This window comes from Chroicocephalus ridibundus, chromosome 15 (genome assembly GCF_963924245.1).
Source record: "Chroicocephalus ridibundus chromosome 15, bChrRid1.1, whole genome shotgun sequence".
NCBI lineage: Eukaryota > Metazoa > Chordata > Aves > Charadriiformes > Laridae > Chroicocephalus > Chroicocephalus ridibundus.
Window position 1 is genome coordinate 5,328,993 of NC_086298.1, and position 72,089 is coordinate 5,401,081.

The window sequence follows — 72,089 nt, forward strand, 5'->3', positions numbered from 1 at the left end:
GAATTCAAAGCAAGAACGAGTCCCTTAACGAAGTGAAAATAAGCAGACAGAAACTGATGTGAGCTCAGAGACCTCTTCCCTCTGCCTCCAAGTTCCCACCTCTCTTAGAGGTATTCCTGGCTGAGCTGAGGTGAAATTTCCCTAATTTTAGAGAGTGTGTGAAGTTTTTCATCAAAAATCCAATTTTCAACGAAGGACCTGGATTCTGCTCCTGATGCTGTCACAGACTGTGCTGTAACTTCAAATGAAACCATTAATCTCCCTGTTTCTGTTCCCCCAATAAAATGACATAGTCGAGCTTCCTTTCTCCTCTTTCTTTGTCTTTATGATTTATTTGTTTTACCTCTCTGCCATGTTTTCGCTGTGTATTTGAGCTGGAGGCTGTAAATACTTTTCATAACAACAATACGTTCAGCCTCAGATTTGAGGATCGTATTAACAGATCCTGAACGAGCACAGTGACAATTCCGGTTAGGAGCCGAGTGACTTAGATCATCTGAAATCACTTAACTCATCTTCTCATTTAAGTAATTTGCTTTCATTGTATTAATAAAGTGGCTTTAAAATGCATCTACAGGGAAATACATGCAGGAGCTAGATTCAAATCCCAGGGTCACTTTGAAACTTCGTATGACATTTTTGTACAGCACCTAGCCCAAAAGGGTTGATTCCTTGATTAGAGCTGCCTAAAGTCTTTCTATTACTTTTGCATTTTAATCCTCATCTCTCCAGACTTCTGATTTTTCTCCTATTCACTGCCCTTAAATCCAATCTAATTCCAGCATACATCAAACCCTGGGGTAGGTTTTTCTGAAACTCGGCTGAATACATTTTCTTATGTTGTAATTTTTTTCCCTTTTTTTGCCATTCCTATTTGCTTAAAAATAAATAGTATCTTTTCTGTAATTCCAGACAGAACACAGAGCACTTGCCCTGTTACACTGCAGCTGAATTCTAAGTATACAATTATACAGGGAGGATCTTTAGATAAACCAGCTTGAGGACTTTTGAACATTAAACTCAAATCAGATAACGGCTTTCATCCTGTGCACTGCATTACACAGTGTGCTGCAACTAAGTGGAAGGCTCAGGGAAAAAAATATACCTTCCGTGGGTATAAAGACGTCAAGGTAATAAAATAAGCAGATGCAAAATCCTCCAAATACAAGAGGAATGGAAAAGATGAAACAGATAGACCGCGCTGCTTGTTACCAACAGCTTGTTGGAATCTCAGCGACTTGGTCTGGCAGAGTCTCTGCCTGTCTTTTCATGTGCTGCTGAGGGCTAAAAAAAACCCCAAATATTGTGGGTGAATGTTGAGTCCCAGATCACACTGCTAATAGAGTATTCTGTGTAAAACAAGCGAGGCAATTATTCCACTCAGCTGTGCTCGGGTAGGGCCTTAATTGGACGAGTGTGTTCAGTTTGAGTTCAGTGCTTTATTACACACATATATATTTAAAAAAAAAAAAAAAAAAGAAGGACCAAAACGGGGTGGGGGAGCAGAGAAGCAGCTCATAGTAAAAAGGTTTAGGAGACTAATGCTGATGAGGAGAGCTTAAGGACACTGGACACTTGAAGTAAAACCCCAAGTAGAAGTAATTATTATACGTGCCCTCAGCTATGAAACGCAGAGGTGAGGCAGAGCATTTCTTCTCATGGGGATGACATTTAGCCTAGGGAAGAGCACGCAGCATACATCTTGGGCATCAGATAAAAATCTCTTTAAGTCTTATTCTGACAATGTGAGACATACATAGCCTTTTTGCTGGCCATCTTTTATTGGCAGGGCGGAGAAAACCTCATCACTTCATGTCAAGACGGGACATTTTTACACAGGTTTGCTATAGTCACCTTCAGACTTTTAAGGGCCTGCTTTGAGACCCGTTGATCGTGTGCTAACACCTGTGTGAGGCAAAAGTCAGTAACAGTCTCTTCAAAACTGCCTCAAAATGCACTCTTCATTGCTGCCTGCTTTCTTCCCCAAGAGCACCACGCAGGGTGCGAACTTTCAGCTGTTTCTCTGGAGATAGCATAAATCCATTGCGTCAAAGAAATGCATCCTCTAAGTCAGTTCAGAAAAGGTTTATGGCAATAATTTCATAAGGGTGTGAACAAACCAAAGCTGTCTGTTGCCTTGGACTGCACAATTCCAGGTGAGATACATCCCCCTCTGTCCTAACAAACTCTTGAAGAAACGTTTTGATTTCACAGCATCCTCTGGATAGCAGGTTTTCCTGAAGGCAGATAAGGCGCTCAGTATTTCAGCAGCACAGGGAAGGCAGTTCAAAGTAATCTTAACAACTTGCCCAAAACTCTTCCCAAAGCTCACTCTTTTTTCTTAAGTTCCCATTATTCTTAACTTTTGCCTCTATCTCTGCAATTCCTAACAATATCTTTTTCATCAATGGCACCGATCTCTCGAGCTACCCTATGAAGATTTATTCTTGTGAGGTTTTAACCCACACCAAGAACTGGAAAAATCCTGAAAAAACTCACAAGTAACATTTTTTCCTGAGAAAAAACCCATATGCTTCTGCAAAAATTTGTTTTAAACATGTAAATGTATGAGCTATAGGGGTCCCAGGAGCAGGTGTCTTCTGCCCATGGTAAACATCCACGGTGCAGATCTCTCCATCTCAGCCAGACACCAAGCCACTTTCTGCCCGTCAGTGAGAGCAGAACATGTGAAGGTGGCTGCAAGTCGTCTCATCATAAGATTGTCTCATTGCACCTCTGAAGGACCAGATGAAGTGTAATTGTGAAGGACTCTTCCTCCCAGGTGCTACAAAAGGGAGCCAGGACAGCCAGCTTTGGTGCAGATGGCCACACTGAGAGTTAGCAGTAAAGCCAGGGGAGGTTGGTTCCTACGCCAGCTTGCTGTTTCACCCAAGAGAAGTTATTTCCCCTTTCTTATCTCCTTCCCACCCTCTTTTACCTTTTGGATGCAGTTTGCCACTATAAAGATGAGCTTGGCCTTCTGGATGCTGATTGTAATCCATAACCCCTGCAATGTGGGAGCTGCAAACACCAGCCCAGTCACACGTATTTCTCCATCACTGGTATTTCAGGGTTAAAAACCTAAGAAGCAGAATATACTAGGGGCTGCCTTCACATTGTGAGTGGGAATTAAGAGCAGCATAGCCAGTTTATTGCAACAATAATAACATTTCATGTAAGGTCTCCCATTTCACACTATCTTTACAACATGAGATGATCTCTCCAGGGAAGATGAAAAGAATTATAATTACATCTGTGAAAAACCCAAAAACCTAGAGGGGTGGAAAATCATTTGCCATAAGGTGTGTGGAAAATCTTTGGGAACACAATAGAGGTTCCTTAGGGAAGTGATGGTGGACTGGGGGACAGACAGGTTATTTGGTTTGGTTTCATTTAATTTTGTTGCATTTTCACCCTGTAAGATGGACACGGAGGTTTAAAATGTTGTAATATAAACACATATGCACTGGAGAATGTTATTTTATAGCTACTAATAATACCACCTGCACCCAGGCAAGCAGAATTATGGCCTAAGGATAATCAGGCCTTATGCTTCAGAGTATACGCTGATTGCTTCTGGTGGTCAGGAAGGAGCACGTTACTTCCTATCCCTCAGTGCACAACTGGTTGTGTAGATTATGTGCTATTGCAATAAGACATTTACTTTATTCCACAGCGTCAGCTAAGAACTACTCTTGTCAAGACACTGGGCTGCATAGGCCAATGCTGCAAGATTTTCCTTCAAATATAAAGAGAAAACTAGCTAGGGATGTCTCACGGTTATTTTACGTGTAAGGACTTCATGTACTGGATGGAAATCCATTCCCTCCAGTCAATATCCATCATGGATGCCTGCCTGATAAAGCACTAGAAGGAAAGCAGCCAGACAAGCCCTCTGCACCTACAGGCCTTCTCCACATCATCACCCAAAGATCCAGAAGCAGCATTACCCAAGTCCATCAGCCCCATTTGCACTGGGACAGGCTGCAGGGCTGCAACCGCCCATCCACCCAACAGCCCGGACAAGGAGCTGGAGAGGATCAAACGGTGGTTGCACTAAAGTCTTGGTACTGCACTGGAGTAGGGAACAAAGGGAGTTGAATAGTCTCCTCTTTGTGTCATCACTCACCTTGTAGATATTGTGAAGCAAAAAGTCCCTTTCTAATGTGTAAGTTTCTCGTTTGCCACTTCAAGGATCAAGAATAAATAAAAATCCCTGTTGCCATTTTGCTGAGGGAAAATTGAGGTGCAGGAAAAGGAGTTCATTCCCCTAAAGAATGGCAAAACTGAACCCAAAATCCAGTTTTTCTCTTTCCCAGTCCAGGACGCTGCTTTCCATCGCACTTCTAAATGGTTAATTCAGTTTCTGCAGTCTCCTCAAAGTCAAGCTTTCCCACTGTTCTTTGTGGATGGCCCTCCCAATCAATTATGTCAGAACAATCACCAGTATGGTATAATAATGTATAATTTTTCATCTAAATTAAAATGTACTTAGGAGACCTTCATTTCCCTCACATTTCATTGCATTCATCAGAAATACAGCAGGAAAAAAATACCTCTGAGCAAACACTGTGAGTTGTTTACAAATGCTTCAAGTGCAGGAAGACGCGGGTGGTTGTTCTGCCAGGCCCTCCTCTTCCCATCACACAGGAGATTTTCCAGGCAAACTCCAGAGAAAGAGATAGCAGGGTAGAAGGGCCAACTCTGATCTTTAGGAAAACAATTTGTGTAAAGAGATGGCGTTCCATTTAAAAATCTTGTGGTGCGCTGTAAAACAGTAATTGCTATCTATCTAGAGACATTCTCATTTCGCGTCTCTCTTAGTGAATGAAACTGCAAATTAATTACTATCTTGTGTATGCATCAAAGACCAGTGCTGTGCACAGAAAACAGCCAGGGTGAAAATGAGGCCGTATTTATTTCAGTCAAGCTGTTTAAATATAGGTGAAAATCCTAATCGTCTCACAAGTAGTTTAGACAAAGCAGGACAATTCCACAGCGTCGCCAATAAATCTTCAACTGACTCAGATATTTTCTTATCAAACTCTTTACGAGGCCGTTCGTATATAGAAAGATAGAGACACAAGTGTGCGTATATTCATAGAAAAGAAGGTGGTTTCTGAATTAATGAAAAACACAACTTTTCTACAGCCAGAACTAGAAGCAAAAATCTTTTCCAGAGTAGCTCATTGCTTTTAAATATATTCTCACAGCATAACTGTAGGTTAGCTATTAATCCAACCAGCCAACCAAAAATGTGTAATTTTGCTGCAGTCTGTGTCATGCCTGAGTGCGCGTACCACAAACGTGCACCAACCCCAGAGCTCCTTCGCTTTGCTGGCTTCCTGAACCCTCATATCTTGTAGTTTGCTCCTTCTTTCCAAAAAGCCTCCCTGCTTTTGCCTGTCCCTGCCTCTGTCTCTGATTTTTCACATCTTACATAAAAATGTGGGCTACCTGGGACGTGGGTTATCAGAAAACCTGTTTTCAAGCGTGATATTTTTAGAGACACACAAGTTATCTGAAGTGCAAATGATAGTCTTAAAAATACTGTGTTGTAACCCTACAAAGAGGGCTGCCGTATATCATGGTTTTCGTGAAGATGACAACTTTTCTGTTCGAAAAAGAATCTGGCCAGATGATTTTCGAGGACTTCATCCATTTTTCCAAACAATGACAAGCCCAAGAGAATAGACACCTGCAGTCAGGCTTCTGGTCACCCAGGAACCCCACACATAACCATCAGGATGTTATTGCTGTCATTTTTTTTCCAACCAACTTCTCACTATATATGGCTTAACAGTATCCGTGTGGGCTTACAGCAAAACAATATCACTGGAAATGCTTTGTCCAAAAGATACAGGGGGAAAAATTGCATTGCAGTTAGAAGAATCAATTAGGTTGTGAATGGGCGTGTGGAAATTTCAATTCTCTCTCACACAACTACATAATCGAGGGAATGCTTTGGTTCTAAAACCAGTGAAGTGGCTGCATATTTCAATCCTCAATTGTGTCGGAAAACACCAAATAAGATATTAACATTTTTTTTCACCCATACAGAAAAAGGCTTTTTCTTTCCCCTTTGAAAATGAATAAGAAAAATGGAAGTAAATTTGAGAATCTCCAACTCCCCCTGCTGAGTTGGTAGGACTAATTGTACAGCCACACTACTCAGCAGTGTAAATAGGCAATTGGCCATGTGGGCCTTAAAAATTCTAATTTCTATTACAATAGCTTCCAGCATCCTCACTGGACATAGATTTCTTTTCAGATGCATCCAAAATGGACGGCGTTTTTCAAAAAAATAAAGAAGAAAAAAAAAAAATCACAAAAAAAAAAGAAGCACTAGGAGGGAAGAAAGAAAAACCCAGAGAGCAAATGCAACTCGCTTAAGGTCACATTGTAAGGGCAGAAGTAGAAACCATTTCTTCTGAGTCACGCTCTCGTCGCTGGGCGATGCTGCCATGCAGCAATATCTGGCTAGGGCAGAAGAGCTGGGAAAAAAACATCAGACTTGCTTTGCCCATTTACATCCTGATCTCCGTTTTTTTCAGGGCTTTATTGGAATTATGCTAACGTATTTAAAAAAAAAGAAAGGAAAACGAAGCAAAAAGCGCACAGTGTATTTGAGAGGAGACATGAACCATTATGTCTTTGTCTGTTTCACCTGAAATATTTATTTGTACATATTGACAATGAGCATTTACAGCTGTCTGCTGAGGAAACATTACCCTGAGCTGCTTAAACCACTGCGCTAATCGACAGTGAGGTAGATTGGCAGAGATTTCGCTGGAAGCCCCTTGGAAGCCTTCTCCAGCAGTGCTTTGTAGATCTCTCTCCCTCAGAGAATATAAATGTTCCTCTCAACCCCCTGCTCCAGCAGAAACAAATAGGGAAAAAGAGACCATTTGTGGGTTGATGACTGTCATTTTGCCCACCCATTCGAAGGTAGTGTGTAGTCATGGGTGATAAAGGAGACCCAGTTCTTTGGAGTAGATAAACTTTTTCTGCTAGGTAGGTTTGCATTGGAGGGATCTGTTCAGAGCAAAGGGGTGATGGGGGTTTTCTGTTGAGACTGATCAGGCGCAGGGATCCTTTCTGTCTGCTGATGACTCTGCTTGGGCTAAAGCCTTCTTCTACAAAAACTATCTCAGATGAGAACCCCAAACTGGTTGTACATCACAGGTCCACCAGCTCTACTCCTTTACCCCTTGATGAGCATCACTCCCTGGAGACACAGACATGGGCCAAAGCTATCCTCCTTTTTAAGGACACCGTCCTGTTTTCAGTCCCAGCTCCATTGCACTACACGAGCAGGGTCTTCAGGCCGCATGGGGAACCAGCTTCCAAAAAGTGATAGGTTTTATTTCCGCCTTTGAATAACAGCTGTGAGTATGAGTCGTTTCAGTCGCATGTGGCAACAGCTCGGAGTGGTGTTAACAGCTTCGGGTGCACAGGAGAACATTTCCGAGTGGAAGGAGAAGTATGGCAAATCCCTTTATACTATCGGCATAGACCAGGCAATGGCCTTTGCTTATGCAGATCATAATCATAATCATTATCTTTTATGATGAAGTACTTCAGTATTATGGGGCACAGGTACTTTTTTGAAGTGGTTACTAACCCATTAAATAAGGAATTTAGAGCTGGGAAACATTTAATAAATGACTGGTTGGGGGAGCACTTAAACCATAAAATCTGCTTGTAATAACAACATGGCTTCAAGTTCAAAAAGACAGAATCATCCCTGACTTTCAAGCAATGCTGAGGATGATTGGAGACACAAAGCTATCATCCTTTCAATATCTCTCCAACCAGCGTCCTCCCAAGGAAATATCCTTTTGGACCATGATCCAGCTTAGCACTTCAGAACTTGGGTAGCTTTAAGACATGCATTGACTTTGAGCAAGTGTCTTGTTAAAGATATCATGCAAAGCAAACGCGTTCAGTTCAGGGGGCCGGGATGAGGTCTGAGCAAGTCCACATGAAGATGTAAGTCTGCAATCAGCATGTTTCATGGTATCAAGGTACCCAACATGAATACCTTGGTTTTCTCCTTCTCTCTCCATCCCCATGGTGGGACGAGGCTCTGAAACTCTGAGCACAGAGCGTTAGAGGTGAGATCCACTGTGCTGAGCTGAGGGGAGGAATTTGTCCTATTACATTAGTTGCCTGTGTAGGCGACATGTCCCCTTTCATTGCTAGTAAGTGATCACGTCTCCTCAGATAGAAGGGCTGATGAAATCAGAGCAGCTTCTGTTGTTTCTGGCTCCAAGGTTAATTTTATCAAAAGCAAAGCTCCTTTGACTGCTATCAGCAGAAAGTAAAGTAAAGCTCTTTTTATTACAGGGATATCAATAGAAGCATTTGTCTGACCTCCCTGTCACCTCTCCCCTCCCCACCCCTACTGGCTCCAAATTAGGGATGGGAGAATAGAGCTGATAAAATAGGGCTAAGATAAAAATCTTAATATTGCAGAACCCATAACACAGAAAGTAGGAAGAACCACAACAGCCCGATTTTGACCTTCAAAGATGGCTCAGAATCAAAACCATAGGACTGTATCTGTTTTACCTATCCCAATCTCTGGAGCAGCTTTAAATGAGGAAATCTGGTGTCCCAAACAACCAGGAGTTTTAGGTTTTTGAGGGCAAATCTGGCCCTTCAGTGGCATATTTCCCCCAGTGATAGGATACTGGAGACAAAACAAATAGTGATTCCTGATGGCTTTTAGCAGCTCTATCAACAAGTCTGGAAGAAAATTAGGACCTGAGATGTGCAAACTAGAAAATTGCCAGGTTAGACATCCACGTTCTGATCTCTACCACTGCCTCAGAGCTTTTTCATTCATTTCCCATCATGGTCTAGAGGAATAAGTAAAGGCAAAAGGAGACAAGGAAAAGTTCACTACTTTTCCTGGTTCCTCATGGATTCCCAGAAAGCCTGATCTTTAAAACAGGTTTAATGACACCAAGAGGAACAATATCATTATGTGTAGCTATGTATACAAGATTACTGCCCAGAAAGGGGTGAAAGGATGTCAAATGACTAAGGCACTGAAGTGGCACTAAGAAAATGTGGGTTCAATGGCATCGATTTCCTCTGTGATCTTAGAGAAATCATATTGGGTCTGATATTCACTAATGCTGAAGCATTTTAACATCGTGGGAGAAGCGAAAAGTGAGTGTAAATGTAATATATACCCACTTCATGGCCCGTTTATGCTGCCAGAGTAGTGGAAAGCAAATTTAGTGCAAATGAGAATCACACATTTTATCTTTCTGTGCCTCAGTTCTGCATCTGTAATACAGAAGTTAATAAAACTGTCTGACTCCCTCTCGCTCTCACTCTTTTTTTTCCCTGCTTGTCAGCCCTGTTTATCTGGCCTATGAGCTCTTCAGTGCAAGACCTGTCTCTCACAATATCTTTGCACAGCCACTTGCACAAGACCAGCCGGGTCTGAGCTGGTTCCTCTGGATGCAGTTGCAGCAAATCTGCTAATAACAAAGTCCCCTCAACCAGCACCGGGATTCCTTTTAAAGCCGGGAGAGCACCTACATGACAGAAACTTAGTCAGGAGTCCTCATTCATTCTTTCTTTTTCCCTTTTCCAGGGGTTTTTTGACTGTTCTAGGATCTAAGAGAGACATCTGAAGCTGAAGAAAGGAAGCGACTTGCTCACAGGTTGACACCCTGCCAGTGATCATAACAAACCCTGAAATTGGTATTTTCACCCTCATTTGGATGATCAGGTGTAAATATAAATTTTAATTATTTACATAATTAAGTCAGTAATTTGCTGCCCATCAGAAATGTTTGACGATATTTTGGTGCCATCTGTTTCCTAATTGAACTTAATCTCTAAAAGATGTTACAAAAATATCCACAAAATAATAATGATAAACACAAAACAATTCCCCCCTCTTTCCCCCATAATTACTACTATTTTCAGTCATTTCATAGGGAAAAAAAGGCTGGGGTTCAGATGTGCCAGGGTCTCATAGATAGATGAGCAATGAAACAATAAAAAAATAAGTGCTTAGAAGGAATGTTGAAGATGCATAGGTGCATAGGGAAGGTGCATAGGGAAGTCCTGACTGCAGCGATGTAGGTGGAAATAATAAAAAAAAATCAAACCAGAATACATTACAGGACCTCTGCAAGTGATGCCCGTGGCTTGTGATGGTCCTCTGACTTTCAACCACATCAAAGATGTCATAAGGCTTTGAATTCACGTGTATAAGAACAGAGGTGCAAGAATGCAACAAGCGGTACAGGCCTGAAAAGACAACATAAAATAATAAGAAAATGGTTAGACATAAGAACTACATCTGTATGCAGGTTTTCCTTCTTCTGTGCAGCAAAACAAGTAACTTTTCAAAGGCAAATCAACAGTGTTAGAGGGTTAGAGGGTCACTCTCCAGCAGCACTTGGGCTTTCAGGTACTTCAGGCAAAAATGATACAACTTTTTTGGTCCATGGGAATTAACTGGAATATTCAAGTTGCAAACAGTATCAGGAAACTTGTCCCCACCTCTCCTTTGAGTGCAGAGATGAACTGTGTAGACCTGCTCTTATTCTCTTTTGCTAAATCAGTTTCTCGGTTTGTTTTGAACACAGACTTTCCAGGATCCCTTTCTGACTTTGACCACGTTGACAATTCCTGTAAGTGGGTTGCAAACCAATCAGAACATGTTCATTTTTAAAAATGAATCAGTTTATCAAGCTTCAGAAAAGATGCAGTTCAGGTCTGCTGCAAGTCTGGCTTAAAGATTTAGGTTAGCAGTTACTTTATCCCTTGCCTTGTAGGAACAAAACCTTCTTGCTGATTGAGTTGTCAAAATCAAGGATCATCTGATGGCTCCCAACAGACCTATATAAAATTGGTGTACTCAAATCAATTGGCTTTGCTGGAACTGAAAGAACTAGCTGTCAACCACATATGGTGCACATTTGTTCATGTGGACGGACTCCAGACATCGCACCAGTGCTGTTAAAGCCAGAGCTCTTTCTCACAGGTGGCACAAGATTTCCATGGGAAAGACTTGCTGCCTTTTCTTTGACCACTTTAATGATGGGGAAGAGGAGAGATGGAGCTTATGGATGAAATCTGAAGGAAAGCATAAAAATCCTCTGTGTGTATGTGTGCATGTAAGGACAGTCATACGGAACTTCTGTTGGTATATTCCAAATGTGCTTTCATTTTGATGGAACATAGAAAAGATCAATATTTTTCTCTTGTGTCCCAAAAAAATCATCATGCTCAAAGAATCACTAAAATTGAGTAGCTAACGAGTTTGATAGGAAAGGCATGTCACCACCTCTGTAGTCACATTAACTTTCCAATTTCTGTTCTTTTAATCGCTCCTTTCAATTGTGCATGAAGAAATCTGTTCAATTTAGTCTCAGCCTAAAGGGCTTTTTGTTTTTTTGTTTGTTATTTAATTTTCAGGAATGCCAGCAGATCTCTCTCTGAATTATTTGAGTTTGAAAACAAATGTGCTTTCCTCATATGTTCTGATCAGACATCTCACGCTTTGATTTCTCAAAAGTAGATCAGGATGGACTTGCCGAACTGTTTTATTTTGTAGAGGTAGTTGTGACATAAAAATTAAGTCAAGCTTGAAGAAAATTGGATAAGTGGTTGTAAAATTAATAACACCTAAACCAGGAAAATGTGAGTTTACAAATTATGGCATTTTCTTGCAGTTTCAATATTTTAATGTATGTTCATGAGCAATTCCCGTAATGTAGACTGGCAAAATAATTATTTAAGTTTATAATTTTAAAATTATTAAAACAATATTTCATCAAGTATATTTAATTCCCATTAAAATCTATCAAGCAAGCCAAGTTTGATTTTTTCGAACCTTGAATCCTTCCAAACTGTAGATTCTGCCAAAACGCTGTAAGTTTTTTTTAATATCATTTAAGAGGCTTAAGATACTGTAAGCCCTCAGAGCAGTTTAAGAGGCTTACTGTAAACTCCCTAAAACTGCAGAGCAATTTAAGCAGTTAGAGCACCCCTAAGGTCCACACCCTCCCCTGGAGTAAAGTGGCACAAGCCCCCCGGTTTCCAAAGAGCTTCAGCGCTTTTCCTCTGCCAGGAATCTGTCCTGAAAACTTTAGAAGCCTTAAGCCTCTTTGGGCCCTGTGTGCACAAGGCAAACAGGCACTCCAGCAAGCCCTTGTCAAAATAGTTTGAGCCGCCGTTGCTAGTTCAACATCTCGAGTCCAAGCACAACAGACATTGCAGGGGGTTTAAACGAGATCAGTTGCTTAATGTCCAAAGTATTGAAACTAGCACACTCCACGGGGTTCTTCCTCAAGAAGAAAGAGGTACTAAAGGTTGTAGAGTTATTTGAGGGGAAAAGGGTCCTCAAACACGCGACTTGCTATGGTTACATGCAACAAACTGTATTTAGAAGATATAAATTACTTCCCACAGCCTGACTCTTCTGCTAAGGGGACAATAGAAAAATAGCTCAGCTTGGAAGCAGTTTCTCAGAGAAATTCTGCCATCCTCACATTCCCTCGATGCCACTCTTCTCCACGTTGGCATGTTGGCACGTTGTGAGTTCTCAAGTCTCAGCACTCTGCTTGGGCACTCGGTTACTGCGGGACTTGCAGGACCAGAGGGGTTTTTCTTATCTTACCGTGACCATTTGCAGATCCTAACACGCAGCAATCAGAAGAGATTGTCAGCTCATCCTGCACCTAGTTAATGGTATTAGTAGATATCTATAAAGCAATAATGGAATTTAGTGTGCCCATTACACACGCATCCTCCTTGAGCTTTGATCTCGTGCCTCCATGTAGGCCAAACTGTAACATTCGACTCAGTCTTGTTGAAGTCTCAGTCTGAGACTCAGTAATGGATTTAGGCTTTGTCACTGAGATTCACCTCAGTTCCAAAATGGGAATTTAGACCCTAGAAAGCACTGGTTCAGCTATCCAAGTCATCCCGGGTTGTGAAATGCACTAATGAAGAGAGCTAGGGCCTAGTATCTAAAAGGACCTCAACCCATGCAGAGCTGACAGGCTTTCCCATCCTAGATTCAGGCTGCCTTTAATCAAGGAAGAGGATTGTGAGGGGACAATTAGCTAGGAGTAAATCATCCCCTGTATCATCAGAGCCCAGTATAGAAAACCTTTCTTGTTCTTCTGGAGAAAGCCATTAATGGGAGCCAGCAAAGAGCTTCACTCCGCGCATGCCCAGAGGCTGGATGCCAATTCAATTTCAGCCAAGGCCTACAGCCATTGGAATGACAAATCTTTCCTTAACACTCTTATTAAATCCTAATCTCAATCTTATTCATCATTATTAAGCCTTGAAATTGGGCTGAATCTTTAAATGAGGTGAAATGAAAAGACGAGAGGTGTTGGGAGTATGTGAAGTGGGGGGAAGAGAAAGATTTAAAGAGACAACTTGAATTCCCTTCATCACTTGAAGAGTAATCTATCCAGATTCAGGAACTGATAGAAGCAAAAGATTTTCAGATGTAGCTAAAAAAGAAAAAAAAGAGAGATAGAGAGGGAGAGAGAAAGAAAAATAAATTGCCCATTAGAACCCAGACTTGTAATATTAGTCTTTCAAAGACTTCTTGGTAAAGTAGCGTGCACACAAGGAGGAGGTTTTGCAGAGCAGAGGCTAAGGACATATAAAGAAAAGATAAATCGAGGGATTAAATGTACCAAGGTGGTTTAAGGGATATTGAAACATGACTTCACTGAGGTGTCTGTTTGGCCCAGGCTACTATGAGGATAAGGAATGGTCTGTATCAGCTGGGTCCATGGCAGCGAACTCACACCACAGGAGAGCACGAAACGCTTTTAAAGGTCTCAAACGGACACCAATGAGATCATTCCCGATTTACTCATACTTGTTACAGGAGAATCAGCACCTACACTGAGTACCTTTCCAACCAGGATCTTTTATAACAAAAATATTCTGAGTTTGGAAACACTGGAACAAAACAGGAGTTTAGTTTTAGCTGCTTGACCATGGAACCAGACCTTGGGGCTGACTTTCTCCACGGGGGGTCAGGTTACGGTCTCAGCTTCTCCAGCTCTCTGTGACTCTCAGTATCAATCCAGTGCCAATCCCATCTTCAGACAGTTCTGCTGATGTAAGGGAGATCACAATCTGCCTCACAAGGAACGGATATTTTTTGCGTTTAAAAATAAATATTCAGATTTAGAGCATTTCATGACGCAGGGTGACCCACACCATCTGCTCCTCCTGACAGTACTTGGGAAGCCCGCAGGTCTGCTTTTCGAATCACATTACACATGTATAATACTTTTTTTCTCATTGTTGCTTTTCCTATTTTTTTTTTCAGATGGGACTAAGTCAGAGCAATAATTTCTGCTCCCTTCTCACAGTCCTTGCTTACCCAAAATAATTCATCCAGCTCATTGAAGATTTGTGCATATCTACAATCTGTATCCCAAAATGCTAAAACAATCTATTTAACCTTTACGCCAGCTAATGCATACATTAGAACAAGGACCTATATATGAACATAAAAATGTGAGAAATTGAAACTCACTGACATAAAATCAAAGAGCTTGGCCATAAAAGGTGTCACTTTTATGTGATTATCTTGCCAATATCTCCATGTTGCTAAACTAAATCAAACTGCAATTTTTCCCACATGTATTGCATTTAATGGAGTCCGTTAATGGCAGCGATTCCTTATAGATCTCCGTGTAATGGAAGAACGGTTCCTTGTGCCATAACACTGTGGAAGCTGAACCCCCCCACACGCACACTGCCATAGATCTTACGAGCTTGACCTTATATGACTCACTGTGTCAGGCAACACCGAGCACCACTTTTGCTAAGACAATCCTTCAGAAAGATGGAAAGGCGCTTCAGGGAACTCGCTGCTGCCAGAACCTGGCTCAAACCGTGCCCGCAGACTGCACTCTCCAGCTTCCTCCTCTCGCCGAGCTGGACGCCGTGTGCTGCTGAGCTCAGGGGTTGCGCTTCTGCAGCCTCGCAGTTACTGGAGAGTTTGGCTCCTAAATTTTTGCAACAGGGTCTGTAGCAGAGACACTTCTCTCTTTTGCCCAGCAGAATGGCTTCACTTCTCTGCAGAACTGAAGATGATCCTGTTAATGAAACAAAACAGAACGCCACAGCGAGCTCCTTTAAGCCACGGATTTCAAAAAAGTGGAGGGAAATGTCTACTTCCCCAAGTTTATAGCTAGGGAAGTTGAAACCAAGTGATTTCCCCATGTGCGCCCAGCAAACCAATGGCAGAGTCCCCGGGCAGAACCCAAGTAGCCTGTGTCCTTGCACCATGCTCTTGCTGATAGATCAGGCTATTTCTGTGTATCTTCAGCTCCTTTTTTCTCCTGCCATATACCTACGCTTGGCGAAAGCAGAAAACACAAAGTAGAGAACGTACAGATCACTCTACAGCCCATAATCTGGAAAACCCATGACCAGTTAAGGCTGCTCCAGTATCCCACCAGTGTCCTGCGCCCCAGGGAGCCCCTCACACCCACAGCACATACTGTCGCGCTGCATAAACAGGCTCGGTGGGAGCAGAGCTTACAGAGGGACCTCGCTTTTGTCCTGTACCAAAATGAACACAGATTGTTGAGGGTCACTTTCCGCTGGCATTAGTCCTTACTTCTCCCTGAAGAAAATCCTCCCTCCTGAAGCCTGTTGAAATCAATGCAGGGGCAGCCCAGACTAATATGACATCCACAAGCTATTTTTTTAAGTTATGTTATTAGGAAGATTTTACTCACTGTTGTTTTAAAACCCCTAGAAACATGAAAATTCCATTTTCCCTGCATCTATTCATCCTCATTAACCACGTGCTGATTTCTTTATTCTTTTCTGCTGTGGGTAGAAAATCCAAGCCAATGCAACTCCCTTTCATTTCACTTTGGTATCAGCCAGAATTGGAAATTTCTGTGTTGTGTATGTGCCAGTGTCAAGGTCTGTAAGGGTGTATCAGTCAACAGTGGGATCATTGCTAATGTTTTAGCAGCATTCCTGGGCAAATTGAGTTTTCTGTTTTCTATGTTTTTAAGGCATTGGATTTTTTTGTTGTTGTTGAAACAAATAACATCTGTTGTCCAGAGTAATATTCCTCAAAAACAATTGTATAAGGGGGAGTAGGTGGGAAGGAGATAAGAAACAAAGCAATCGAAACTATGCATTTTAAAATTATTTTCAGAAGCAAGACAGGTTTGGGGGGTCGGGGGGAATAAGGACTTGAAGTGTGTAAGTAGCAGTTTTAAACTCCGGAATTGCTAAACAACTATTCCATGGAAAACTCAAAATTTTGTTCATTCGTTCTCTGCATCACAAATTGCAATCAGGATCTAGCTTGCAATCAAAAAATCACAAGTCTCCATAAACGGAAATTCTTCTCCCAGAAGGTGACAGGAGTTCATTTCTCAGAAGGCAACGTTCAAGTAATTATTTTGGTTTAAAATACTTTAACAACAACCAAAAGAACCAACCAGTTTCATCCCCAATTGTAACATATTCCATCATGTGACCCAGAGACACCAACTCAGCAGGATGGCACAGCAATAGATGCTTTCTCTTCACACAGCTTACACGAGCAGCAAAAAAAGCCTGGTTGGGCCTGAAAACCTCATTGCTTTTCCATGTTAATTTTCGATCTTTAATGAATTGCTTAGCCATTTGAAATATAAACATCATTCTCTACGCCATCTATCTCTACCTCCTATTGCTAGAGAAAAAAATGTCAGTGTGTTATTTCTACAGGCTGCTTTGGTACATGGGAAAGAGCCTCTTGCCTAGGAGCTGCCTTTTATGTTTGTCCAGCAATATGATGCTCTGCTACATTATTTGTCATCCTCGCGAGATCTTCTATCCCACTCCAGCCCTACAGTCCTCCCTGTGGTCACTGGCACTTGGGAGTGCAGAAAATCTTGCCATTTTTGTAATGTTGGTATGAATTTGATACTAATTTCCTGCAGTATCCCTCGGATCATCTAGTCACCTCATGGGAAAACTGAGCGCAAAAACTGCGCCTGTCCTACTTTTCCAGAATGAGCCCACTGCCATCCTCCCACTGCACCCCACATATCCCTGCAGAACAGAGAAGCAGCAGCTATAGCCCAAAGGTGGAACAAAGGAAATGCAAATTTTTTCCGCTTTTGGACTATTAAAGCTGAGAATATCTGATTTTTCCCCATCCCTTGAGGCCTTTTTGGTGGAAGGATTGGGAGGAGATTTGAGGATACGGGGTGATAGAACTCCTCCCACGGAAGATTTAACCAAGGGATGAGGTCCCAGGGCAGTGAGAATGAAGGGCAGGGGCTCACAGGCACAGGCAACCTCGGTGTTTTGTGCGAGAGATGGCCCTTCAGCGCAGGGAATGTAGTTTATCTCCATCCTGAAAGGCACCATGTAATTTTATGGTGTCATAAAAAGGATTATTATACTAATAGGAGTTAATAATTCTAAAAGCTTCATGACCTCTGTGGTCATCTTGGCTGGGCTTCAGCCGGGGTGATTTTTTATTTATTTTTTTTTTGTGTGAGTTGAGTTGGCAATGACCGTTAAACACAAGAGGCCAAATTCTCAGCTGGTGTAACTCAGCCTGGCTCCATCCAAGCCAGCGGACCTCTGCCTGCGTGTACAGAGAGGTGAACCTAGCCAATGGACTCCGGTGATATTTTGCAGACTTGAAGAGAAGAAATGTAAAACTCTCGACATAATTTACTCTGCCCTGGGATCTCAGACTGCATTGTCCTACTTTTTGTCCTCTGCAGTGTCTTTTGAGCCACCCTTGGGTGTACATGGGCTTCTGAACTGAGCTATCTAGCATAATCATCTTAAGGAAACAAATAACTACACACACTGGCTGGTTTGTTGGTACTGAAAAACGGATGTAGTTTAGCTAATGTTCAGTGCCAGAGTCCTCCTGTGTTCTCCTGTGAGCAAATCAGAGGACAGAGTTAGCAACAGGAAAGTAAAGACCACCTGTGCTCCACAAGATGGTGATTTTTAACTGCCACTTACTGCATGGTGATCAGGCATGTCCCTGATGAGTTTCTGTGTGTCAGTGTACAGGCAGAGCAAGAACCAGCTCAGATCTCTTCCTACCATCCAATGCACCGCTCTGCTGCTTTTAAACCGCTGCATTCATTCTACCGCAGCTGCCCGGGTTAGCATGGCCCTGGGAGACAGACTGCAGCAGACCCAGAAAGGTGCCTCCATCCCTGCTTCCAGGACTGACCTCATCTCTCTGGCTCTCCGTTTCTGGGATGAAAACAATATATGGGGCATTAGGTTTTCTGTTCTAAAAGAGAGGTTTACACTGCAGTGCTGAGAGGTAGCCTCAAACAGGGAGAGATGTGGCATTATAAGCAAGAACCGTGCTTGGCCCACCATTGTTCTCCCTGCAGGAGATGTTGGGTTGTCCGTTTCGCCATCTTCTCTATCCACATTCTGATGTTTATATAGATATCTTCAAATATATACATACATACACGCAGACGTACGCATACTTATATGTATGTATACATAAGCAACACTGAAGAACTGTTTGTTCAAAGCACAGACCTGCAGAGAAGATTAAATCTGTTCCAACGCGCAGACAGCGGCTTGACCTCGGTGATGCTGCTCCCTAAATACGCTAATAGAAGATCAGAATCCGGCCCCAGGCTTCTCTGAGAAAACCCTCAGAAAGAATATTGATATCAGCGCCTTGTGCTGACACCACCTAATCAGCATTACCTCTTAGCATGAAGAATCAGGGCTCAAAATAGTCCACTCCAGTGTCTTTTGATTGCAAAGTGTTTCAAGAGAGACGAACTGTGTGCAAAAGACTAATAAAACTAAGACCCATCGCCGCGTTTGCATTTTCCACTGGGTTTGTCTGCGTTTTGCATCTGCTAAGCCCTGTTGTGGGGATTTCCAAGGCGCGGCGCTCCTCACCTCCGCCGGGATCGATGGGCGCTGAGCGCCGCGTCCCGCCAGCAGAGCTGAGTCCTCGCCCAGGGGCAGAGGCTGCTGGGGCTGGGGAGGGGGTTTAGCAAGCGAGGGCACAGCTCCAGGTTCCCTGCATTGAGGCTAAAGGAAGAGCACGGAGGACAAAGCAAATATTAGCCCGGATTTCCGGGATTTCAGCAGCTACAAGTCAAAATGGAAAACAAACGAGGAAAAATTAAATGGAGTGGGAGCTCCTGCTGCTGAGTTGAGCAGCACCGAAGCAGCATCTCTCTCTTCTTTCTCTCACTCACTCTATCTGCGGCCCGTAAAAACAACTCAGTGTGTACGTATTTTTGGCACAAATCACAGTGTCCTGTGATTCTTGATTATAATTATAATAATGGGTTTCAGAAAGCCTGCAAGTGTTTCTGGGAATTATAATAAGGGTTTAGGACAGACATGTTGTTTATATGGTTAGTGTTTGTTGCATATTAAACCAAGTTTAGCAGAATAGCTGGTGGTGTAAGAAATTTCAAAATACACAATTAAATGCAAACAAGCAGAAAAACGCCTCTCTTCTCCTTGAGGGACAGACATGCTTATATTGTCGTCTTCACCCTACGAGCAGGGATTAAAGCAGACGCAGATGGCTAGTTCCCTTGTGCTGGTAATTCCATTGCCTTTGCCCTGTCTGAATTTCCACTCCTACAATCTTCTTTTAATTTACCATGAGAAAAATATGTATTCGATCCTTTTTTCCTTCATGTTCTACTCATCTCTCTTTATGATTATCCTTGCTTAAAGCATCCAGCCATGCAAAAGCTCCACCGAGTCATGCAGCTCCCATTACAACAAAAGTAGAATTATTCCCAACGATAGCATCTTTTTCCCATAATTTTTTTTTCCAAGAGTCTTAATTTCTATTCAGTCACATGACCAGATTTCCACTTTCTCCCTTGTGAAATTATTCTGTAGTTTAATAGCTGTCTCTAAATTGTGGACAAAAGCCCCCGAGGTCCACCTTGTCTCAGAGCTGGCTCTAAGTGCCTCCTGATGTTTGTGACCTTGGAAAGACTCGCCAGTTGCAGGCATGGAGTCTGTAGATGCTGGATGGAAAGAGGGGCCCTCAGAGATGATGCGAAGAAATAAGTGATTTTGTAAAAACCTGGACAAATTTTCATTTCTTTGTTCGTGGTTATGATGGAGAGATGGAAACCCACAGAAGGGACTGCGGGCGTCTGCAGGATTTTGCGCCTGGCTGAGCAGGAGGAACGGAGATGGCACTGAGGCCTGAAGTGAGGTTTCTGCGGCCGAACCTGCCAGGCTGCGATAGGACTAAGGGTGGAACCTGGCGCTGGGGCTCACGCAGGGACCCTGCAGTCAATGGGCTTACCCTGGGCTGACTCACCTCCCGTCCCCTCGGAGATGGTTTCTGCCTGCCTCGGAGCTGCAGCTTTTCTCCGTTTTGAAGGGGGAGAGAGGATAAAATAAAGATAATAATAAATAAACCCCATGCATCTTCCTCCTGGCTGTGTTTTCCAAGGCTGCATCTCAATATCTCCCCATCCTACAGCCAGGTGCTGCCAGATCCCTCTCAGAGAGAGCCAGTCGCAAACACCACTGCCTTCCCAGCCGCTGCAGACTGCGTGTTGATCCTGTTCCTCTCCTTTGTTAACACAATTGCCTTCACCTTTACATAAATCAGATTTAGAGAACACATTGCGTCTCAGAAGCCTTGGGACACCTCGAGGCCTCTCAGTTCAATGGAGCTCATTATGGAAATCAGCTAAATGCTGAGCAGAGAGATAAGTGCTAACTGTTTACCAAACCCCTCCACCAGAGATATACAGCAAGAGCTAATGGGAGTTCATTTGCAGCCTTACTCAGTCATTCAACCCTCCTTTATCTGCTCCTTCGACTAATCTACGGGGAAAGATGCACAAGTTTGCATGAAAGATCTTTCTGTGTAGCTCCTCTTGGACAGGCAGGGTGGGGAGAAGGGTCAAGGAGGAGCTGACCTTATGTCATGAGGAACCAAAGCAAGCCAAAATCCAGATGCTCAGCTCCAAGTGTTCTTGAAGATTGCTGATATTCTCAACTTTGTCGTCAAAGCCCAGTAAACAGAGATCGCCATGCCAAACAGGAGGAAATCCTCCAACCTCCCATGCTTGCAAAGAGCGTGCATCTCTCGGGAGGGTGACTGGCACAGCAATGAGCTGATCGAGGGTGAAAAGAAGGGCTTTCAGAAGGATTGTGGGGAGGAACAACGTATCTCTGAGCCACGAGGGGCAGAGGAAGCTGTTACCCAAGGTGATGGAGCATAAAGCCTCATGTGAAAAGTGGATGTAAAATGCTCCCAGCTGTGGGAGTGGGGGGGAATGGTTTTCTGGAAGCATTTTTCAGCCTGGTCCATCCAGAGCCAAGTACAGGCAATCAGAAGGAAGATATGGATGAAAATACGTGTGGAAGGACATTCTCAGATCAGCAGCTACAACAGAAAGCCTGGGTGGACCTGTACAACACAGATAAACCACAGCCAGCTCTACTACAGGCGCTTTTTTTTTTGCCAAAACATTTTTACTTAGGATTGTGAAACTTTACAAGCTGGGGAATGGTTTTGACTTGTTCCTCAACTCCATATTTTTTAAGTTTTAGAGTTGTCAAAACATTTTGTTCTGACATTTTCTCTGAAAAATGCCAATTTTCCAGTTCAAGATGACTTCCCATTTTTAAATTAGTGCAGAATTATTAATGTCACGATTTTAAAATAAACACAGAGTTATGCTACCTTTTAACTATTTAATTATGGAGGGGAGGGAGCTGTTCAAATACCAGATGAAAACGCTTTCTCTTTTTCAAAGTGAAATATTTCTTCCGATTATAGGTTTGCAAAGGTTTCACAGATGTCAGCTTCTTGTCTTAATGCAAGAGAGGAAAACATTTCAAGCTCTCCACAATATTTTTGAAAGAGGAAAGCCCCTTTCAGCTCTAATAGACTCCTTTTATGGCACTAGCTCCATTTGGAGGTTCTCATTAACTACTGTCAATGGTTATAATTTTTGTCTGTCCAACATGAAGAAGTCAGAGGGAGCTGGTGTCTGTCCTTGACATACCACCTTCTACTGAAGGAGCGTAGTAAAGGTGCCTGATTTTCCAAGAATAACCTCTCTCATTAGAATGCAAGCAGACTTTCCAAACTAAGATCATTTTTCTTGTTGTCCCAAATTCCAATACTCTGCCCTTTTCAACTGATTTTCAAGAGAATAGTTCAGTAGTAGGTTTAATTTTTTATTTTATTTTTTACGTCTTGTAAGTTGAACTGCATTTCTCCCTCAGCTCAGAAAACCAAAGCAGAGCTTTTAGCTGCCACTCCTAACCCCAGCATCTTGAAATGGTTTATTATTTAAAATTCAGGACAAATTCTCTTCTCTCTGCCTTAGTAAATTCATGCAAGTAGAGAGGGACAGAGAGTGGAAAGTGAGATGTAGTCTTGCAGTATCGTATATGTTCTTTAAGTGGATGGGCTGGATATCATTGTGTTTTAAGGATAATTTCGTCTTTACATTCAGAAATAATTTTCCATTCTAAGATCTACAAGAGTGATTTATAGACAACACACATAAGGAGAGACACCAGAACACCCAAATGCCACTACCTCTGAGATGGAACATGGCAGTTATTGACCAAAATACAGCAACGCTTTGCAAGGGTGAGCATGGGGATTACTGAGGAGTACTTAGTTTAATTTGAAATTGAAAGAGGATTTAAACAGGGGAAAACAAAGTTGCCTCCATCAAAACTTTACCAAGAGACTGGACTACTATTGCTAGTCCCCGGCAATGTTTGTAGGGATTCTTGGTGCCCAGCCCATGCTTAGCTGGTCCCGGCAGCAGGGATGGGAACTGATCTGGCTGAAAATTATTCCATCATGAAACTCCACTCGGGGTAGAAAGACCGTTCACCAACTGTTCCTTGCAAATGGTTCATACCCCTAATCACTTCTCCATCCATTTTTATGAATTAGGTCCCTTACGTATTGTTTAAGCCGTAACACGATTAACAGCCCTGGCAGCTGAGCTTTCCTGCATTATGTTACAGGAACAACCTGATTCGTTTTTACTAGTTCATTTGTTTTATAAGTGTCTTTTATTACTTTTAACATATCTTAAGTCAGTAGAACTTCTGCTATTTGTCATTATTTATATCTGTTTTCCAGCACAAAGTAAATTTGGGGAGAAACTACTTGCTTAGTGGACCTTAAGGTAACTTCCCCCTGCTGATTTGTTAGATCTTTTGCTTCCAAGGGAATTGGTTGCTCAAATTTTAGCATTGTGCACTTTGGGATGAGAAAGGAGGCAGAATAAAGACAAACAGTCAGCTATTTTGACTTCTCTGTTTCTACTGGATCTGCTGAGCTCCGCAGAGCTTCCCTAGCACAACATGCAACTAAATAAACTTCACTTAAATAAGCAGGCGTTGTTGCCAGATGCTTTGAAGCCTCCTCTCCCCTACCACCTTGGGATTTGTACCCAAGGCTCGTCAAAGCTGTTCTTCCCAGCCTGGGAGTTTACCTCAGCATTAGCTGTACTATTAACTAAAGTCTCCAGCACAAATAAGGCTTGGGTGTGAACTTGCAATCAGTTCTTGAATTGAAAATAAGGAAACTTCTAGAGGTTTCAACTAGTCAGAGTTGTTTTGCACTAGACAGAAGGGCCGATAGGACTAACTATAGATTTCTTTCAAGACTGATGTTCTAATTTCTGCAGGGTTTCATGGTGACCTTTGGTGCATTTCATGATCTGGTCCTTTAGAAAGCACTACATTACATCTCAGTCATTGTACAAATAACATCTTGGGATTATAGCCTGCTGTTAATAAATGTGGTTAATCATCAATAAGAGAGTTTCAGCTATTATACACTGACGATGTAATTTTATACCTCGCCAATCCAGAGAAATCGGTTCCATTCCTTTTAGATTTGCTGGATAGATTTGGGGCCTTTCAAGGTTAACGTCACTAAATCATCAGCTAATTCTAAAGAATCATTTGAGTACCTGGAGAGAACATTCCCTTTTCGTGTTTCTTAGTTAGGTTTTAAATACTTGCTTGGCTTTATATAATCTGCCGGGTTTAGAAGGGAGATTGATACTGTTGTTGCTGCACCAAAGCAAATACACAATGACCTTGATAAGTGGTCTATTTATGCATAACTTTCATAGGATGCATTAACACCACTAAAGTCATCAGTCTCAGACAGTTAGGATCTTCCCTCATTAAACTCCATTTCACTACCAAGTCAGTTGAAAAAAATAAAATAAAATTAGAAGTCAATGAATGGTCTTGTTTGTGGGGAGAAGGAATGTCTCTGCAGAAGCCCGGCTACAGTAATTTTATCGATGCGGGCTGACTACAGGCAGCTGCGCAGCCTGCAGCTCGGAGTGGCTTCACTTGCCTTCCTCTTGACTCACACTGTGGCCGGGTGTAGACGTACTAAATGTCAGCGAGGGAGCAAGAGCCTGCTGAAGGCACATGAGAAAGTCAGGGTTTGTAGACTCTCATTGTTTGGAAATCCTACCAAAGTGGCATTCTCCCCCACCTAAATCCATTTCTGGCACGTTGGGCAAGCAGGACTAGGATGGGAAAGCTCACAAGAGGAGGATGAGGCTTGGTTTTGTTTACTTTGCACATCCCTTTTTAACAAGCACTGGCTGCAGCAGGACTAAAAAGTTAATTTTGCCTTGTCTTAGATATGTCCATTAATTGTCTATCACTGTCAGATAGCTATAAAAATAAGGCAGTCTAGAGAAAAGGCTTCGAGGAGACCTTATAGTGGCCTACCAGTATCTTAAGGGGGGCAACAAGAAAGCTGGTGAGGCACTTTTTAGGATGTTGGGTAATGGCAGGACTAGAGAATTAAAACCAGAGATGGGTCGATTCAGACTGGACGTTAGGAAGAAGTTCTTCACCATGAGGGTGGTGAGACACTGGAACAGGTTGCCCAGAGAGGCGGTGGAAGCCCCATCCCTGGAAGTTTTTAAGGCCAGGCTGGCTGGGGCTCTGAGCAACCTGCTCTAGTGGGAGGTGTCCCTGCCCAGGGCAGGGGGCTTGGAACTAGATGATCTTTAAAGCCCCTTCCAACCCTGACAATTCTATGATTCTATAATAAAACACAGTATATAAGACAGTCCTCCCTAAATTTTCTGGGAGGATACGTGTTTATTCATGCACCTGTGGTGGCAATGGATTAAAAATTTTGTAATAAAAAAAGACATTTTAAATGAATAAAGTACATAACTTACTATAAATTTTCTAGAAAGTTTCCCAATGTTTAGGATGTCCCATAATGACTTTTGTGAGTTTTAATCTGCACATTAGAAGTATCCGTCTTCCAGGAAACCTGCTCATACCTTCCCACCAGGCACTGCAGTGAGTAAGAGGAACGAGAAAGCTTTTCTCTTCGAGTTCATGCTGGCTTCCTGCCTTGGAAGCACGGGGATTACTCCTGTGATATTTTATTTGCAAAGTGTTGTGAATCTGATCTATTAAACTTATTTACAAATTGTTTCGCCAGTTCTATAAACAGGATATCTAATGGAGGAATAGGGAGGACACAATTGTCAAATAACGCTATCAAAATACTATAACATCAACTGAATAAATTACCTGGCGAATGCTGTTTGCTTAGTGCCATCGTGATTGTCGCAGGCAGAGCCTGAAATCTCCTCCAGGCAGGAGGAGCGGATGGAGTGCGATTGCTGTCTATAGGGTTCCTGGTAGCCGCAGGATGCAGATCAGCCTGCAGAGGTAAAACCCAACTCTGGGCATCTTTTCTGAAGGAAATTCAGGCTCCTTCTTTCTAGGGTATTGTGGGAATAAAATACCTGCTCGCAGAGCTGCTGTTATTAGTCACCGGTATTGCTCATAATGTGGTAGGTGTGGTACCCATGAAAAAAAACCACACTCGCCAGCATTTCCCTCGCTCTTCTCGCTGAAGGATAACAAGGAATGCAATTTGGTGGCTAAACGCAGTTCGTTTATCTCCTGCCTTTAGCCAACAAATTTATCACATGCATTAATATCGAAAGAGGTTAGAGTTCAGGGAATGAAACATTTGTTTTCTTGTGCTCTCTGTATAAATAAACTCTCCCACTTTCGTGGCAGTATTTTTACAAAGCGAGTGAGAGAAACCGGCACGTTAAAGAGACGGTTCTGTGTGTGTGGTGGGGCAGACTGGGTGCACGTTAAAATGCTCCCACAGCAGACCTCTGCGCCTCGGACTGCATTACATCTTCTCTCTTCCCCCCTCCCACCGCCTCTCTTTTTGTTGTCTCATAGTTATTAGTCAGCCAGACATTTTTTATCTCTTGGAAAGATACTTTAGCTCATATCCAATGTAATCATCTCAGGGTCTTCTACTTTAGTCCCCACAGGCCTGAAGAAATGACATCTTTTTTACAGATTATCAAAACAATACAAAATGCTAAGAAAAACGGCTTTACTCTCAACCTTTCATTAACTCCTACTGTCCCTGTTTGATGCGGAAGAGTTTGTTTCCCAGTTTCAAGCCACGCTATGATTTCTTTCTGTTCTTTAGCCCAAATAACGCAGTTATTTGAACGAATCAATATTTTATTTGCGACCCTAACAGATAATAGCACAGCAGAGTCTGCAAGATAAACCACTGTCTCCATGCCCAGCCCTGCTGTCTGCTGTTTCAGTGCGAGTCCACCACAGCACCGCAGCTCCATGGCGGGGAGGTAGACCTGAGCCTAAGCCAAAAATGAACACAGCCATGTTGACAGTTCAAGAGCAAGTGAAAATCCCCAAAAGGAAGGTCTGGAGTTTGTACGAATTCCACCCTGTTTGTGTGAATTCCACGGCGCCGGCACAGCACAAGAAAGTCATGCTCAGAGCGACATGGTGTAATGTCATGGATGACACAGGGTGCAAACATCCTGCTCCATGATTCCCTGGACTGAAAGTAATGTAGCGACGTTGCACTTCAGTACAAGGAGATTAAATTTGTAAATTAAAAAAAAAAAAAAAAACAAACAAAAACCACAACACCAAAAAAACCCCAACCAAACCCCAAAAACCCAAACAAAAAAAGATCTATAGCAGCCCTTACAAGCTATTTAGACTTCCCATCCCCACTCTAGTCACCTTCTCCAGCAGCAGAAGGATCTTAGGAAAGGGAAGAGAAACTTCATAGGGGAGAAACATGAGAAAACAGGTATCTAAATGACAGCACGTAGAAAGGCAGTCACTAAGATTTACTCTTTTGTCCTAAACCTATCCAATGGGGAAAACCTTGGTATCAAGATCCTGTAACTACCAGTGAGGGTGAAGAGGATTTTAAGAGCACCAAGCACAGCAGTTGGGCTGTCTTGCTTGTTTTCTTTCTTTTTGTGCATTTGCCACAAGACAAACGATGACCCAAATGGCTGGAATGATATCCTTCCTCCCCCCAAGAGCTTGCTTTATTTTGTTAAGCGTTTAATTTTTCACTAAATTTAGGTGTGACGGCCCCAGTGGAATCCTATGGTTCCTCACGGAGCCAGTGAAGGGTTTGCAAGGTGTGCTTCCCTCATTGCCATCCTCCAACAATTTTCAGCCTTTGGTCGGAGTTGGCACTTGGGGATCTCTTGCAATAAGCTGCCTCTTTGCAACTCACCTGAATGGAGCCTTTACAGAGGCACGTGGGAATGGGATGGCTCAGCTAAACTTCCCACCGGGCACTTCAGCACCCTGAGAGCTGCCGTGTTGGGGCAAAATGAAACACACAATGACATTCGTCAGTCGCAACGTCCAGGAACTTTTCATTCTATAAAAAGAGATACCTTTTTAAATTATTATTTTTATTTTAGTTCCTGAGGAAAACAGATATCAAAATACCCAACTTCCTTATCGGACAGAAAATCTATTTTCTCTTCACAGTACTCTGGACCCCTGAGTATCCATCAGATGTCAGAGTCTTTCACTCATGACTAAAGAGGGCAAATATACCAAAAGAGATTTGGTAACATGCAGGTCAACAGAAATCACGCATTTCTTTCAAAAAAAGAATTCATAAGCTCTTGCATGTACTTTCTCAGGATAGTCAGGGGGGCTTTTTTTTTTTTTTTTTTGAACAGTCTGTGCCTTTAAGCAACCCTGATAATTAAACTATCTTTGACATCAGCTCAGTCTCCTTTATTGCCATCACTTCTTGCCAGCACTGGTTTTGCATATATCTGCATATCCGTGTCTCACCCTGCACCATTGGAACAGGCACAACACTTCTTCACAGCCCCAGGGAGGCTGTATTCGGTAATGTCTGCATCTCTTTTGATACTGTGCTTGATCCAAATACGTGGATGGACTGATCACATCCTGCTCAGGAAGGGCAAGATTTTCACTCATGCACAGTCTTTCAAAAACCTTCACCCAAACTTTCAGGATTTTCCAGCAATTTCACACCAAGACTGATTTTCCCCAAGAGGCTTAATGAAGGGAGTTTGTGGTTTGTGATGGTTGTTCACAGAAGTATTTGTCAATTATTTTTTACAGCATATGAGAGGGTTGGTCCCCTAAGAAGCCAGCCTAGCCTTTACCGTAGAGGTGAAAACCTTAACAGACTCAATATATAGCTTATTTTTCATGTGGCGGTAATGCTCTGGAGCCCCAGTAATGGACAAAGACCTTATTGTACTAAGAAAATAACCTGCGGGGGTGAGCTGTAAAGAAAGTGCAGTCTAAAAAGACACTACTTCTGCTCTCCTGACCACCTTAGACGCTACCCTGGTTTCCTAAGGAGCAGGGCCAGCGGTTTCACAATTACTGAGTAGTTGGGCACTGCAGCGCTGTCTCACCCACAGCAGGGAGCAAGCTATAAATAATCTCTCTAATTCTCGATCTCTCCTCCCCTTAGGAGATCTCCTTTCTCTAAACACTCCCTCGTTTCAGAACTTCTGCTGAAAATTCTGTCAGCAGGGGGCAAGACTTAAAATTTTATTCCTAGATTTGGGAGAAGATAGGGTAAATATTTATTTGTAGCTCTTTAACAGATAGAAAAGTAATAAGAGTGACAGCAGAATCCACCAGGTACCTTTATTACCAACATATGGCCTTAAAAAAGGAAAGCTGGCTCAGGAAAGCAGTGCAGCCACCATCCAGCCTTCCTGTGGGGCTGGAAATCAAGATTTTTTTAAACCGTCCCCACAACAAAACTTGCTGAGTTTCATATGGAAAAGATTAAACCATTAAGCAAGATTAAAATGTCTTGCATGTCTCCTCAGAACTTTATCAGCTCACCAGTGTACGTTACACTACAATGAAAAAATACAACGTGGAAATGGAAAGTTTGGCGCTATTGAAATACAACCTAAAAGCAGCAGCGAGAATTCCCGCAGACCTTTGGGGAAGGACTTGTTTTGACATGTTGTTGTCAAAATCGTGGATCAAACCGATACATAGGAGTGTTGTTGAAAGGAAACTCAGTGCAGAAAATGACAAGGAAGTTTTAGTAAGTGTTGTGAATTAGGCTACAGAAACTGGGTTCCAGTCCCCACCAAGCGCCTCCGTGAACTTGAAGATCTTCCTTTCTATCTTTTATGCTCTCTCCAAAGTTAAGGCTGGAGCACGGAGTTTATTTCTCACGTGTCTAATCAATGCCTACCTACCGCAATGGCAATTCAGTCTTAATCATGACCTTTAGCTGTAAATCGTATAGTAAACCATAATATTATACGTGCAATCAAATACAGTCCCTAAAGAGGTATTTAAACCTGTGGTGGTCAAGGAATATTTTCTCTGGTTCATTCTTTAAATCACCATCTCATTCCTGGTGAATCATGCCTCTGCACCTTCGGCTCAATAAATAGTCCTTTTTCTCCATGGAATTCAGTTCTTATCTTTCCAAATCGTGCCATTATCCAAGATGCCAGTTTAAGCCAATTGATGTGATATATCTGCCCGCTGGTACCTGGACTCCAATTATTAGTCATCTGAACAGGCCACTAAAAAGGCATCAGGTTGAAGCGGACCAGCATGTTGCCACCACCCTCACTGGCCACATCCTGGACGTGCCCATCATCATCACACCTTGGTCTCATGCAGAAAAATATTCTCCTCCACAACCACCAATGCACGAGTTTGATTTTAGGGACTCTAAACTGTACACTTAACCATACATCAACTCAAAGCCTGATGTAGCTTCTGTTAGCAGCTAAGATTGCCCATGACATAGACTTTGTAAAAGCTGCAGAAAGCTGCTGTGTCCTTTAATACTGGATTTCTCTTTGGATGATCGGTGTGGACAGGCCCATACAAATAATGGATCATGAATTAAATGGCTCAGTAAATAAAAAATGGACTTATCAAGGACACAACAACCACTATTGTAAGCCAGACCCTCTAGTGCAAGGAAAAGATTGGCACTAATGTGCCACATGCTTCATTTGTTTCTTCATTTACAGAGGGAGCCATAAGCTTTAAGAAGGAATGACATTTATATTAAGAGAAAGAAAAAGCAAAACAAAAGTAAAGTCTCTTAAGGAACACAGCAAATGATATTGCCAACCTTGAGCAGTCAAAAATGGAGAGTCCATCATCTAAGAATCCTGGGGTAAAAAAATCATAGGAATGGTTTTTGTGTGAAGTCAGTGGAATTTTTATTTTAAAATAACTATACCTATTGTTTTTCTGGATTTCGAGACTATACAGGGTACTTATTTTATATAAACAGGCTGTCCTTCACAGCCCAAAGGCTAAATAAGTTCCATTTTCTTTTTCCCTTTTCCTGTTTTCCTCTTTCTTTTTTCCTGAAGCTGGAGCTCTAAGGAAAATCCTAAAAGCTGCAGAACTCATTGTAAAATTGCAAAAACACATGTCCTGACACATGTCACATTAATTCTCTCACACAAGACAGTAGCTGCCTCCGCGGACATCAGACCTGAGAAATGCAAAGGCGACGTAGAGGGAAAACCAACATGATCCTGCCGTCACTCCAGGCCCCGCAGCCATCCTGCGGAGACAGGGAGAGCAGTACTCTCCGCATGGATCTCCTCTCTATTCCTGATAATTCCTATGAACCATGATCCAGGATGGACCACGGCACGGCCAGGAGGGAGGAAGCCATCCCAAAACAAGCAGCATTCCTTGCAAAACAGCAGTGTTCTGTGCCAGCGGAGACAAAGCACTAATCCTGCATCTTTCCCGCTGTGCGGGCTGCGGAGGCTGTTTGGGACATGGCTCTCTCCATCCTCAGCCAGACGCGGAGCGGGAGGGAGGGCTGCACCGCCCACGGGTGGCCCGGGGCTGGTGTCCGAGTGGCCGGGTGATGGGCTCCAAGCTGCCTCCTCTGAACCGCATGTCCTCACAGTCTCATTTCCGAAGGGTGTTATTTCACTGCTGCCTCCTAGATAATGTAACTGAATCATTCAATTGAGCATAAAATAGAAATTTGGCTTCTTATCTGCTGGGAAACCAGCTTTACTATTTTCTTTCTGCAAAATACATTTTTCACTATCTTATCTTCTAATAAACAATCCCAGCTCTGCAGGCTGCAGAAATGTTCTGAACACATTTAAGAGACATTTTTCCCCCCCCTCCTCGCTCCCCCTCTCTCCCTCCCCCCTTATTCCTCCTTCCCACCCTTTAAAACGTCTGTTTTAAAGGCATATTTTTAAAAGGGATCCAATTTGTATTCCATCTTCCTTTGGTGAAGGTATATATTTTTCATAAGCCTGTTCTCTGCTTTTGAGGCCTCTCTCCCTCGGTTTAATTTTCATTCCCATCTCCCTTTCTTCCCTTGTACAGGACTGAAACACCAACTCCCCCCACACCCCTAATGCTTTCTCTTGTTTTAAGAAAAAGGCAATTCAGCCTTAAAAACTGCCCTCCCCTCCCCTGGACCTGCCACACAGCGCTTGCCTAACGGAAACTAAACGTGTCAGTGAAAGGTCAGCTATGAATTTTTAAACCTTTCTATCTCACTCAGGCTGACATCAAAAGCATTAGCTGTAGCACTAAATCAGGGAGCGAGGGGGAATTAGAATATGCAACAAGTCCTGCCGCAGAATGCGATGCGGCAGAGGATATTCAGGGGCTCCTCTCGGGACGGGAGAAGCAGCCAGGCCAAAATTCAGTGTCAAGGCCCTGTTTTCTTGCTCATCTGCCCTCCTCGGGCAATGGCACCGGCTAGCTGCCTCTTGCAAGGGATCAGCGAAAAACAGGGACATGGAATGAAAATTTAAGAGACGCATCACACGTTGGTGGTGTTGCTGCAAAGGAAAGCTGATCTGGGAAGCGATTTCATGATCCCCCCTTACATATGACTCTACAGCCTTCTCAGATCCCCCAGCCGTCCTCTAAGGGATCCTCCCTCCAGGATAAAGCCTTTCTGGCTCCAACAAAGGCACAGTTTTTCTTATTAAGAAGAGCAGCTGAAGAAAAGTCAGTGTAATTCCTGTAAAAATGATCAAATCATAGAAGAGCTAAAGCTACCACATCGCAGCAGCTCTATCCCGCAGCGCGCCTGGTTTGTTGGAGGCGCAGAGTCACAGCCCCTCTCTGGACTTTCGCTGGCAGCCACCCCTGGGGCTCCACTTCTTTCGCATTGTCTTCGCATTTTCTCATGCTAGGCAGATAGCCATGTCGCTGGGCAGATTTGTTTTGAAGAGGAGATATCCAGACAGGCTGAGAGAGTTGGGGTTGTTCAGCCTGGAGTAAAGAAGGCTCCGGGGAGACCTTATAGCAGCATTCCAGTATCTGTAGGGGGCCTACAGGAAAGCTGGAGAGGGACTTTTTATAAGGGCATGTGGGTATAGGATGAGGGGTAATGGCTTTAAACTGGAAGAGGGTAGATGTAGATTTAGATTTGATATTAGGAAGATATTCTTTGTTGTGAAGGTGGTGAGCCCCTGGCCGAGGTTGCCCAGAGAAGCTGTGGCTGCCCCATCCCTGGAGGGGTTCAAGGCCAGGTTGGGCGGGCCTTGGAGCAACCTGGTCTGGTGGGAGGTGTCCCTGCCCAGGGCAGGGGGGTTGGAACTGAATGATCTTAAAGTCCTTTCAAACCTAAACCATTCTATGATTCTAGATTTGCTGCAGAAAGGATCCAAAGCAACACCTACGTAGCAGAAATCTGTCATTTTGCTGCTTCTTTGCAGGCTAGTGTCGAGTCCTCATAGTTTGTGTCTCTTTTCTGTTAACAAACAAGCTGCATCCCAAGGTTAGAGTGCACAGTATCACCCACAACACGGGCACAGTTCAGGAGGTGATTTATTATTCATTGATCATTTAACAATTTGGCACCTGAAAGCAGAACTTATCCCATCAGGACTCCTATGTGAAAAGCAGCCATTCATATGGCATGGACATGTTTTAGTTGGGAACAAAGGATGTTCCCACTGAAAGGGAAAGTCAAGTTAAAAAAAACCAAAAAACCTCTGGCACACAGAGCCTGCCTTGGCCTCTCTGCAAATCATTAAATTGGAGTGCAGAGATGTTCAGGAACATCATCTGGAAAGCCTGGCACTAAAACGCATGTGGTATCTGGTCTGAAAGCCTTCCTTCCTCATTCTGGGACAGGCTGATGTGGCTTATGGTTTTCCATTAGACACTGCCAGCTTGGGGTAAACTCCCAGCTGGTCCCACTGAGCCTAATAAGAACTGTCACCAACAGCAATGGGACAAATTCTGAACCTTCAGCACTGCATCTTTGACACCTTTCCACTGTTTCATCCCCTGTCCCTTTTCAAGCCCTCCACTTGACTTTTTTCAGACCATTTCTTGATTCCTTTAGAGGAGGATGCAATGATTAGGAATGGAAGACTTCTGCTTTTAAAATAGAATACGTTTCTCATTGTTCTCCAATGTGTGACCACATTTAGTTTCAGCTTTTTATTTAATGTCAGCCTTTATGTCATAGAGAATATTAGTTATGGCATGCTTATATCTAGCATCTCTAAAATCACAAATATATTTCACGTTGCGTTTCAAAGTTTTAAAATTATTGAATTATGTCCTTGTTGCTGAAATAACTGGGGCGGGGGGGGCCAGATACATAACATTTCCATTTTCTTAAAAAAATGCCAACATATTGAATTTTTTCCCATTCTGGATGGAAACAAATTCCAATGTGTTGCAGTTGAACAGAAACTCTGTTTTCCAAACAGCTTCAGTTTCCATCTGTCCATAGTGAATCACTGTCCATCCATCCACACAATCTTTCAGCCTTATTCTTCATCCAGCTTTTTCTCTGTGTTTACATCTCTCCATCTGGCTACCCGTATGCTCCTTGATATCTGCATTTACCCTTCCATGGAGCTAATTTTCTACCAGCAGAACATCCACCAAAGGCTTGGAGACCAATCATGTAGTTTTTCTGAGCTCAGAAGCAAAGTGGCAGAGAAAAAACGCTCGATGCAAGGTTTGTATCTTTGACTGAAGAATAGCAGGACTGATGAAGAAAAGAGTAGATCCTGAACTTCAGGGATGCCTAATGTTTGTTTAATGTGTTTAAGGAGTGGGACAAGGCATTTAAGGAGGAAGAATTATGTGGGCATCTACACATTCCCACTAGAAGTACCACAGTCTTTTTTGATACTGAGCGATCATATCTGTTCATCCCCTTGTTTCTTCTGGCTTTCACAGTACTTTGGCAGAAGGCCTAGCTTTTCCTAGCTGAAGATGGCCATAAAGCCATTAGAGCACCCCATGTTGTTCCATATTTAAAATCCACATCAGATCATTGTAATGGTCCATAAAGCCTCCATAAACCTGTGTAATGAGCTGTAGCAAGAGACACGGTGTCTTGTTCCCGGATGGCATAAGGCCAGCCCCCGAAAAGACTGCCAGTATAGTATGTGTGTCCTGTGCACCTTCACAAGAGTGTCCCCATGCACCCACCCAGGTGACGTGCCCAGCTGCTGAGATGCTCTGTCTTGTATTTCTTTCCTTGCTGGAAAAGTAACCCAAATCTTTTGCTCATACACCCAGCTGCAAAGGAATAACTTGACTTGAAGACAGTGGTGGAATAGGGATTCAGTGAGTTTTCTGAGTCATCCTCAAAAAAACCCTAGAGACAGCTCCTGCCGCCTTTCACCCAGTTCGGAGTTATACGTAAGTCCTTGATTTCAGGCCTTTTGCCAAACTTTCAAATCATCCCCTATCCCCATCCATATTACAGTTACTGTCCAGTACTTCCACTTTTCTTTTGACTGGACGAAAGCTTCCGATTCATTACCTCGAGTTCTATTTCATCGCACAATGCTCTATTGCCCCGTTCTCATTTAGAGACGAGTTTGCTAATGTGAGTAAAAGGACCAGGATAATCAAAGATCCTAGTGGATTTAGAAATTTGAAACTCAGTGAGATGATATCTAACTGCATTAAACTTCTGTCAGTAATCCAATCAAGAATATCACAGAATTAAACCTTCACAGAGAAGAAAAATCTTCTAGGAAATAAAAATTATAAACATTTTTTTTTCCCTGAATTCCACTTACTGTTGCCTCTTTTTTCTTTGCATTTTCATGTCCTAGAGGTTGAAATATTGGGGGTAATTCCAGTTCTTGTTCACTTGCTAAAGATCTCTACATTGACACAGCCACACTTTATATTTACTTAATAGTGAAAAAGTCATGTCTGTATTTGCCACCTAACAAAATTATGTTCGAGAAAATATGATTTTAATCTCAAAACAGGGAAAATTAGGGGGAAAAATGTCAAGTGCTTAGGAAGCAAAAAGGATCTATAACATATATTAATGTACAATCCCACACAAAAGGGCAAAGAATATACAAGAATACATAAATCAGAGAATAACCCGAGTGACAAATGAGTTTTCTTTCCACTAGATGGAGGATTGGTGAGATTTGAGCTAGAGCACTATGTTCAGGTTTGGCACCGCATTTAGGGGAAAGGTGGACAAAGTGGAGAGAATCCAGAGCAATGAGAATGATGGAAAAATCAAAGGGGAAAGACGGAAGGGCTTGGGGTTGCTTCGCAGAAAAGATATAGGAAGAATCAGGATGTAACCTCTTTCCAAAGAATAAAAGGTTCAAAAAGGAAGATATACGGCAAGAAACACTGGGCTTAAATTGCAGCAGAGATATTTATGGTAGGTTTTAGGAAAACATTTTTCACATTCCGAGAAATGAAGCAGTGGAACAGGTTGCTTGAGGATGGCATTGATCCCCACCACAGGAAGCCTTGGAGAACAAGGTTAAACCAAAGTCTGGAATGGGAACAGCCTGGCTGATCCTGCACTAGGTTGGGGAGCAGAGCAGGTAGCCTTTTGAGATCTCTTCTGTCCATGCTTTCTGGAGGTCTGTGACCCACAGACATTTAATGTGGTCCCTGTGTGGTTTGTCAGGGGTACCCGAGATGCCAATTGCTTTGCGTTCACATCCCCAGCTCTGCCCAAGCTTCCTTTCACTTGTGACTGAAGCGGGATTCCTGGATGCTCTCCTGAAAGGCTTCTAAAGCCCCGGTAAACACAGAGCATGTTGGGTATCCCATTTGGCTCTGACACTTTTTAAAAATCTAGTTATTATTGAAAGTTACTGTGCCAGCAGTTGTATTATTAATATTATTATTTATTATTTATGAAGTGCCGAGTGTGTGCTAGATGCTTATATGATTATACACTGAGTTACGCTGGAGTTGCACAGTCTAGTGAATTACGATGTAATGTTATTACCTGCAGCCTTTGCATGAGAATGATATTTTTCATTTACTGTAGTTGGCCCCTTCATCATGTGATGGTCTGAACAGGATCTGTGAATTTTAAGTCATTAGCGTACTAGATCTGACATCAAAAGAAAACAGGGAGGGAAACGGCACCCCCATTTTACAGACGGAGGTTGATGTTGGGGCTCCGAGGAAACTAAACATTCTGGTGTCACACGACAAAGCTCTCAAGGCATTGTAAGATGCTGGTTATTTTTACTGACTTGAATGAGATAGTCGTTGTGCTTGGAAATGGAAAGTCTTCACTCCCTTGGGGGCTCAGATCTCGGCTGAGCTGAGATCCTGTAGCAATGACTCCCATACGCCCGTTACATATGAGATCCAAATGTATTCCCTTTCACAGCAATACTATTTCTACCACCATTCAAGGCAAAGACAGACTGTTCTTCTATGGGAATTCGTGTTCTTGGATTTTCTGTATTCCAGTCAATACTTGCCACTGTATTGCTATGCAATCGCTCACACAGTTGTTCTAACGGGACTAAATTTTCTAGTCTTTTGATGTCTCTTTACACAATACTTATTCATGCTTTACACAGTTAATTTATAGTTTCATAATTTCCTAATTCCTGAAACTTCAGAGGAGCACCACTGACTTCCCTGCAAAGGCAGCCAGCTGGAATACACAAGATCTTACAACTATCAGCAGTCAGAGAGAGGCATCTTTATCAATTTAAAATATGAATTATTTTTTTTTTTTAATCATCATCTGATCAGCTCTTGCATCTACACTATAGGAGCAGGACATTGCTATGCCCATACCTCCAACTGCAGTTTTAATCAGAAGAGAGACTGCTCCCTGGTTTAATGAAGTAAATGAGACCTCCGGTAATATTGTCTGTGTAATTGACATAGTTCTCGGGGAAACATTACACTTTATAATGAAAATACTGTATATAATTAGGATCTAATAGGAAGAAAATAGTAATTAGGCAGAATTAACTGAACAGAAGCAATCAAGCAAATAAAGGTTATTCTCTGGAGAGGACCCTTCAGGGTTCAAATGTGTACATCCTATGATTGTAAAGAAGTCACAGTAATTAACAAGAGTCTTTTCATTGCATAAGAATAGCCTAACATTGGCTACCGGAATGACCCCTGCAAATCAGAATGTGTTATTTCAGTCCTGTGCTTTCACAGGCATTGTGGGAAGGAGGTTGTACCCAACGCTGGATGTGCTTGCACAATGGCTTTAGCAGAGGTTATGAAGGCATCAAGACCTTTAACTCTGTTCTGGCCCCAGCCTTGTGGGCCCCCACTGCTTTTCACTTTCTGCTCTTGCTCATCAAAGTTTCCAGAGCGGCTTGCTGTATGCAAATGCCACAGTAACGCTAATCCACATAAGATTTCACAGTAATAAACAGATTACACAACGGTCCAGAAATTTTCCGTGGAATTACCAGAGTAAGTCTGGCCAGTTGAGTATAGGTCTGAGCCCGTTCTCACCCACATAGGAAACCTCCAAGCCTGTCCTATGAAACTCTTCAGCTCCGGTTCTGGAGCATGGCTGTGGGGAGAGCACGAGTGTCCCTGCAGTCTTAGGAGCATCTCAGCTTCCCATCCATGGGACCTGGGCAAGGGAGACAGCACAGGACCATGCCTGTTCCAGCTCCACCCATGCAAAGTTATCCTGAGAGCAGCCCTTGCTAAGCAAAGCAGACACTTTAATCCCATACCAAAACCGACAAGGTAGGCAGAAAGCACACATGCCATAGTCCCAAGCCCATTTCTTATCTAACCATGTAGACAAAAAGCAAAGAGGATTCAGTTTTGCCCAACAGTAAGGAATTCAGCAGTGTAAAGCTTCTTGGGCTTTGAGACATAGCCATCAAAAAAGACAGATAGCCACCAGATACCAGTACAACATGGGATACTCCCAGTAGCAAAGCTCTTAGTGCAATGGTTATGTGAACATTATAGACATTGACTATCACTTTGTGCAGTAACTTGCACTTCTCTCAAAGCCACCCACCTGCTCTGGGTCCAGGAAGCTTGCCCAGACACTGCCACCTGAGCACAGCTCAGTTCCTCGGTGAGCGCAGAGCGAGTCTCATTGCAGGTGACAGCTTCCCAAGGATTCCTTCTGAGTTCACTTCAGAGGCTGATAGCAATGGTCAGACAAAGGACGACAGCAAAAAACACCCAGGGACCAACAGGGAGATGGTGTTTTTCTTTCTTCCTTCCACCCCGCCCCATCTCTGTACTGGAGTCAATCAGGGACAAAGGAGAAACACCTGCTTTTTAGGTGAGCACAAGAGGCTGAAGGCAAAACTACTGATGACCAGAGATCTGTCAGGAGAGAGCTCAGAGAAGTGCATAACATGAAAGAGGATGAATCCAATACTTCTCTTAAGCAGAAATCATAACTAGACAAAATGGATGAGCCCAGGAGTTGCTTTAAAGCAGTTCCTATTGCATAACAATACCCCTCCGTTCCTATCTTTCTACTTTATTTATCTAAGCATTGATCTTTTGAGTAAAGATTTACTACAACTATTAACATAACACTTAGTATAAATTAACAAGAATGGCTTCATGGATTTTTTGGTTTTATTCACATAGATCAAAAGTGAAGTTCTCACTCAGCTCCCGACTTGGATGAGATTTTCTTAAATTACACAAACTTTTCCTGATGAATTTGCTTCTGCAGCCACTAACACATGTGGAACCAACTAGAAACTTCTCTTGCCTTAAGACTTCTTATCAGATTGGGAACCATTTCTCACCCTTATCCCTTCACAAAACCCCAGGTGTTGTCCCTTAAGAGGGTAAGTAAAATACGTTTCTTTAACGTGACGCCCAGCATACCATTTAATCTCTAATCTTTCAACTTCTCTCATTGGAACTTAATTCCCCATTTGTGCAGATGTAGATGCACTGATTTCAGCGGGAAAAGCATTGCTCTGAGCAAGAGGATTTCAGCCCATTACCCTAGTGTTCAGGCCCATCAATTGTACCCGGTTAAAGCAAATCTTCTGGAAAGGAATCCAGTACTGACCCGAAGGCTTTGGGACGGAGAATCCAGCGTGTCTGTTAGCAGACATGTTTGTTCCAACGGATAATTGTCCTTATTGTTACGAAATATCCGTCTGTCTTCTAATTTGAATTTGTCTGGCTTTAGCTTCCAGACATTGGGTTTTATTACGCCTTTCTCTACCTGATTAGAGTCCTTCAGCACCCAGTGTTTTCTTCCAGTGAAGATACTTACACCCTTTCATCAAGTCACTTTTCAGACTCCTATTTTGGCAAGTGTTTTGGTGAACTGAGGTTAAAAAAAGCTAACAGCAAATGACACAAGTAGAACTTGTGGAATTTTTTTTTTTTTAAAAATCTGAAATCTCAGTGTAGAAAGAAACGAAAGGGAGAATTTTAATTAAAATTTTCATAATTTTTCCTCTTTTTAAATTTAAAGCTTCATTTTTTTTTTAAATAAAATAATATTTCTGATTATACGTTTGGCTTTTTTTTAGGTGGCAGATGATTGAAATGGCACTCTTTTTCCCTTTGCCTACACCTTTTTTTTTTCTAGCCACTTAGATCTCTGTTTATAGTCCACAAAGGAAAGCAAATGAAACTATCACAACTTGTCTAAAGGGAGTGCTTACAGAAGATGAGGCTGGAAGAGCTCTGCAGAGCAGGGAGGTGAAACGGATGCGTTGTGGGGAATGGGGTGTCTCTCAGAGGCACCGAATTGCCCCCTGCCCAGAGGCACGGGCTGTATGTTGGGGTCTCCTGTGCGGCTGGGAATCTCTCTTGCACAACTTTGGATTAGGTGGGAGTGGGGAATGGACTCACAATTTATTCCAGGGAGGACAAACACATGCACAAGAATGATTGCCCCGAAAACCTTTGTCAAAGCAAAGAAGATTTTGGGTTTTTTTTCGTCTTTTAAAAATATTTGATAAAAGGAAAAAACAGTGGGAGGGGGGAACCTATGGAGTGAGAAATATGTCTATGAAATCATTTCATTTACACTCACTCAGATTAAATTTTACATTCTATTTGTAGGACACAATTCTTGAAAGAAACATTTTTCTTGTCTTTCGGTGAGCATGTTGGTAAACACGTAGAAGAAAAAGCCATTTTAGACCGTTGAGGTGTTATGTTTTGAGCATGTCTCAAAGAATGCTTTTTCTTTGCTTCAGAACATTTCTGTCACTTCTTTTCCTTTTTTTTTGTTTTTTTTTATATTTAACAGAACTATTCACTCAGTTCAGTGCAACTTTGTTGCTGTTTTTAGCCCAGATGTGAAAGACCATTTTTCCAACAAAATTCCCACGTCTTTAAAACTTTAGATCAACCCCTAAAAAATTATACTGCCCCCCACCCTTCTGTGACATATTTGAGACCGATACGTAAAAAATATCCTACGGCAGCTAAGAATTAATGTTATTATTGTTCTCTATTATCATGGGAAAAGTATGATCCAGGCAAGTATCTAACAGCCACTTGTGCACACCAAAAGTAAGATGAAAAACCTCAGCAAGTTCAAAGTTTGTAGTCCAATTATGTTCTGTCTTGCGGGTGCTCTATAGGGGGTGAAAGTAATGTCCCTCAAACCACTCCATATCATTGCAATATCTAACAAATCCTTTGGCACTCCAGCAAGGAGTTCAAAGAAAAAGCATCATCAGCTCGAATAATTACTGCCCATATTAAGTGTTTTAATATTGCAGATGGATGTAAAAGGCAAAGGACAATGGCTCAAACACAAAGAGCCTAGCGAAGTACAACCTGGGGAAGGCCACAGATATCCAACACGTTGGCCTTTTCCCTGTTCTGTTCTCTGCAATATTAAACCACTTAATCTGTAATTGCCCAAGCTTACGATGCCTTTGCTTTGAACTCTCCGTAAGAGTACCATAGGATTTGTCAGATGTTTCTAAAACAAAGTCTACCAGGAGGCTGAAAGGTCTCTTAGTAGCTATGACAATGGTTTAATGGAATATAATTTCCAGTAAAGGGAACTAATTTAATATTTTCACGTATCATGTAAGCAAGGTACCAGCTGAGAGAATGGAATGAAAATTATAGCAAGAGGCAATCAAGATGAACAGAGCTGTAAAATCATACCTCACCCATGTGCACTACGCTTGCCGCAGGAACTCGGCTTAGATGTGATTTGCGTTTTGCTCTCGGTGAGGACGGCGCACAGTCTCGGAGCCTGGCACAGCTGGGTTTCAAACCGGCCACGCCAGCGATCTCCCAGATGACACTCAGGAAATCACTGCTTCCTCTCTGTGCTCCCTTCATATTGTTTGTCTTGTCTTTTAAGGCTGAAAACTCTTTTCTACCATAGGCAGTCCTTCACATAGTAGAGGGGCTGTGGTAAAGTCATCCTTGAGATGGTGCTTGAATACACAGAACATGCAGAGAAAGGAGATACGGGCTGTCCGAGGTTCCCTAGGTATGATCAAGTCTTGCGATTCTTCCTTAGTGCACAGCAAACAGAATCCTGAGGTACGGTCCTCTTGTAGATACGCCACATTTTCCTTTTATTCCTGTCCGTTACTCTTCAACGCTGGTGTGCTTCTGCCAGGCAGCTCTTAGTCTCCTCCCCAGCAGCGAGCACATCGCAGACGGGGTGGTGAAGCCCCCTCCATGGCCATAGGAGTAGATTCTGGAGAGTCTGAAGAAAAGTCCACCAAAATTTAGCATCTGTCCAGGAAAAGAGGATGGATGGTGGAGATATTTATTATCATCTGTTCCTATGCACTTGTGAGCACATGCTCGTAGGGTCCTCACGTAAACTTCTGCAGGAAGCAGATATGATGAAAGCGTTTTTTTCCAGTCAGAAAATCTGTCACAAGAAGAGGTTTATTGGTGATGTGTCTTGTGGTTTGGGTTTCCTGTGTTCAGGCAATAACAGTCTTGCCACCAAAAGAAAAACTTGTTATTCCCCTGTTATTTTTCCCTATTTATTCCTTGGTTGTGGTGGCATATGTTGCTTCCTCTTGTGTGAAATGCTTTCTACTCTCAGATCGTTTCTCTGCAAAGGAAATCTTCCCCGTGGCATCTCTCAGGAGCATTTGCAAAAGTTCACTTGGTTTCAGAAGTCTCGAGTGCAGAAATGTTTAGTATGATTCGGCTGCCCAACTAAATAATTGCTTTTCAGCATTCTACAGATGTCCCGCTCCTGTTTCTTTGAAGGAAATATGCTGAATTATTGAAATAAGATAGAGTCAGGATTATGAGAGGAAGTACCCTCTTATGATTAGAGCATTAGCCTTGAATTCAGGAGACATACATTCGGTTTCTAACTCTGCCACAGATTTTCTGAGAAGCCTTAGGCTTATCACAAAAGTTGAGATCCATAAGCTACGTAAAATTTTTAGAATAAGTAAGTTGCCAAGGCTCCTGCTACAGTCAGTGGAGTGTTAAAGAGATCTCCAAAGAGAGCTTCACCCCACCCTACGGTACATGACTAAGATACGTGAAATGATTCACACTCTGGAGGTGTTTCTCTGCTTAATGCTGAGAGGAATCTAAATGATGAAGTTGGCCTGGATACCTTTTAGACGGCTAAAATTAGGTGAGATCGCTTCCACCCTTTGTGTCACTCCGTGCCTCAGTTTCCCCCACGCACAGAGCTGATGCCAATGCTTCCTTCCTCTGGCCTTTTGAATTTACTGGATTCTAAACAATTTTCTTAAAGAAATAGCAAAATCTTGCCTGAATTCAGCTGAGTCTTAGTAATACAGTTCTATAAATAACACAAACATTTGTTTGGGATTCCAGTAGCCGCAGCGCCTGAACTCCACAAACGCCGCCTACAACCAAGGGGTGGCAAGAGAAACAGGGTTTACTTGATTAAAAATGTTAAGAGAGATGGGTGGGAAATTATCTGGCTGCATTCATTAAACATCTGAAGTATCTCAGGGAAGTTGGATGAAATTAGAACAAATTATTAAAATGTAACCACAGATATAACTTTTATGACAGCGAATATATGTGCAGTAACTCATAACTAGAGCAGGTAGAAAAATGTTCTGCTGGAATTTTTTTTCTGTCAAAAAAATGCCATTTTATTGAAATCAAACTATCCCAAGGAACATGTCAATTTAAGTCCCTTTTTTTTTTTTTAAGAAATAGAACTGAAATGAAATGTTCCAAATAAGGTTCAACTTTTTATCAGAACAGAACGTTTCAAATTTTTGGAGGTTGAAATGACTCCATTAAAAATATTTTATGCAGATCGGTAATGCTTAACATATCAAAACTGGAAGAAAGTACTTGGCATTGAGCAAAAATAGTGCGCTGAATAACCACAAGTTATGTTTTTTAGAAGACCTCTTTTGGAAGAATTTCCTTTCCACCTCTTAAAAAAAAAAAACAAAAACCAACCCAAAATCTGAAAGGGCAGAACTCAAATAGTACTCAATATTGCTTCTGCTCTGCTGCATGAAGCATTTAACTGGAAGCAGATGTATCTTCATTTTTATATGTCACCCACTGTTTTAATATATGGGTAAGAGAAACAAAACAAAAGCTTGTATCATAAGCATTTCTGTTGACATGTTATTAACAAAACAGCTACGGAAGATCACAGCTGCCATTGATACATCAGACTACAGGAGCCACCTTCAGAGGCAGAAAGATTATTCTTGTAATTCCTTCAGGGAAGAGTCTCTCAGCTTCCTTCTCAGAAGCAAATAAATCTGTTCAGTCTTCTCCTTCGTGGCGTCCTGTTTAATGTACCAGATTTCTGCAGAGTCCTTTTTTTAAACATATATGTAGCACATCAGACTCCCAGTGTCCCCTGCCCTTCCCGTCTCGGCGATTCCCTGAGGATCAGCCTGGGTTTCCTCTGTAGTACAGTATTCCCCAAGGTTTCTAATTCACATTCTCCTTAGTGAAAGCCCTGCAGCGCTCAGGCAAGAGAGAGCTCAGACAGCTCCTGAACTCCATGTCTGACAGACTCCGAAGACTCGTTTCATCAGCCGTTAATCTCCCACAATCCTCTAAGCTTTATCTGTTAAGACTGAAGCAAGCAGTGCAGCTTTGCCATACTTTAGACTTGTTATTAGTTTTCATAATTTTTCTCAAAAGAACATAAGACTAAATCAATCTCCCATGCCTAATATGTTGATAATAATTTTGAAATATTTAAAGCTTCTCTTCTGAAAGCTTCACTGAAATAACCATTCCATCTCTGCCCTAGTGCTTTCTTGGTTCTTATTTTGGTGTTCCCTTTTCTCCTATCAGACTTTCCCAGGTTGTTCAATTGTCTCATGGCCTCATGGCCAAAGACTCTCCTTTCTACTCCTGCTTTTCATCCTGGGATTTGCTTAGAAATTTTTTTTTTTTTATCATTACATTTCTCCATCTGTATTTTCATACACAGCTGACTCCTGAGGCTCCGCGGTCCTTGGGTACCTACCTACCACAGTAGTTGCCTACTACTACGATGACTACAAGGCAAATCTTGTCAGTTGGACATTCCTGCATCAAATCCTGTAAAATTAGAAATGTCTCCCCATACTGCAGAGGTTCCAAGCCATTCCGAGGACCAGACTTGCAGCAGATCCAGACCCATACAAAGATACAAAATTAAATACATACAGAGATAAAAAAATAAAACGGGTGCGACTTTGACAGCAGTGGAACCACACTGCTCTGACGTGCAAAATAAAAAGAACCTTCTTCATTTCCAGAGTATACTGAACCACCCTCATTACCTACACTTAACTTACGCTCAACATTTGCTTGCTGTTTTATCTATCTAGATTACAACTCAACCTGCTACATCCATCCAAAGGTGTTAAGCCACATCTACTTCGGTGTTAAAAGAAGCTCTCACAGAATTAAGCTGGTTTGACTGACCTACGGGATTGAAAATAGTCTCTAGACAAGCTCTAATGTCATTGCAGCATGCAGTCAGTGCTACTGGACCAGACTGTTTACCTCAGATATTTGTTTTTCCCTGATGTGAATAACCGTGCAAGATAGGGAGCTAAGTCCCATGGCACCGTACCCCTGATCCAGCGACATATTGAACTCTCACGTGAAGTAATAAGAGCTGAAATTGCTCGGCACCTGAGAGATGCAGGCCCCAGATCTCTGTGTGGCATCTGCCTGTTTATAAAGATCAAGGCAAGCAGAAAGCAACAAGATATTTAACGGAGGAATCTCTGCATCCCATTGCATACTAATTAGACACTAGACATAGATACATCAGGGGAAGCAGAGGGAGGAAGGAGGGGAAAAAAAAATCTCTTGGCAAGACAACGTTGCATTTCAATCTTTCACCTTCACTGGGTAATGGGATGTGATGGAACATTAAAACAAACAAACAGCTTTTGGTGTTTACAAGAAATGTTTAAATGGGAGATCGCGAGCCAGAGGTGCTCCACAGAACATCTGGAGTACTGGAAAACAATGCGATTACGCAGATGAGTCACATTCATTAGGCTATAAAATCTCCAGTAATGAATGTACGAAAGGGACTTTCATGTAGATTGTCATCTATAGCTAAAAAAAAGCCAACCAAACCCCTAGATAATAAACTTGGCAGTTATTTCCCTGCCCACCCCCTTTTCCTCCTCCCCTTTCAAATGAGATTCCCAGTGTAATTACAAAGCTTCGTACGTGCAGCTCAAAACCCATGTCCCAGACACAGATCAATGTGTGGGCATTAACTGGGGAGAAAGGGAAGAGGGGATACGTGCGTGGGTGTGGCATTGCTCAACTGTCACTGGAATGACACATTCAGCATCTTTGTCTTCCCCACACACCTAGCACCAGCAGTGGTATGGGATACTTCTTGTCCATATGTCCCCCTCCAGATGATCTCACTGACAGTGCAGACATCTCTTAGGCAGGAAAACACACATTAGGGGCATCTAGGGATGTCGACGGAGTGGCAAGGTGTGAGAGAGGATGGCGATCAGTTGTTCATTGTTTCTTTGAAGCTAGCAGAACATGAAAACTGAAAGGACATTTTCTGCACACGATTTGCGGTTCAGCTGTGGAGCTCCTTGTCACAGGACACTGTGGGTGCTGCAAGTTTGTATGCGTTTAAGGGGAGGCTGGGTGGAAAACTGATCTTTTGGCAGCTATTGAGTATGAAGAACCTGAATCTAGCCTAGAAAGGCTCAGAAAAAAAAAGCTCATGAAGGGTGCAGGTAGAAGCAGCACTATGAGATTCCTCTGTTCTGATAATCCCCATGTAAGACTACATGAGAGGTGGCACTGGGCTGTGTAGGCATTTGGTCCAACCTAGCCTGGCATTTTAGTGCTCCTATATTTCATCTTGTGATGTCATCAGTGACTAGAGCTCAGAGGGTCACGATTAGAGGCACAGAGTCTATTTGGAGGTCAGTGACGAGTGGTGCGCCCCAGGGGTCAGTACTGGGTCCAGTCCTGTTCAATATATTCATCAATGACCTGGATGAGGGGACAGAGCACACCCTCAGCAAAGTTTGCCAATGACACAAAGCTGGGGGGGGGTGGGGGGCGTGGCTGACACAGCAGAAGGCCGTGCCACCATACAGAGAGACCTGGACAGGCTGGAGAGTTGGGCAGAGAGGAACCTTATGAAATTCAACAAGGGCAAGTGTAGGGTGCTGCACCTGGGGAGGAATAACCTCCTGCACCAGGACAGGCTGGGGGTGACCTGCTGGAGAGCAGCTCTGTGGAAAGAGACCCTGGAGTCATGGTGGACAACAGGATGACCATGAGCCAGCGATGTGCCCTCGTGGCCAAGAAGGCCAATGGCATCCTGGGGGGCATCAAGAATAGTGTGGCCAGCAGGTCAAGGGAGGTCATCCTCCCCCTCTGCTCTGCCTTGGTGAGGCAGCACCTGGAGTTCTGTGTCCAGTTCTGGGCTCCCTGGCTCAAGAGGGAGAGGGAACTGCTGGAGAGGGGACAGCAAAGGGCTACAAAGATGATGAGAGGACTGGAACACCTCTCTTATGAAGAAAGGCTGAGGGATTTGGGTCTCTTCAGTCTGGAAAAAAGATGGCTGAGGGGGGATCTTATCAACGCTTATAAATACTGAAAGGGTGGGTGTCAGGAGGATGGGGCCAGGCTCTTTTCACTGGTCCCTGGCAACAGGACAAGAGGTAACAGGCACAAATCTGAGCATAGGAAATTTCACCTAAACATGAGGAGGAACTTCTTTACTTTGAGGGTGGCAGAGCCCTGGCACAGGCTGCCCAGAGAGGTGGTGGAGTCTCCGTCTCTGGAGACATTCCAAACCCGCCTGGATGCGTTCCTGTGCCACCTGCTGTGGGTGACCCTGCTCTGGCGGGGGGTTGGAGGAGATGATCTCCAGAGGTCCCTTCCAACCCCGACCATTCTGTGATTCTGTTAGACCTGAATATGCACCAAGAGTGAAAACTGGACTCTGTCACTAACCCATTCCACACATATCACTGGCCAACAAAGAGTCCAACAGTTCAGTCATGGCCACAGGACAATTACGTAGCAGCTCAAGGAGAAAAGATTCCCTTCACCTATTCTACCAGTCTTAGTGGGATTTTTTTGAAGAGATCCCCTAAATGCCTGGGCTGCCTCTTTCAAAGCTTGGCCCTAGACAGGTCTCTCTAGCCAGAAAGTCAGTGATAGCAGAATTTTCCCCAAAGCAAGGTTAGCAATAGCTTTGACAGATGTTTCAGGATCTTTTATCACATTAGAATTATTGGATGTTGTCAGCTAAACTGAACAGCATCACAGCCCCCCTTTTTAGCTCATTCTTGAACACAGATGTTTTAAAATAACCCTCTTGTGGGTTTTATCCGTTGCTGCTGCCTGTGTAACATATCATCACTTCTTGAAAGTCCTCATTACTCGGAGGAGGTTTTTTTTTCTAAAGGCCCATTTGTAGAGTTGGCACCTTTTTTTCATTTCCAGTAGATCTGTTTCCCCCTGGACCATGTCTGTCTGGGGAGATCTCATTCAAGGACAATTGGGCTTCAAATTGGGAAATCAGACTGCTAAATCCCTTAGTTATCTTTGAAAATCCCATCCTTGAAGCTTAAGTCATATGAGAACTTCATCTGCTTTCTGTAATTTGCTGGTTTTCAACTCCATTTCTGGAAGGATTTTATTTTCTCCTGGGCATAGGACTGTCACCTTCATATAGAAATGAAATCAGTTCAACAGAATAAACAATAATTACATTTCCATAGGAAAATATATTTTCTATTTTCTGTTTCTGACTGAGGGTTAAATAACTAAATCATTGCAATTTCTTTATTTTCTTTGCCTTTTGAGGGAAAACAGAGTTACCTGAGCTGTTTACATTTCATTCACATCCCATATTATATTTGTTCATTCTTGGCTCAGTGTCTGGAGCAGCACTTGGGGAATTACGAACCTGGGGATCTTTTCCCAGCTTTGTCCCTCACTGGCCACATCTTTCATCACCGCTTTGCTTCTCACCAGTTCAGCCTTCTTATCTGTAAAACACCAAGCATGCATCAATTAATATTTATAAAGTGCTTTGACATCTTCACATAAGTACAAAGCCTTCTGATAAGAGAGAGGATGCAAATGTCACATATGTTACTCGTACATAAAGGCTTGAAAGATCTGTCAGTGCCGGGTCCGCGATTCCCAGCAGCATCGTGTGATGCATCGGGGCTCGGAGCAGAAGCACCGCGGCAGAGATCTCCAGCCAAGATCCGCAGACTGGGTGTGGGTGGCTGCAAAACTCCTATCCTGCATCAGCACGGGAAGGTTGGAAGAAACACAGTAAAGCAGCGTCATTTTTAAATGAGGGCAAATCAAGGCACATGGCAATTTAAGGGTAGAGTTAATTGGAAAGAGGCTGGTGCTGTGCTGTGAGTATTTCTGAGGTTACAGGGATGAAGAGTGGTGTCTTTCCGTGCGAATGAAGATGGAAATCCGAGCCCGGCTGTGAACGGGAAAGGAGAATGGGTCACATTGTTTCAAAACCAGGTATTTGTTTTGCTCTTCCCATGGCTGTTGACTATAGCTTCAAACTGAAACAAATAAGAATATGTTTTTGTTCACGGAGTACCTAACTGGGCCAATTTTGTCAATTTCAAAATATTTGGGACAGTTATATTTTTAGTATCAGTGAATTGAAAAACTTGTCAAAATGGCTATCTTCCTGGGGAAAAAAGCCACACCAGTGTAAACAAATCTGGATGCTCTCAGTTTAGCTGTCACCATGTACTCATACAGCCCCTATATAGCGCTATGTTTCCCCAAACCCCCACCTGCCATATCCCTACGCAATATTAACATATTCATCACAGAGTAGCACTTGGAGGGATTAAGTAGGTCCTTTCCCACATACCCAAAATTAATCAGGAGTGTCTCTTGGACAGGATGTCCCTGGACGTGCGTGTGCATCTCCTTCCTGCCTGGCCGCAAGCACAAGCTCCCAAACCACCTGGCCTTTCAGCTACCGCTGTGCAATGGCTGCAGAGAAAACCCCTACACCCTCTTTTTGCAGAGCAAAGACCACAAGGTCACCGCAGACCATGGGGAGAGGACCTGGGTCTCAAGTTCTAGCCAGATTTTTCCTAAATTAGAATGTCAGAGGCTGCCGTGAGAAGTGGGTACCGAATGACTCCAGCCTCCCCAGGGCAGGGGCTTCCATTCACCCAGACAGGAGCTCAGCACTGCCGCAGCCTAACAATGTCACAGGGCTCCCCGGGATAAGGGACTTGATGGATTTCACACGTTAAGGCTTTTGCTTTGAAAGAGCCCCAGCTTTTATCTTAGCAAAGTACAGCTTTGTAACCTAAAAATAGTCCGCCCAAGCTCCTTCCATCGGAACAGCAGAAGATGAGCTGGCGACTCTCAATTTTTGGTGCTTCTCTATCAGAAAGATGAAACATTTTCCCTGTAATCCTCCAAAATGGAATGTTTAGGGTTTCGGAGGTTACTGGAAATTTCCCTGGCAGCTGGTCAAATATGTGATCCCATTAGAGCTTCTTTGATGAGGAAGTGTAGCTTGACTCAGAGAGAAAATTAGGATGGGAGGGGGGAGCATGTCAAGGGAAAAAGAGAAGGAGAGAGTGAAAAGGAAAGGAAAAAACCTCCATGAACCAAGAAATTTAATCTACCAGAGTCTGTGTCTTCCTTTCACAGAGGAAGGCAAGACATTGCATCCAACTGCCCAAACTCTGATTATGAATGAGCAAGAAGATCTGCTCTCTCTGTGTAAGGGAATGAGATCATAGAATCATCGAATCATAGAATCTTCATGGTTGGAAGGGACCTTGGAGATCATCGAGTCCAACCATACACATACACACAAAACCCCCTACAATCTCTGCCACTAGAGCATGCCCTGAAGCGCCAAATCTGGACGTTTCTTAAATACCCCTAGGGATGGTGACTCAGCCCCCTCCCTGGACAGGCTGTTCCAGTGCCCGACCACTCTTTCAGTAAAGTCATTCTTCCTCATATCTAATCTAAACCTCCCCTGCCGCAGCTTCAGACCATTTCCTCTGGTCCTGTCCTTATTCACCTGGGAGCAGAGGCCAACACCCACCTCTCTACACCCTCCTTTCAGGTGGTTGTAGAGGGCAATGAGGTCTCCCCTCAGCCTCCTCTTCTCCAAGCTAAACATGCCCAGCTCCCTCAGCCTCTCCTCATATGCCCTGGTCTCCAGACCATCATGGGGATGCCCTTTCAGTTCTCCGAGAGGGCGAGGAAGGCCAGGCATTGCTTCTTTCCCACTGGCAGGGCTCATGGCACCCAGTGTCAGAAAGCACCTGGAAACCTGGGATTAGGAAAAAAAAAAAACCAAAAACCTCCTGGATCCCAAGCTGTGTGCTATCTGCTTGTCCGCTCACTTAGCACCACACACGCTGCAAGGTGCAGCCGGAGGCCAGAGCAGCTCTTTTTTGTCAGCAAGAGAAAAGGACAAGGAACCGTGTTTTACACGCTCCATTGTGAATCCCTGAATGGCTTCGCAGTACATAATGCGCGGGTTTTGTTCGGGGCGTCAACAAGCGTCTGCACATCCTGGTGGTACAACCCCTCCCAGCAGTCGCTTTAACCCGGGATGGAGAGGAGAACGCAGGTACTTTGTGGTGGGCGCTGCGGCCGCACTGCCCAGCCCCCGGCTCTGCGGCAGGCACAGGAACGGAGTCTAAGCCCAAGCAACGGGCTGCGCCAGCCCCACGTGCAGGAGACCCACCACGGGCAGGCACGTGGCTGCTCTCCGTCAGGAGATGTCTTTGTTCCCCACAAGTCCAGCATGCTACAGCCAAGGGAAGGCCGTATCCATCCCTAGGAGGGGCGTTGAATTTCAGCAGCTGCCTTTTCTATTTTTTGGTATCAGACTTACCCACGAGCCAGAAATTAAGTTCTTAGCATTTCTATTAGAGTGACAAGACATCAAGACTGCTTCCAGCGTCATTTTTTACCTAAATGGATACTCATTCTCTGCTCTCGGGTATTAATGAGGAATCATTTGTCTGTGAGAGTAGGCAGTGCGGGTTCAGATAAAATAAAAAACTATTTCTGCCCCCTCCCGCCTCCCTGAGGGTGACAGTCTGTCCTGCTGCCCTGCGTACAGCCGAACTGGGCTGAGATTTCCCCCTAACAACCATCCCCATCCCCACCACCTTCAGCAGAGTACACCCCCTCCAAATATCCCAGCATAACTGCAGGTCTAATTGCTTCCTAAACTGTTTTTTTTTTCAGGCTGGGGCAAGGTGGAAAAACCTCCTACCAAAACTGACCTAAGTGTTCGGGTTCTGAGAAGCAATGAAGGGTTTTTTTTTCTGCACTGTGCACGATCATCGTTCATAAAAACCCAGCAGAGCAAAATCTAACTCCCTGCTGCATCCTTCCAGCTCTGCTGTCCTCAGGTAAGCAACACTAAGCCAGATTTATCCCTCCAAACAGAATTTTGGGAAAATGGGGCAGATGGGATGCCAGCTCATGCTCCCATCACAATGGCAGCTCCACAGTGCTACAGGGAATCAAAAGCACTATACGCTTGTATTAATTAGCAGCAAAAACTGCTATGACTCTGAACACCCAGAAGGAGTGGATCTGATGAGCGAGCGCAGGCTGCTTCTGCATAATCTCATTTTAGATCAGAACCCCAATTTAACTCAGAGCCAACGGGGTACTTCATAATAGCGCCAGCCCGCGCAGGTTTAACTATGCCAGCGACATGAGGAATGCGTAAAATGCTGCAAATAAATCCCCAGCTTCAGGAACAGGGTGTCATTCCAAGTGGCAAGCCCTCTTCAGCGCGGATTTACGACCCCCGCGGAGGCATGCACTGCCATCTGCTTTCTCCAAGCCCCGCCAAGCAGCCTGCATGAGACGTGCAGACGTGGTCCCTCCGTTTGGAGCCTCCCGGAGCGCCCAGGCGGCTTTGCACCGGGCAGGCTGCTCCGGTTGGGAAGCTCAGCAGCTGCAGGTAAAAAAGGATATTAAAGTGGGTTATGTCTTGTGTTAAAAGGGGACTGGTGTTTCCTAGGAGGAAAAGGGCTAAACACGAGACCGAAAACAGCCATGTTTTCTCAAGTCTGCACGTCAAAAGTCTATCTGCATGTGAGCTCATGCATGTAGCTTACACATTCACAGAAGCCCTTATCTGTGTAAATAAGACTTTATCTATATATGTGTCCTTGCATCTCCTAAAGGACCGAGTTTTAATGGCCAGATTTAAAATACACTAGCGAATTTCTCTAATTGTAGGCAGCCAGTTTGGGGTGCCTCATTCACACCCTGCCGCACTTGCACCCTATCACACTCATTCACACCCCATCACGCTCAGTCCTATAAATAACAGCATCACTACGGCAGGAAATATCTTCTAATTAGCACCCCAGACACAGTCTCCTGGCTCGCTTCCACTCCCTCCCAGTGGCACGGAGCTGGTGTCTCTTTTATTTTTTCTTGCAACGTTCCCTTAAAGACCCATTGATGTCTTGTTGAGACCATTTGCAAGAAGGAGGAGAAAAGAAAAGGCATCTAGTGGAAGGTGCCAGATGATAGCTGGAGATATATCACAAGCCTTCCTTCCCCTGACCCACTACTGAGCACCGCTGCAAAAACAGGCTCCCAAAAACATCAGGTTCATCGCTGTTACAGCTGGAAATGACCTCTTAGATCATGCAGCCCAGCTCCCTGCCTCTCCGGACGACTCCCTGGTGTACAGTTTGTGCTGTTTTGTCCAGCCTAATTATCCATCCCTGTTGTTAATGGCACGGAGCACCAAATTCTTCCGACTGCCGCCAACTTTCAGGGATGTTTTATTGTTCTTCCCTTCCTGGGGGTTTCTTTGGTTGAGTGTTGAGACTACATTATTTTAGGCCCTGACACTTTGGGCACTAAAAGACAAGAAGTGTCCTGATGGTCTCAGGCTTCAGTGCAACACGGAAACTGTAGTTTGAATTTGGAGATCTTCGCGCATTGAAGTAAAAAGCAGGCCTTTTGGAAGAGATTAAGTTACACGCTAAGGAAAAGGTTTTGCCGTTCTGCGGTTTGAATTTGGGCTTAGAGGTTTCTCTGTCTCATGAACACACAAAACACACACAAGTTCATGTGCGTGTCTACAAACATAAGCATACACATACGTACCTGTGTTGCAGGTGTACCTATTTATTCACACACAGGCTATTGTCTGCACACACGTGAGCACGCGCACAGGCGTGAATACGGACGCTGGCACAAAGTCTCGACTGCCGCATCTCAGCCTGGCAAGCTGCTCGGTTTTTCTCCTCCCATTTCCTTTGTGTCCAGAAACCGAAATCAGGCTGAAAGTCTGTCATGTCACGGCAAAGCTCTCATAATAATTCCAGTCTAGTCGAAACTTCTGTGCTGTCCTCCTTGTGCACTGAGTGCCTCTGCCCAGGCTTTACGTTACAACATCTGGCATGTTTCTCTCGTTTCTAGCCTGATTTCCAAATGAAAGGAGGCTTGCGTCTTCTGTCCCAGGCTGTCTTTTTGTCAGAGTGGGCAAGAATATGAGGTTTTGATGTGTTTCGTGAAAATAAGTCATCAGGTAAAGGAGAGAGTGTTGTTAATGAACCTCAGCCCTTGGTTAGCATGCTCACGGATCGGGGATGCTGCAAATGCACCCATCTCAGGAAAAGAGTCAAGAGTCAGTCCATGAAACCAACCTCTTGAGACCAGGCTCCCTTCAGCCCATTGCTGAGCCGTCTCTGGCTTCCTCCCGCCAGACTACCGCGCTCAGCTCACCCTGCGCCCGCCGGGGGCAGCTCTCACCCTCGCAGCGAGGAGGGAAGACCCTCATTCTCAGCTCAGGTTGCCCCCGGGTCTCAGAGAATATCCTCTCCCCCTGCCATCCCCACTCCCGTTTTCCAGGACACACGTGCTTTTCCCGTGTGTCAGGAAGTTCCCCACCGTTCCCCTTTTGCTCGGCCTCCTTCCTGGCCCACAGGCATCTGCTTCAGCATCTGTGTCAGGGCTTTGCTATAATTACGGTCCCCTCTGCTCCCACCCCCACTGTCTTTCCAAAACTCCTCGCTTCAGACGTTCATGTAAGTCTGTTTCACAGTCATGCGGTGCTTCAAATTAAACTTATAAATGTTTCTTTTTAGCCTTTTAACTAGTTCCTGCAAGAGTCGCATTGCAGAGCAGGGGACTTCGCCGCTGTTTCAGGGAGCCCTGTGGCGTGAAAAGGCAGGTGGCCCTTTTCACGAGAGGGGAGGAGGACTCTGCTCTCCATGTTCAGGACTCTGCCTTCCCCCAGGCATCCATCAGTTCTTGACTCAGGTGTGTGTCCTGCCACACGGGTACTCCACTGAGGTCTTCCCTTTGCAGAGGCTCCGTTTCTGCGGTCACAAAGGATGCCAACAGCCTTGCCTCCAAGTCCTTTCTTTGCACCCTTAGCAAAGCAAAACTTTGCCTTTTTGACTTAACCGTCTCCTTAAAACATGGGCAACTACTGAAAGTGCAAAACCTTCAGCAATTTGCACTCTTCCTGGGGAAAGAAAATAGAGAAACAGTCTCAGGCAAAAGACGGGAAAGGCCACCACTTTACGTCCCAGTGCTCTGCTAACACCTCTGAGACCTCCACACCTGAAACTGCCCGGGGGCAGCTGGACCAGCCAGTGCCTTTTCCTCTGCCTTTGCCATCATGCTGGTGGCTTTCACCCATCGCTGCCAGGAGGTGCTGCTTCCAAACTGAAACCACCAGCAAACCTCAAGCTGTCAACCAGCGGCGGTAGAGGACATGGTGCTCACACAGCAGTGCAAAAGAGACGCGCAGCACCTAGCAGAGACTCCCCGGCGGCAGGCAGGACCTGCCCTGCCTGCGGGGCTGCCTATCCCAACGGCAGGTGCCAGCTCTCCTCGCTGGTCCTCCTCCATCCCTGGCTGAGGCAGCAGGAACCATGTGCTGAGTCTGCTTCAGCTGGGAATTACACTTTGCATATCTTACATCTATCAGTGTAAAAATAGGATGTATGAATAAAGGGTGTTAAAATTGCCACCTCAGTCTGATTTCTCATGCTCTGTAATAGAACATATGGCAGTGACTGAACTCCCAGGGAGAACCTGGGAGGCGAGCAGAGACAAATAAGTTGTTTAACCATTTTAGTGCCCTGGGCGTGCTCTGCAGTTCAGCAGAAGCGTTGGTGTGGGCTGCGAGAGGAGCAGGCACAAGAGGAAATGCGGGCAGCACTGTCAGTCTCATCTGCACGACAGGCACGAGACTGAGGGCAGCGCTGCAACCCCCGCAAGCTGGGTGACAAGTGCCAGGCTAATTGCAGGAGCACCAGAGTGCAGTGTCACCTAATTTACCTTCCTTCACAGGCTGGCTGCTTTTGCAATTGAGAGCTGCCCCCTCCAGAGTGCAGAGGGTCTCGGCAAGCCTGCTCTGCACGTTGCCGGTGGCACCGAGGGGGTTAAAAGGAACAGTTGGGCCATCGGCTTTGCAATAATGAATCTCATCAGAAAGGGGTTAGGACAAGGCAAATGCTGCTGCTATTTGACTTGCAGCTGCAAACTTGGGATGAACCTGCCAAAACCCTTCCTGCAGAGAGCAAACACTGAGAAGAAGGTATCTGGGTGTGCGGATGGAGTCTGCCAGCAGCTGTGCTGGGCCAGGAGGGCACTGCTTTTCCAGCTGGACCAGTTGCAGTCAGTTTTACAGGAACTGCCTGACCAGTGAGACTCCGCACGCCTCAACGCTGCTCAATGCAAAGGCGTAAGAGAAAGAGGAGAGGCCGTAGTTGCTCACATTCAATCATCAGCTCCCTAGGGTCGGATCATATAACTTAAAGCAGTGTTTGATGGACAAAGTTAATGATGGGTTGACTTTCAGTACCACAGTGTCCCCCCCAGCCACCAACTGGATCATCCCTTGGGTGCTGCAGTGAAGGGAAAAGCATGGCTGGTAACATTGCTCCACAGAAAATGGTTTTGGCCACAGGTTGTCATCATCCAGCAAGTGGGCTGGAAGCATAAACCGTGTGCTGAATACCCACAGGAGTCTTCAACACATTAGGCACGGCTGGGACCCCGCACACGAGCCACCAGGGGTGTAGAGAGGATCTGACTGCTCCTCATGGCGGTTCTGCCAAACTGGATAAGAGTGGAGAGAAGACCCGTGAGCAGCCCCCAGCAGTGCTTGGATCTTGTCTGTGTGAATGAAGTTGTTCCTGCAACCAGACCGGAAAAAAGAAGAGGGGACGGGGAACTTTGGCCCAGCATCACGTTCCAGCACGCTGGCTTGTGGGCTTTTTATTTATTTATTTTCCCCTGTTTGATTTCTGCCTTGTCAGGTTTAATCGGCAGTGTTTGTAATTCAGGTAGCAAATTGATTTTTGAAAGTACTCTGTCCCTATTCAGTCCACGTTACCGTGGATCCTTGCATTAATTATGCACCAATATTGATGGTTTTGTCAGACAAGGTCTAATGTCACTATATTCAGAACTCACTGCTTCCTTGTTAAAAACGTTTCAGAATGTGGCCTTGGGAAAGATACCGTGTGTCACTCTCAGGATCAAAGATAACCTGGCAAGGAAATACTCTATTAGTCCTGAAATTCATATACCTTTTCTCCCTGCTCTACCATCTCTCTTAGAAGGAGCACTGGAAAGGCTGGGGAGGAGAGAGCGGGGCCGGAGGATCCTCCAAGGAGAATTGAGCTGTCAGCACTGTTTAAGCTAATAGGAAGGGACAACAGTTTTGGGATGCACATTGTAAATGGAGACAAGTAAAAGCAGTAGTTCACACTTCATGGTCTGTGTGACGGCGTCCTGGCTGCAAAGCCACCTTTCATTTAGTTGGGAGGAACCGGGGATTTCTCTCCAAGGGCCGCAGGTTGTCTCCCACCTCATGGGGAAGAAGTAGGTATGTGGCAGCGTTGTCGGAAGCCATCCGGGATTCTGTGTGCATCCCAAACTCAGTGCAAGTCAACAATATGACGTCTTTGTGGGGAGAGAAAAAAAAAAAAAAAAAAAGAAAGAAAAATGGAGCCAGATCTCATTTTGGAATAGTATTAACAAGAGTGTCGTATGAAAGGCACAGGAGGTAATTATTCCGCTCTATTTGCTGCTGGTCAGATCTCAGCTGGAATATTGTGCACTCTTCTGGGCACCAACCCACAAGAAAGATGTAGACAAACTGGAATGAGTCCAGAAGAGAACAACAAGAATGATTAGATGTTTTGAAAATGTGATTTAAGAAAGACTGAAAGAATCAGGTTTGTTCAGTCCAAGAATGAGAAGACTAAATTGGGAACATGATAACAGTCTTTCAATATATAAGAAGTCATTAGGAAGAAGATGTTGTTTAATTTTACATACTGGGGAAGAATAATAACAAATCAAATTAATTTCAGATGTGGGAAAAATGTTACAATTTTGAAGACAGTGAAGTAATCAAGCAAGTACGTAAGGCAGTCAAGAAGGTTTTTAAGCATCGGATAAACAAACATCCACCATGCATGCCCATAGCATGCTTGAAGCTGCCTCCATTAAATGGAAGAAAGGAGGATTAATTTCTATAAGTTTCTTCCAGCCCCAAATTTCTCAGTCTCCATAGTCTGATTCTTGGTTACTTTGACATATTCTGGTGAGATTCTCAAAATCCTTTCAGGACGGCTGTGCTCATTGCTTTCAGACGTTGTTCGCACATCGTGAGGACCACATTGTATAACCCAATCTCAGTAGTCACTGATCCCTTGGCTCTGGGATGGGTTCAGAGAATAGGTTCAGACATGAAGGGTAGTTCATTTATTTAAACGAGGAATCAGTTTTTGTCAACTGTTTCGTTTTCTAGGTCTTCAAAATTGGGATAAACCTGGTTCATAAGTGGCAGGGCAAAGCAGTGCCAAGAGACATATTTATTACTTATTAGAGATGGAAGCTTGTTGTGCTTTGTATCTGCTGAAGTAGCCATAAAATCCCAGTTTAATAACCACGTACCTGCATAATAAACACATTCGCAAGAGCCGCCTCTGGAAGCTGGCGACTGTGGAATATTTTGAAACACTTTGTTAGACTTGCATTTCCCAAGGAGCTTAGGCACCTGCCTCAGCATCCCGTATCAAGACCCGCAATCCTGTATGTCGGCCTTCCTGTCAAAGAAATCTCATTAGCATCACTTTGCCAAATTAAATGGATTAAAGTTGGGAAGCAGCTGGAGCGCAGAGCAGTCACATTGACTGTTGCCTTAGGTTAGACTGAAATTAGCTGGCTTCAGGCTCCCAGTTGCAGTTGACATTGCCCATACTAGCCAAGCAGTACCATGGCTTTGCTTCTGCCGCACAAAGTAAATGGCTGCGTCTGTGTGGCTGGAGCCTCTTCATGGTAAGGGGAGTCATTTGGGTGATGGTCATGCATGGCAAAGATAAAAAAGAGTAGGTGTCTTCTTGCAGAGATCTTGGATGCCTTTTTCACGCCTAGGAAAAAGCTTCCTGGCAACTACAAGAGAGATTTTTTTCATCAGGACTGCTAAATGATTCACAATTTCATGTATGCTCCTTTAAGTTGGGTTTTTCATCCTGTGTACAGGAACATTACTGCTTTGCTTGGCTGGAAATTTGTATCAAGTATTCCCATCAAAGCTTCATCTCTCCTGGCTAGCTCAGCTGTTCCAGGTGAGAAGTATTAAAACTTTAATGTTTGAAGGACTCCAGGGGCTGAATTACTCAGAATGAATAAACATTCCTTTTCATGAGGCCATGGATTTGGGCTGATAAATAACAAACACTCTTTTGCCATGTCTGCAGACAATTCCAGGCTGTGATACAAAGCCAAGGACGGAGGAGTGGGAAGGGAGGGGGGGGAAAGGCAAGGGGAGATGGGGAATAGCTCCATTAATCCATCTGAGTAAAGGACAGAGAGAGAACACGGAGCCTCTAGAATTAGCACAAAGGCTCAAAGGGACGTGTTCAGATGGCCTAAATTCTACCTAAATCTCTAAGTCCCTAAGCCTAATGTTTCCCTATTGACTAGGGATATGTGAAGGCCTAGAACCAGCCAATAAGAAAGGCATAAAGGCTTAGATGGAATTTAGGCCACCTAAATATATACAAAAATCTTCATAAAGATGGCCTTGATCCTATATGGACATCTCCCTCACCTTTTTGCTCCAGAAGGCAGTGAGCCCTTGCCATCTCTCGGTTGGTTGGGAGCGCTATAAGAGGTAAATCATCAAGCCTTTGTCTCATGCAACATTTTTTGGAACAGGGAAAGATGTTGGTCTTAGGTCCTTATGTCCATCATTTCCCAAACAGGTTCCAAGTCCACAGACACGGTCTGGTTTCAGTCTGGGTATCCCCAACCTTTAGTTACACACCTTCTGCAATTGTGATTCAGTTTTACGTATGCCCAGTTGGGAAATTTGGATTTAGATGCAAACTTCTCTAAGCCACTGAGATCCAGAAGTCCTGGGTAGTTCCGTCTCTATCCTTAACTTTCTTCCGGGGGGGATTTTTTTGGCCTATTCTGTTTCATTCACGCACACGCTTCTACTACGCTGTTTGCATCTCTTGTTACTGCGAATTTTAGAGTTGTCCTCCAGCAAACAGCCCCTCCATACACCAACAATGCTCCATCACCTCCACAAAATGGTCAAGGTGGAAGCATGGGAGGTTGTAACTCAAGTTAAAGGAGACACTCTCTGTATTAGAGGAAAAGGTAAAAAATGGGGAAGCTCCTGTATACTAAGGTTTCAGAGTCTCTTCTGGGGCCTGCATTTTACCCAGTCCTTACCTGAGCTCTGCAGAAGGAGTCCAGCCTGTAGTAAATAATTTCTCACCACAAGCACAGGGATCACGGTCTGGCCCTCAGCAAGAAATCATCGGGAGGCCTCTTTCCAGCTTTCCTCTGTTGCATCAGGGAATAAGGACAGAGAAAATGTTCCTGAAATTAACACAAACAAAGACACCCCTCCTCCCCTGGGGGCATCTTCATCGCTTCCTATTCACTAGACTTTGCGGACAAAGAGTGTGAAATTGAATTCAAGAGTCCACACTGCAAAAGAAGGGCAGGGAAGCTATGTTAGGGGAGTATTAAGAGATAAATCTTTCCTTCTTTTTTTTAAAATTTTTTTTAATGTGGAGTCTTTCCCTTCAAACCGTTCCTAATCCCTTGACTTTCTGTTCATGAATAGATTGAATTTTTCACTATGACATTGCCTAAAGACAATGAGCGATTTCACAACAAATGATTTATGTACTGGAATCTGGAGAGATTTTTGCTCATAAAAACACTCCAGCCATTTATCTTGATCTCCTGATATATCAGAGCCACGGCTGTATGTCTCTAAATTAACTGCAGATTAAACAATTCAAGCTGGTTGAAAAGTGTAAATGCAAGAGAAAAGCTCAAAGAAGAAGTTCAATCAATTTCCATGATTGGATTCTTATCAAGACAAAAATGTGAGCAGTTTCCATTGGCCATTTCAGGATAAACAAGCCAGGAGGTAAATAGACTCCAGGCATCTGTGAAGCTGTATCATGTGTGCAAGGGAGTAGGTTTAAATAAAGCAAACAAGCTTGCGTTTCCGTCAGGGTAGGCGTCTGCGTCTGTGATGCTGAGCAAAGTTAGTTTGCAGAATGTTTTGAGGGCTTTTTTTTTTTTTGGCTTTTTTTTTTTTTTTTTCCTTCCCCCCTGACAATTGCCAGAAGATACAAAAAAGGGAATGACCGGAGCAATTCAGAAGCATGAAACACAAAACGAGAAATCAGAAGAGAAACAAAAAAGTGAGCATTGCAAAAAAAAAAAAAAAAGAGGAAGCACTATACAGTGTACTCCAACTCCCTGGGAGAAGAGAGAGAGAAAAAGAGGCTTATTTCTGCAGACCTTCAAACAAGCTTTCTTGGCATCCAGGGGCAAAGCGAATATGCAGCTCAGCTCAATTTGTCTTTTTAGCTCCACAATTTTGAGCCTTGTCTATGTACAGCTCTTTTTCGCTCATTTGCATTCAACACGCAGCACCCGCACACACGCTCGTGGGTCCAGCGCTGAATTCCCTTCCCACCCAGGTGAACCCACACTAACACCGTTAGTTTGGTTTTCCTCTGGCAACAGAATACCAAGGTGTGCCCCTGCCCAGTCACCGCTGCTCTGATTAAGGTGTTGTCTAGACCCAGGGAAAGGCAGGGAAGGCTGGACACAGCAAGTGCATCTGAACCGCTCGCAGCCTTTCAGCTTTGTGAACTTTTTTCCCCTATCAAACTCTGATATAAGCATCAGGAGAGACCGAGCGATGCTCTTTAAAGCGCGGTTTTGCAGAGGCGGGAGTGCAGCAACTAATTTTTCTTTGCTTTGGCGCGTGAGGGCTGCAGTCTGATCTGGCTCAATCAAGTTCAGCTAATTTGGAAATGATGAGTAAGATGGAGCAAGCGGCAAGACAGTGTAAATAGGTCCCAAAGTGGGAATTAAGGTCCATAACTAATAGAGGCATGTAATGCATACCAATATGGTGTGAAGGTTGAAAGGGACTCCGACACCGAGTATGGGGGAAACACAACTGGAAGAAGACTAAGGCAAAAAAGGCTGTTTTTTATGCCGTGATTCTCAGCTGCTTCCTGCCTTGAAAGTCACTGGGGTTTTGCACACAATCTCTACATCCCTGCAGGAGATGAGTGAGCACCAGAGAGCCAGAGTTTCTCTGTGTGCAGGCAGGAGTGTGCTGGTGAGTGGGAAAGTACACCAGTGCCCTCCACAGGAGAGCTTTATGTGGTGTGGACCATGGGGTCATGGGGTTGACTAGACAACACTACAATATCCAAACCTATCTTAATAGGGTTGCATTCCTGGTGGTACCTGTGAAATTGGACTTTTTCTCACCAGCACCAGGCAAGGAGCACGCTCAGCCCCACGTCTGGAGCCAGGTCTTTGGTTCTGAATTCCAGTCTGGTTCATCTGCGAGTGGCTGCGATGCATAGCAAAGGGACAACCATGACATTCCTAAATTTCAGCACTTTCTCTGCTGTATACATCTTTATGTATATACATATATATGTATATCTCAGCTGACATACCAATTCCTCCACCTCCGCCCGGGCAAACCTTCCACCCCTGCCAGCTCCTGAAGGAGTTTTGGCAAGTAAAAGGCATGAGACAATGGAGGCAGAAACGAGCATGGAGTTTAGCAAGCCACCAAAAGAAAGGGGACTCCTGCCTGGGAGGTATCCCTTCCCATCTCTATTACCATCCTCATTTATCAGCATGGAGAAGTGAGACCAATACAGACCTCTTTGTAATCAGCACTGAAACCTTCCGGGCCATAAAGCCATGCAAGGTGGTGCTAAGGCGTGAACCAAGGTGTTTGATTTGGCAAGAGCAATGAGCATGTCCAACACTGGGACAGGCAGGTAGGATACCGTGTTAAGCACCGGCCCTTCTCAGGCTGACTATTTCTCGCCCCTGACTTATAGGTTTGGCAAGGCCAGGCAGCAGATACCCAGCAATGCCCTCTTGCCCTCCACAGGTTCCTCTCCTCCATATGTTCCTCTCCTCCACAGGTTCCTCTCACCTGTTCTCCTGAGCTCAGGTTTGAGGCCATAGAGCCAAGTGGCTGAAACTAGTCACAGCCGCAGTGAGAAGGCAAAGCCTTTCTACGCCCGGTCTTGAAGAGCCAGCTGGGTTTCTCCAGGAGCTAAGGCAGCATGGAAGACACCAAGGAAATGTAATACTGTAGACATGGACTATACCGGTCTTCAGGAGGCATTGCCTGCAGCAGGTACGCGACCTGCTGTCAGAGTTGTTTCTGCCCACTGAAGACTGGGAGCCCAACAGCTGTTCATGACAGTGAGAGACCCGCAGGCCCATGTTCCTGCAGTTACTCGGCATGCCGTCCCCTCTTCCTTCTCCTCTCCATCACCATCTTGGGGCCTACGGTGTCTATAAAAATGATGTGCTACATGCTAAGATCCAGTTGCACGCCTAATGAGTGGGTTTTTTTTAATTCATGGCTCAATTTAATATTTAAGCATCCTTAAAAAAAAAGAGATATGTGGCCCAGGCCTGGCAGCAGCGTGTCTAAGGCAGAAGGGCGTCAGGCAGACACTTGCCCTTGTCTCCTCATACTTAACATTTCAGAGGGCAGTGCCGGAGCGTTTGGGGTCTGCCCCGCTCCCGCTCCCTTTCCCTCCCGTCTGTGCTCTCCGAGGGTTACAGCTGTCGCATCCCGTCGCCGCGGGGCTCCCGCGCAGCTCACCTGGCTGTCCCCCGCGGCCAGCAGCCCCGCGACCTGCCTGCTCCGGCCTCGCTCTTCGTAGAAAACAAGAGCACCCTGACCTCAGTGCGGGAGGCTTTACCTTCCATACGTTTCTGCGTTCTATCGAACAGCTTAATGATGCTTTTTGTGAGTCCAGACAGAAAGCAGAAATGCCTTTAAAGCAGCAGAAATGACCCAGGGATTAAAGCAAGGGTGCTTTCTTCTTTCTTTTACGCTACTTGGGGATGGGGAATGGACATTTCAAGGAAGGAGCTCAGAGGGAATTACTCACTGCGGGCAATTTAAAGCCAGTGTCACAGTGGGAGAGCTGAGACTTAGGACTCAGGCAGGAGGGACTACCTGGCTTCTAGATTGGTCCCTTTCCACCAGCCTGGAGAAATTGCCCTCATTGCCCTCCTTTCAAGCTGGGCTGCAGCATCATGAAAGCAGCTGGAGAGGTGGGAACTAAAAAAAGGATGTGCTCCAGGTGGCCGAGGTTTGCATTCAGCATTGGAAGCGGGCGGGATGAGCTCCAGGGACCAACTGGGACAGGGATTGCTTCCTCTGCAGAAAAGTCGGGTTTGTAACTTCCAGCTAGTTGTCTTTCTGCTTTAGGTATTGCATTAAGGAGGTGAGATAGCCTTCATTCGATTTCACGTTAAACCTTAGCTAAAAGGTGGTTAGATGCCTCCCAGCTGGAGAACTTTTTCCTGCTCTTGCAATAACGAGGAGAGCCAGGAGACTTGGGCTGATCAGGGTTTTTACTCGTATGCCAGGACCGACCACGCTGTCACCATGCTGGCTGAGTCAAACCGGGCTTTGCCGGGGTGATGGCAGCGGCGTGGTAAGGACCCAGCCACGAGGTCTCAGTTGTCCTACTGTTCATTTGGGTTGTTCGTGGGAGCCCAGGGAGCTGCCGGCTCGTAGGCAGAAGCTAAAAGTCGCAAGAGCTGGATCTCTCCGCCTGAGTGCAAAGATACTGAGGGAATCGAGGGGTTTCTGGGCAGAATAGAAGGCAGAAAGGAACATCCCTGTCTAGCAGAAGGATTTCCTAGGCATTGGAGGTTTTCAAGTGGCATCAAACTAACAGCACCACAGAAAGAACAGCAGTAACAAAGAAGAGTTTATTTAAGCATCAGCAAAATACACAGTGCTGAGTTTCTGGGAATGTTTCCCTTAAGTTCCTTCTCCTGTAATCTGCAAAACATTATTGCAGTTGTCACATTTATTTAATAAAACACCAGGTTCTGTTTACACTTTAAAATATGCAGGTTTTGTTATAAAAAAAAAAAAAAACAAAACCCAAAAGGTTGTATGCCCCAGGAGTCTGACTAACACAAATGGAAATAGCGTGAACCTTGCCCATTAGCAAGCGGCTTTCCTGCAAACACAAGCAGCACATTACGGGAGCTTCGAGTAATTCTATGCTCAGGCTATACGGAGGAGGAGGAAGACGGAGATTATTCGCAGGATTGGGGTTTAGCTCCGCGAAGAGTGAACTCAGGTGAAACCGAGCCGGGCTGATGAATACGACCTGATAGTAGCAGAACAACAAACTACACTCAGAGGCTGGGTTATGCATTGCCTTATGGTGACTTGATTTAATAGGACAGTTTAGGGTTTCTCCGAGAAAAGCCCAGAGCCTAGCCCAGAAGGAAACAATAAAATGAAACTAAGGAAAACCTAGTTGTTGTGTTTTGGTTTTTGGTTGTTTGTTTTTTTTTTTCCTTTGTGCCAGAAAATACAATCCAAGCCAACGCCATAGCAGGATCTGGCTGGAAACTGTCCAACGCTCCTCCCAGGAGCATCCCACGGACACTGCACTGTCCCCACTGCCACCCTGGCCATGGGTCGGGATATAACCGGTGGGGCAGTCCTGGGTCTGCGCCAGGACCAGGCAGGACGACTGTGGTAGACCTTGGGGCTGAAAGAAGATCTCCTATATCCTATTCTGTCTCACTTATTCTCAGAGCTCACACAAAAACATAAGCAGCTCAGGGGAAATCTTACAGATTGTGTTTAACAGAAGTTTTTGGGTTGCATCCTGCTCAAGCCCCGTGTTTTGCATTTTGCTGCGAGAAGCGGGATCAGCACTGCGTCTCCCCCAGTCTGCGGGTTTCAGGGCGTTAAATCTACGCACACACAGCAGACCTGGACGCTCTCCCCAGCCCAGAGGGATACAAAAGGCAACGGTGCCTGGCAGTGCTCTGAGCAAGGGATTCCCACCTGCGTTGGCCGGCGAGCTCAGAGAAAGGCCCCTCGGCAAGGAGGTCCCACATCTGGCAGGAACACGCCGCTGCAGCCCCCGCGGGTGACAGGGCCGTGCTGGGGCGAGGGACTCCTCTCCCCTCCCCTTTCCAGATCCCGTCGCATTGGGTCGATGCGGGGCTTGGCTGAGCAGCCGTGCCCGGGGGAGCGGGAACGGACTTCAAGGCACCTTCAGGCTGGATGCGTCTCCTCTCCCCAGGAATTCATTTATGGAATAAGCAGAGGCCGCTTTCGAGGCCTGTGTTCCACTAAGTGAATATATAATGATGCAGTCTATACATTTATACATCATCCCCTGCAAACAGGGGCCTATTTAGGACAAGATCAGACTATGCTTCTCCCGGCAGGGGTTGCATTAGCAATTCATTTCATAGCATAAAAGGAGCGTACGGAGACAATCATCCATAGCCTGAATAAAACACTGGAGGAGAAGTCAGGGACCAAGGGAGGAAAAGGATGATTCCTTTGAAAGCAAAGTTTAAAAAAAAAAAAGAGAGAGAAAAAGAAAATATATCTCCTCTGGAAGGCAAAATCTCCTGGAAAAGTAATCAGAGAGACAGGAAATCTGAGCTCTTCATTATTCTGGATGGATAGAAGGAGAGGAAAAGGGAATAAAGCATATATTTCCTCTCGAGATTGATGGAAATAGGACTAGCAAACTCAAAGAATGTATGAAAAGAGTTTGGGAAGGAAAGGGAAGGAAAGGTTATCAGAGACACATACAAATGCTTATATGTGCGTGTGTGTCCACGCAAAGCCGGGACGTGATCAGAAAGAATCTGAAGTAAAATAAAAGGATTTAGAAGTCCAGTGATCCTGCCTGGAAAAAAATATGTATTCTGCCTCCTGGATACACAGACTGGAAGATGAGAAATTAGGGAAAGTTGAAATGGGAAAGTGGAATATGGGAAAGTGGAAAGAGGAAGGAGAGAAAAGGAACTGGCAGAGGATAGGAGAGGTAAAGCGAGGACTTGTTTACTCTCTCTAATAGCCCAGGCCTTTCCAAGGTGCACGTGGGATCACTCAGCCATCAACGGATGCAGCTTTCTGAGACAGAACGAAGCACGTGCCCACTAGCATCATTTCTCTTTTTCTCTATTTAATGGCCTTGTTTACATGAGGGACAACTATTTCAGACGGAACAGCTCGTGTGGGTTTAATTTGTTGCTGTCTGACAAAAAAGAGAGTAAAGGTCCCCATGAGGCTTGGGGTGTCCATAATCTCCTAATAGAAACCTCTTTGAAACCAAATGGCCACACACAGAGGCAACCCAAAGTCACAGATGACCTTCCCTAAATTCCCCTTCTGGCATTTCCCTGCCCTCCAAGAGAACTCAGCCCTGCACACCCAAAACACTGCACCAGCTTTATTAAAGAGCTTTAATTTCTGGTTAAGGTGTTGGACCCATCCGATGCTGCTCTGCGCCATTTGTCGATACCAGTGCTGTAGAGCAGCTCCAGCATTTGGCAATACCAGTGTACGACCCTCCTTCTGCACAAAGGGACTGAGAAAGAATTGAGAACAAATCATTCCCCACTACAAGCCTCCTCTTTTGCAAAAGTACCTAGAATCACAGAATCGCCCAGGTTGGAAGGGACCTTTCAGATCATCTAGTCCAACCATCAACCTAAAACTGACAAAACCCACCACTAAACCAATTAAAATGTGGCCAGCAGGCATACCTTCTGCAGATGAAGATCAATTTGGTTTTTTAATTCTTTCTCATGTGTTGACATCAGGTGAGAACAAGGTCTGCTTTACCTTCTACAGGTGCTTCAGGTAGTGTGTTCTCTTCCAACTCCACGTCTTTTAATAACTGGGTATCTATGAACTTTTATATGCTTCTGTTCCAAATGTTAGAATCAGTTAGCAAATGATGCTCACAACCTCTCTCTTTTCTTTGGGTTATTTGGATCCCACCTGCTTGTGGGGGCTTGAGGCACCTTGTAGGTAGCAGCTTTCACTGTTCTCACCCCCCAAGCAGCAGGCGCTTTAAATACCGCGATAAAAGAATTAAGGGACTTAAACCAAAGGTCTTAGTCTTATATTGCAACCACCTGCGTCGATGCGATGCTGGCTAGCACTGCCACCTCGGCATGCGTACGCGTTGCAAGGGTAACCTCTGTCTTCCAGAGTCTCCCTAATAATGCTCACATCCCTCTTCCCGAGGATGGAGCAGATGCCTGTTTTACAGCACCGTTCCTCTGCTACGTGGACATCAGTGCTGCAAAGCAACATTCGGTCTAAAGACCCTTCTCATTCCCTCCGCCGCCGACCCGAGCGACTGTCGCCCAAGACTTCCTCCAAGCAGACGACACAGAGCTGCCTCTCCCCGGTCCAGCCTTCATTTCTGCCTGGCCCCGGTTGTTCATGCCAATGAGTCTTCTGAGAAAGCCGCTAATTAAAGGCATGCGATAGTTAAACTTTTGCTAATCAAGACAAATGAACCAAGTCTCGAGCGTATGATAGTGCAGCTGAATCGCTCCTTCCCCCACGCTAGTCAGCCTTCAATTACAAGGCTCAGATATTATCGTGAAATATTTCCCCTGAAGCCCCATTCTGCAGCTCTTGGTTATGGTTCTCCTGATTCGTGGTGTTTATTTAGCGCTATGGGGGTGTTTTGTCAGCAGAACATGCGACCGTATCCAAATGTTAACGAGCCCATTAAGGACAGACAAGATGTAATCGGACGAGACACTCTGACTGACTGGCAGCAGGACAGACCAAAAATTCAGGGGAAAATGTGTTCCTTTGCCCAGTCGCAGTGACAGAGGGATTTAGGAGAAGAGCTCCAGGGCAAAGGACATAGGCCAGACTGGGAGCCTGTCCCAGAAAATTATGGTGAAAGAACCAAGGGAACCACTGCCTCTTTTTAGAAGCCTAAAAATAAATAAGGAGAAAGCTCCTGGGAGTTTGAATGGAAGGAGGATTGGGCCCCGTTTTCACCCTCTTCAGAAATCAAGGGACTTTGCAAAATGTAGATAGCATGAACCAAGGCAGAAACTGAGCTACTGAGTTGGAAGCAAACTATCCTGACCTCTATTACACTTCAGAGTTGTTGATTTAACTGCTGTATTTTCAAACATCTAATTTGCACCCTCGGGTCACCAATATAAAGCTGCCAGACGGAGGCAATTGGAGAAAAAAAAAAAAAAAAAAGAGAGTAGTCTGGGCTGGAGCAGGGAGAGGGAGAGAGTTAGAAAAGTAGCAAGATGTGCTGTAAACTTAAAATCTGCTTGTGTGTGTGACCTGTGCCGCTGCTGAATCAGTGCTTGCTTTGATTTTTTGTTACGGATAACCTGCAGATCATATTTTTATGGCCGCAGTATTTACGAAGAGAGCAAGTAAGCATGCCCGCGCAGCCATGACCTAACCCCAGCCTTCCCCCAGAGCAAGGGAGCTCTGGAGCGGGGGCAGGCTCATCCCCTTGCAGCACCCACCCGTCCCGCTGTTGGGATGTGCCCTGCCAGGGGTATCCGGCTGCTGGGACGTTGCACGAGGCCACCATTGCCCTTGGAGGCAACGCAATCGCAGGCGCGGGCAGAGCAATCTGCCGGGATGTTGCTGCTGGGAAGTCGGATGCAAAATGGCTCTGACAGCATCAGGTCTGTTACCAGCACAACTGTCGCTTCATCTGCTCGCCATGGTTTTAATGCTGTGTCTCGCCCTTTTTGGAGTTTGCCGGGGAATGGACCTCATCATCACCGCTTCTGATTCTGCAAACATCTTTGTTCTTCGTGCTCTTCTGTTCAACAAACACGCTCATCGCAAATGTATGTCAGCCGCTGGCTGGTCCGTCCATGGGCTGTTTGGTTGTGAGTAGCCTCCAGTTACCAGTTATTTGAGCTGTGAGATCCATCAGGCAGTCACAACTTCTGTTTAGTTACCAGATCATTCACATTTTCCTGTTTTAACCCTCCGGTCTTGTAAGTCAAACCTGCAGTTTTACAAGGAAATGAGGACATTTGCCTGAGCATGCAACACTTGTCCATCTTAAAAGCAAAAGGATAGTTAATAAGGGAGGTAAAGAATGATCTATCAAACCGTTCTTCCAGTTTTAGGCAGCATCCTGACAGCATGAGTTTGAACCGGCTTATAAAAGGACCATTGTTTTGGAGAAAACTGAATAGAGGCAAGACCTCCAAGAAGTTTTGAGGGAAAGAAGGTAGATACCTGGGTGAGCCATCTCAGTGCTGTGCACGTTGGCATCTTCGATGTACACCTGACAGACGGGTTGTGAGACTCATCTGAATGGAGGCATCACGTTAGGACGCCATCCCGTGGCTCTCCTGGAGCTTCGGTCCCATCGTACGGCTGCATCACCGCGCAGCACCATCCTGGAGGCTTTAAATGCCGCATCCAAGCCAGCCGCCAAAAAGAACAGTTAGTGCCACTAACAAAAACAACTCTTTTGATCTCCTTGACATCGGTGCAGCAAACATCCCACTCCGGTGCATCCTTGCATAAAAGAGAAGCTTCTTGCTGCTCAATCACACTGCTTTTAATAGCTTTCTGAATGCAAACATCCGCAGCTTTTATTTCAGTTTAATCTGCCAATTTTTCTAAGTCTTTATCACACTTTATCAAACAGTGTATCAGTGTGAGATATCCAACCCCCTCCCCTCAGGCACCTCTGAAATTGAAATCCCAGGAAGACAGCAGCTTCTTTCATATTTTAATTATTTTAACATTTTCCTTTAGTGGCCTCTGTATTATTACGACTTGTTTTTCTCTCTGGAACAGGGCTGTGATCCCACACTGGGTGGGAAATTTGTTTGTCTAGAGCAAAATAGCAGAATGCCTCTAATGCATTAGATATGGATTAGAGAAATTGTGTTTGGGAAATATATAATCTCCTGGTAAAAGGGGAAAAATAAAAAGCCTATTTCATTTTGGCTCTAATTTGTTTTTCCCCGATTATAATTTTTAATGAAAAAGTGTGTTTTAACCACATGAGCGCTGCCTAATGTGCCAAGTGTTAGGTATAAAGTGCATCTCCAATAACATCTCTTCATTCTTTACCACCGAGGGCTCTGATTCAGGAAAACATTTAACCACATGCTTAAATCCATCCTTCCTGTAAAAAACACTCATGCGTAGAATTAACTTCAGGTACCCTGGGACTTGCTCGTGTGCTTAAAAGTCTGAGACACCGAAATATTTCTCAAGTTTCAGATCGTCTCCCGATTTAGCACCAGGTGATCTGGTACATAAGGCACTAAAATTGACATCAAGGCTCACAGCAGCTTTGCCAGGTGCCAGCTTGGCCCTAACACGCTGCCGGAGTTGTCACCGCAGCCCAGGCACAGTGTCCTCGCCGTGCCGTGCCGGGTGGAAGCAGGCAGAGGAGCAGGGCTCGTGCCCAAGCCCGGATGAGGATCTCGCTTATTATTGGGATTTCTTTCACCGCAGACAGTGTTGTTTCCCTTCCCCTGCATATTGGATGGGCATTTCAGCCAAGCACAGTCCCTGTCTCCTGTGCTGGACTCGGACATCGCGAGGGGCTGGTGGTCAGACCGTGGTCCTCGTGCCGTGCAGGTAAGACCCTGCTGCCTGCAAGGGT

The 72,089-nt window shown here is 44.4% G+C and overlaps 1 long non-coding RNA gene across 1 annotated transcript; it reads right to left on the minus strand.

The window, feature by feature from the left end:
* Positions 1–10,128: 10,128 nt before the first annotated feature.
* On the minus strand, positions 10,129–42,738 carry LOC134523790 (uncharacterized). Its single transcript, XR_010073405.1, has 4 exons — positions 41,740–42,738; positions 38,639–38,869; positions 14,813–15,116; positions 10,129–10,278 (listed from the first exon to the last, which is right to left on the minus strand). It is a non-coding gene; the product is annotated as an uncharacterized LOC134523790 (long non-coding RNA).
* Between the last annotated feature and the right edge of the window lie 29,351 nt (positions 42,739–72,089).